This window comes from Arachis ipaensis, chromosome B3, assembly GCF_059453495.1.
Source record: "Arachis ipaensis isolate K30076 ecotype BB chromosome B3, ASM5945349v1, whole genome shotgun sequence".
Classification (NCBI taxonomy): Eukaryota; Viridiplantae; Streptophyta; class Magnoliopsida; order Fabales; family Fabaceae; genus Arachis; species Arachis ipaensis.
Genome location: NC_142438.1, coordinates 33,120,409 through 33,182,435, shown reverse-complemented (window position 1 = coordinate 33,182,435; position 62,027 = coordinate 33,120,409). Strand labels below are relative to the sequence as shown.

The 62,027-nt window shown below is 37.1% G+C and overlaps 1 protein-coding gene and 2 non-coding genes across 3 annotated transcripts; 1 reads left to right on the top strand and 2 right to left on the bottom strand.

The window, feature by feature from the left end:
* Nucleotides 1–4,911: 4,911 nt before the first annotated feature.
* LOC148570247 (uncharacterized) lies at nt 4,912–34,641 on the top strand. Its single transcript, XM_088506926.1, has 2 exons — nt 4,912–5,944; nt 34,466–34,641. The coding sequence occupies exons 1-2, from the start codon at nt 4,912–4,914 to the stop codon at nt 34,639–34,641; spliced, it is 1,209 nt and encodes a 402-aa protein (XP_088363052.1).
* LOC148570248 (small nucleolar RNA R71) lies at nt 5,500–5,603 on the bottom strand. The gene has a single exon (XR_015908485.1). It is a non-coding gene; the product is annotated as a small nucleolar RNA R71 (small nucleolar RNA).
* A 5,738-nt stretch (nt 34,642–40,379) lies between the features above and the next one.
* On the bottom strand, nt 40,380–40,487 carry LOC148570246 (small nucleolar RNA R71). Its single transcript, XR_015880320.1, has one exon. It is a non-coding gene; the product is annotated as a small nucleolar RNA R71 (small nucleolar RNA).
* Between the last annotated feature and the right edge of the window lie 21,540 nt (nt 40,488–62,027).

The window sequence follows — 62,027 nt, the reverse complement described above, 5'->3', positions numbered from 1 at the left end:
GCAACTCAACTATGCACCAAACCACGCCAAGTAAGTTCCAATCAAGCTATTCAATCTAATATTTCACCAATTTCATACATAATCACAATCCTCAATACCTAACCTTCATGAAATTGAAAAATTCAAAGAGGATAAGAGTTCCTCACCTTTACTCACTGATCATATGGATGAAATTCAACAATAGCTCATACTAGATCACCCTTAAACCATAAAAATTACAAAATTTCTTAATACCCCAAACCAAAATCATAGAATTGGATAGAAGGAAGATCTGGGTGATAAATTTCAAGTTTTTTACTATATTATTTGAATAGATTTGAAGAAGATTCTGAGACGAACGCGTGGCCATAAACGGCTCGTCAATCAGAGTTCCAGATCAAAAGTTATGATCAATTAAAATTGAAAGTGAATAGTGTAACTTAGGTTTTCTCTTTTCTCTCTTCTTCACGGTGTTCTCTAAGGAAGGGGGAAGGGATGCTGAAATTGGTGAGTTTGGAGTGTTATGTATATGTGGGCTTGGCTCCACTTGAACTCGGTTCACTTGTTTTAGCCCGTTGGCCTAATTTTGAGTCAAAATATTTTAAATTAGTATTTTAATTTGTATCCTAAATATTTTTACTTTTTTGAACTATAAAATATGATTTTCTAATCTCTTTGGCTCATAATTAATCTATTAATTAATTATTTATTAATTAACCGGAGTTTACAACAAAACTTCATTACTGCAAGCCACGACTGAGCTAATAGAATCTCGTCAATCAGAGATAAGGCCCATACCATCCCATGTCACCACATGTTGCGCAGATTACTAAGAAAATAATGTCACACATCAGAAGTTTCTCCCTTGACAATGACAAATGTAATAGGCACTATATTGTTGTTTTCATCCTGTGAAACTGCCACCAATAGACAACCCTTATATTTTCTACATAAATGAGTCTCGTCTACCTGTACAACTGGTTCGCAGTGCCTGAATGCTCTAATGCAAGGACAATAACTTCAAAAGACCCGATGTAACACTCAAATATCAGGAACCAAGTCATCCCCCTGGTATGTAGGCATGATTTTAAGGTAGACAGCTACTGATGGCTCCATGTGACACATGACTTCAAACCATCTAGCCAAACATTCATAGGAAGCTTCCCAATCTCCGAAAATTTTTTCTACTGACTTCTGCTTTGCCAACCATACTTTGTGATAATTTATGGTGTAATTAAACTTTGACTGAACTTCAGCAATGACAGATTTTACCTTTATGAATGGGTCAGCCTCTACCAATGATTTAATTACTTCTGCAATTGTCATGAAATCCAACTTTGAATGATCTTGAGAAATACTGTATAAAGAACCTAATAATAATCGATATCTAAAGAAATAACAGTAATTTTATTTTTATTCTACAAATATAGTTAGATAGCACTAATTGTATAAAGAACCTAATAATAATCATACTATGTTACGCCAAATTTCATTGTTTATATTATAAATCTAATATATAATTATCTAAACTACATACCTGCATTCAAGTATTGAGAAAATTTTGGTGCATGCATATTCTCCAGATCTAATACATGCATAAAAGATGGCTCTTCGAATGGATGCTGGTTTACTAGTGTATTTGCCATTTCTATCACATCTGTCCCTATGGTGTCATCACCTTCATTATCGTCTTCATTTGGATCAACAACCTCATAATTGCTTTCGAACTCATCTTCACTGTCACTATTGTAATCTTTCCATTCAATATTTCGATCGGTTTCAGATTTTTGGAACTCAATGTATAGCTCGATAAATGACACTTGTGATCGAGTTTCGTAATAGGCTGAAAACATCTCTTGCATGCTCACTTCATAGGTAACATAATTCATTTGAAAATGAACGAACCCACCAAACACTAATACAGGATGCCGATACAAAATTCTTGATACTGTCTTTGATATATGTGGATCTATTCTTTCACAAATAACATTTTTTAGTTCTTCAAATAGTAATGTAAAAGGAACAATATAATCACATAGATTTTCTTATATAAATTTTACTTCCTAAGGTGTTTGTAATTTTAATATAATTCTATCCTCTATTTTTTTAAAATAATGTCTCTCTTCTCAACAAATGTTCATGTTGACAAAAGTAAAGAAGGAACAAAGTGAAATCAGTAAAGAACGATGAAGAAGAAGAAGAAGACAAGTTGAAGAAGATAAAATTTGCGCAAGTGTTTGGCGGAGTGTGTATATATATATATATATATATTATAAATAACCCTTAGATTTGAATTTTCATAAATTAATTTTTTTTAATTTACAAAATTGACGCATCGAGTTAGGTTTTTTGATTTTTTTTTTCCTCAAAACTAACCCACCGATTTGCTCCAAGTAAAAAAGAAATTTTGACACACACAAATCAGAGGCTCTAATTTATGAACTGATGCCAGGGCATTTTGGCCAGTTTCACTGACCTTTTTCTTTACTCTTTTAGGATAGTTTCATGCATTTTCTTAGTAAATAAGCAAGTTTTGGGTAAATATACACTTACATCTTGATTCAAGCAAACATTGTGAACTTTACATGATTTCATGAAAATTATGCATTAATTGAATGATAATATGGATGATGAATGATCTCATGACTTGAAACAAAGCTTTGATGCACCTTGTTTGTTTGATTTCAGGACAAAGGAAGCAAAGAAGAGCCACGTTAGTCTCACTAACATGACCATTAACGTGAAAAGGGAGCAAGCTTGCAACGTTAGTGGAAAAATTTACCACCAATAACGCCCTCGAATGCCATCATAGCCTACGTTAGTTGCCACGTTAGTTACACTAACGTGGGAACTAACGTGGAAGAAAGGGGGAGCTCCAACGTTAGTGGTGAAAGTGAACACCACTAACGCCACACTAAGCACGTTAAGAGCCACGTTAATCCAATTAACGTGGACTCTAACGTGAGGTAAAGAAGAGGTCGCAAGCGTTAGTGACACTTACCTTTGTCACTAACGCTAGGCCAAGCTTGTATTGCCTACGTTAGTGGTCACGTTAAGACCACTAACGTGAAGGGTAACGAGGAGCAATGAATTATAATTTATAGGCCAACGTTAGTGACACTCACCTTTGTCACTAACGTTGGAGATGGCAAGCATACCCACGTTAGTTATACTAACGTGGAGAACTAACGTGGGAAAGAGGGGCACTTTGAAACGTTAGTGACAAAGGTGAGTGTCACTAACGCTCTCGAAGCTTGGGCATACCCACGTTAAGGGCCACGTTAGTTACATTAATGTGGACCATTAACGTGGAAGAAAGGGATAAGAAGCAACGTTATTGGTAAAGGTGAGTGCCAATAACGTTTGCGAAGGGCTAAGAGGCCACGTTAGTACCACTAACGTTGAAGTTAACGTTGATCAAATAGTTTGGAACGTTAGTGACAAAGTTATCATCACTAATGCTCTCGAATCCAATTTTACACTTAACGTTAACGCCACTAACGTCCTAACTAACTTCCCATCATGCCTAACTCACACTTTCTTTGCAAGCAAAGCTGAGCCCACTAGAGACTGTAACTGTTTCAACTAAAGATCAAAGGCCCATATCCAAGACTTGAAGAGCTAACTAGAAGATCTGAAGAGTAGTATATATAGGGATAGTTTTGAATTGAAAAAGAGGAGAGATCTGGAACTTGAGAACTATACTCTGTATATTTGACTCTGCAACTTCTAGTTTATAATTTCATAATGTATTTTTCATTTTTGCTTTCCATTTTCAGAGCTATGAACAACTAAACCCCTTTTCATTCGGTTAGGGAGCTCTGTTGTAATTTGATGGATCAATAATAGTTTTCATTATTCTTCTTCTTTCTTTTCTCTTGATTTTACTAGAAAGCTTTCGTTCTTCATTCAATTGGTTAGCTATCTTGGAAGAGAAGCTCTCCATAATTGGATCTCCTCGGAACCTTGGAAGAGGAATGAGGAGATCATGCTAGAAATGCTTTCTCATGCTGGACCGAATTGGGGTTTAGATGGATATAGTGACATATAATCCTACCAACACTTTGATTTGGGAATGCATGTGGTATAATCAGTGACCAAACTTCATCTCTTCCCATGAGCAATTAAATCAAGGAATTGGTTAATTGTTCAAGCTTAGAGATATTTGGTTTCCAAAGAATTTGAATCCAATCACTTAAGATTGCCAAGGAGATCAATGAATGCATTGATTGAAGAAGAGATGAAAATGAACTTGATCCGGAGAATGCAACATCTCTTAAACCCAATGAATCCCCTATTCCTGATCTTACCCATTATCTTTAATTTCTGTCATTTACTTTTCTGCTCATCTCCCCAAATCCCCATTTAAGATTCTACAATTTACTTTATGCCATTTACATTCTGCCATTTATTTCCAGCATTTACATTTTCCGTTATTTACTTTCCCGCCATTTAATTTCCTGCAATTCCTCAATTCAATTTCTGCTTAGCTCAACTAGAACATTCCTCTAACTAAAGTTGCTTGACCAATCAATCCCTGTGGGATTCGACCTCACTCTATTGTGAGTTTTTACTTGACGATAATTTGGTATACTTGCCGAGGGAAATTTGTTGAGAGACAAGTTTCCGTGCATCAAGTTTATGGCGCCGTTGCCGGGGATTGATTTTGTATCGACAACGATTAAGTTGGAGGATAACTAGATTGAGCATTTTTCTTTTGTTTTGTTTAATTCCATTTGAGTGATTTACTTTCAGTTTTAGCTATTTTCTTTCCTTTACCCTTTACCCGCTTGTTGTGTTTTCTTCATTGTTTACAATTCAGTTCACTAACCCACTAACTGTTTGATATATTGCATCACTCACACTAACATCTATTCTAACAAGAGTAATCTCTTCATTCATCTTCTTCTTGCTTTTTACTTTGTTGGTTGCATGACAGGTAGAAGAAGTGGGGCTTCAACTTCCTTTGATTCTAAACCTGAGAGGACATTCCTTAGATTAAGGAGGGAAGCAAGAGGAAAGAGAGTCGTTGGTGCTGAGGAAGAGGAAGAATATTTTGAACCAGACATGGAGGAGAATATGGAGAACCATCATGAAGAAGAAGCTCACAACCATGCCAGGGAAGGCCCAGTAAACCATGCTGGGCAAGAGAGAAGAGTTCTAGGCTCTTACATCAATCCAAACCCAGGAAACTGTGGAAGTAGCATCCAAAAGCCAACCATACATGCCAATAACTTTGAACTAAAACCCCAGCTCCTCACCTTAGTCCAGAACAACTGTGCATTCGGAGGAAGTGCCCAAGAAGACCCCAATCAACACCTCACCACCTTCCTAAGGATATGTGATACTGTGAAGTCTAATGGTGTTCACCCTGACACTTATAGACTGCTTCTGTTTCCCTTTTCACTCAAGGATAAAGCATCTAAATGGCTGGAATCCTTTTCGAAGGAGAGTTTAACAACCTGGAAAGAGGTAGTAAACAAATTCTTGGCGAGATTCTACCCTCCTCAAAGAATCAACAGGTTGAGAGCTGAGGTACAAACCTTCAGGCAACAAGATGGTGAAACTCTCTATGAAGCATGGGAGAGGTTTAAGGACTTAACAAGAAGGTGCCCGCCAGACATGTTCAATGAATGGGTGCAGTTGCACATCTTCTATGAGGGTCTTTCTTATGAATCAAAGAAGAAAGTGGACCACTCATCCGGGAGATCTCTGAACAAGAAGAAGACTATTGAAGAAGCCATAGATGTCATCGAAATTGTAGCAGAGAATGACTACTTCTATGCTTCTGAAAAGGGCAATACTCGAGGAGTAATGGAGCTGAACAACATGGACGCGCTGCTGGCTCAAAACAAGATGATCACCAAGCAGCTAGCTGACCTTACTAAGAAGATGGAAAGAAACCAAGTTACAGCAGTCACTACCTCATCAGCAGCTCAAGAAGGAGTGAATGCAGAGGACGAGGGTGACCAGGAACAAGCCAACTATATTGGGAACTCACCTAGGCAGACCCATGATCCATACTCCAAAACTTATAATCCTGGTTGAAAGAACCACCCAAACTTTGGGTGGGGAAATCAACAAGATCAAGGCCAAGATCAAAGACGTCACAACCCCAACAACAATGTAACTCACCAACATTCCACACAGAGATCATATCAACACCCACCCAACAATACCTCTCAACATCCATATCAAAACCAAATGGCCCTTCTCACCCCTCCAACCTCAACCCACCATCACCATCCGATGATAGACTCTCCAGAATTGAGACTCTACTTGAAAATATATGCAAGAAAATCCAAGACAACAAAGTGTTCAAGGATGAGGTGCGAGCTAATATCAAAAACCAGGGAGACACCATCAAGAGGCTGGAGTCTCAAGTGGGATACCTCTCTCAGCAGATTCCCAAACCTACTGATAGCTTCCCAAGTGACACAGAGAAAAACTCGAGAGGTGAAGTAAAGAAAGTAAGATGGGAAGAATGCAAGATCGTCACTATAAGTGATAAGGGGATTGAGGAAGAACTGAACAAACCTTTAGAACATTCTCGAGATATTACAATAGAGAAGCAAGAAGAGGGTGACCAAGAACCCAACTCCACACAGAAGAAGGAGTTAAGGGAGAAGGAGATTCTGAACCCTTATGCACCTTTTCCCCAAAGACTCAAGGGTGGTGTAGAAAGGAGAATGTACTCAAAGTTTCTCGACATGTTTGCATCCCTCCATGTAAACATACCATTCATCAAGGTTCTCCAACAAATGCCCTTATACATTAAATGTATGAAAGAGCTGCTGACCAAGAAAAGTTCACTCAAAGGAGGGCAAACAATAGTGATGAATAAGGAGTGCAGTGCTCTCATTCAACCAGAGTTGCCTACAAAAAAGAAGGATCCAGGGAGTTTTCATATCCCTTGTGCTATAGGAGAAACAGTGATTGATAAAGGACTCTGTGACCTGGGAGCAAGCATCAACTTAATGCCTTTATCCCTCATGAAGAAGCTTCAGATAAATGAGCTAATGCCCACAGACGTAGTCATCAAACTGGCTGACAAAACTCAAAAAATAAGCAGTAGGAGTGGTTGAAAACGTGTTGGTAAAGGTTGAGAACTACTTCCTTCTCACAGACTTTCTCATATTGGAAATGGAAGAGAGTTACCTCCATCCAATCATATTGGGAAGACCATTCCTAGCCACAGCCAGAGCACTTATAGATGTGGAGCGAGGAGAGCTAATACTGAGGATACATGATGAACAACTTACCTTCAATGTCTTCAAACCCTCACAAGAAGCAGATCAAGAAAACAAGGAATCAAGGGGAGATCACAATAAGGCACTGGTGGAAGAAACAAGCACTGAAGCACAAACAATAACCCTGGGAATCCCTTTGGTTGACGAACAATACAATTAGAAAGCACAACAGCTAAAGGAAACCCAAGAGGAGCTAAACCCACCAGAGTCATATCAGACCAGCAGCAAAATATCCCTGGGAAAAGAAGCCACAAGGAGCAGGAGAACATCAAAAGAAACAAGGAAGAAGGCACCAAGGGGATGGAGGAACAAGAAGATCCCTACAGAAGATTTCTCTCCAGGGGATAAAGTAATCTCTGCTCATTTCCCAGCTATTCCACCTCATCTACCCACCATTCCATCTCAGCTGCCTAAAGTTTTCACCATCAGTAGAATTCTCTCCTTAGAACATGTGGAAGTTTTTAATGAAGTCAACGGAGATAGATTCACCGCGAGAGGGGAAGATTTGAAGCATTACCAACCACCCTGACAAAGGCAAAATGTCAAGCTAATGACGCTAAAGAAGCGCTTCATGGGAGGCAACCCATGTTTTATATGTTTTATATCCTTTCAGTTTCTTTTTAGGATGTCTAAAGTAGTTAATAAAGTAAGGTTCATGAATTCCAAATCAACTTTGACAAACACTTAAATGAATCCTTATATGCAACATATAGTGAACAACAAGTTTGGTGTTCAAGGCACACTAAGAGGATATACATATCATGTTCATCTTAGAGCCTAAATCAATTATTTTTACACTACATGGTCACAAACTAAGTTTGGTGTCACCAATGTTGCATATATGAACAATTAATCAGTCAATTGGGTTGTATTCATGAATAGCACTTAGTTAGTTAAAAACAAAAAAATTTTAAAAATTAGTTATTCCACTTTTAATTCTTGCCGCCACTATCCAAAACTCATTAATTATATTCCTTTTATCCTGTAGGAGAAATGAAAGGAAGGATTGAAGGGAAATGATGGGACAAATGAAGAAGAGGGTTCGGCCACTTCACAAGGGGGGTGTTTATACACATGTCTTCAAAGGGAATGCATTGGAAAATGTTGCCATGCAACATTGGAAGAATGACACCCTTGGAAACCGAACCAACCCCATCATAAAAGTGGTGATCCTTGCGCTCATTTCATGCCAAACCCCAACCGTCCACCCTTGGTTCTTACCATCAATCAACACCCTTCAATCACCCATCATCTTCCTATATAAATGACCCCCACTCTATACCCCTCCATATTCAAATGCCCTTTCATTTCATTCCTTTATCTTTCGAACACTACTCCCAACTCACTCAAGCCATCAATCAAGTGACTGAAAGGCAAGAGCGTCAAGATAAACGCCTTCAAGAACTCAACCAATGTCAACTAGCTCAGATGAAAGTATTCAACGAGTTCAGCGTACTTAATGAAGGACGGCAACTACACAGGGAAGAATTCAACATAAACACTCAGGCCAAGTTGACCTATGTGGCTGGGCATATGCATAACTTGCACTCTGCGATCCCAAGGTATGATACAGTCCAAAAAGACCTAACCGAACAAGAAGAAGGGAAGGTGAAACAACAGAAGGAAACATTGAAGAAGAAGATGGAAGATGCTGGTTTCTGGAAAAAGTTGGTCGGAAAGCACAAAGAAAATGAAAGCTCAAGCACTCAAGAAGGACACAAAGAGGACAAACAAGAAAAAGAGCATGTGCATCCACATGAGTAAAAGGTGGCGGAGTTCCTTTTCATTTTATTTCTTTCAAGGTCTAAATAAGGAAAATCATGTATGAAATAGAACATGCTTCCATAAGTAGTTTAGGAATTTTCAATTCTGTCTTTAAGATTTCTTTGCTTTTGTCATATGTGTGCTAGCTTAAGTTTCCTACTTTCATTTTCATCCTGCTTAATTGTATGCTTGTCCTTTAAGTTAAATAAAAGAAAATATTGTGAAAAACCAGAGTGAGGTTCATCTTGTGGAGTAAGTTCTTAATGTTTGTGGTGTGGTAATTGATTAGCTAAGTTGGTTCGCCAATAAGGAATACAGGAAATTACATGTTCTGAATCCTATGCTTGAAGCACATTCTATGAGACTAGTTAAATAACAAGGTCCCAATAAGAAAAAGAAAAAGAACAGTGAGAATTGGAAAAAGAAAGAGAAAGAATAAGAAATAAGGCTAGGCACCAAGGGTTTAATTCTTGAGGGATGTGTTTGTGGTATTCTTGTGCCAAGGATCTGCTTGGATGAATAAGTTCTCAGGAGTGCTTCATCACTTGTTAACTTGGGTTAACTAACTCGGGATTATCAACTGAAAATCCATTATCAAGAGCAACCTTGCTACAGAACACTTAGTAACCCAAAGAGGTGCTAGACACCAAGGCCTCAAGGAAAGAAAATAATAAACCATATGTCTGTGGTGTGCATGTATGGGGGAGAGAGACTTGAGGGAGTAAGTCCTTAGGGGTGTTTCAACACCTAGCACATTGAACCAACTAGTTTGGGAGTGTTGGCTGAAAGCTTATTTTAAAAGAGTTGCCCCCTCACAGAGCACTTAGCCTAAAAATGCAATAAACCCTGAAAGAAAGGGGGAAATCAAGGAATAAAGATCTCATAGGATGCAATCAAGCAAGTATTCAAGAGCAGGGTAAGGACCTGGAAGCCAGTAAAGGAATGAACCTATGTTGCTATGCATGAAACCCCATAAACCAAGAACTTTACTTCTATAATAAGAACTTGCTTCTCTTGTTTTCATTCATCATTCTTATCTTTTAGTACTTGTTAGGGACAAGCAAGCTTTAAGTTTGGTGTTGTGATGCCAGGGCATTTTGGCCAGTTTCACTGACCTTTTTCTTTACTCTTTTAGGATAGTTTCATGCATTTTTTTAGTAAATAAGCAAGTTTGGGGTAAATATACACTTACATCTTGATTCAAGCAAACATTGTGAACTTTACATGATTTCATGAGAATTATGCATGAATTGAATGATAATATGGATGATGCATGATCTCATGACTTGAAACAAAGCTTTGATGCACCTTGTTTGTTTGATTTCAGGACAAAGGAAGCAAAGAAGAGCCACGTTAGGAGCCACGTTAGTCTCACTAACGTGACCACTAACGTGGAAATGGAGCAAGCTTGCAACGTTAGTGGAAAAATTAACCACCAATAACGCCCTCGAATGCCATCATAGCCTACGTTAGTTGCCACGTTAGTTACACTAACGTGGGAACTAACGTGGAAGAAAGGGGGAGCTCCAACGTTAGTGGTGAAAGTGAACACCACTAACGCCACACTAAGCACGTTAAGAGCCACGTTAATCCAATTAACGTGGACTCTAACGTGAGGTAAAGAAGAGGTCGCAAGCGTTAGTGACACTCACCTTTGTCACTAACGCTAGGCCAAGCTTGTATTGCCTACGTTAGTGGTCACGTTAAGACCACTAACGTGAAGGGTAACGAGGAGCAATGAATTATAGGCCAACATTAGTGACACTCACCTTTGTCACTAACATCGGAGATGGCAAGCATACCCACGTTAGTTACACTAACGTGGGAAAGAGGGGCACTTTGAAACGTTAGTGACAAAGGTGAGTGTCACTAACGCTCTCGAAGCTTGGGCATACCCACGTTAAGGGCCACGTTAGTTACACTAACGTGAACCATTAACGTGGAAGAAAGGGATAAGAAGCAACATCATTGGTAAAGGTGAGTGCTAATAACGTTTGCGAAGGGCTAAGAGGCCATGTTAGTGGTCACATTAGTACCACTAATGTTGAAGTTAACGTGGATCAACTAGTTTGGAACGTTAGTGACAAAGTTATCATCACTAACGCTCTCGAACCCAATTTTACACTTAACGTTAACGCTACTAACGTCCTAACTAACTTCCCATCATGCCTAACTCACACTTTCATTGCAAGCAAAGCTGAGCCCACTAGAGATTGTAACTGCTTCAACTGAAGATCAAAGGCCCATATCCAAGACTTGAAGAGCTAACTAGAAGATCTGAAGAGTAGTATATATAGGGATAGTTTTGAATTGAAAAAGAGGAGAGATCTGGAACTTGAGAACTATACTCTGTATATTTTACTCTGCAACTTCTAGTTTATAATTTCAGAATGTATTTTTCATTTTTGCTTTCCATTTCCAGAGCTATGAACAACTAAACCCCTTTTCATTGGGTTAGGGAGCTCTATTGTAATTTGATGGATCAATAATAGTTTTCATTATTCTTCTTCTTTATTTTCTCTTGATTTTACTAGAAAGCCTTCGTTCTTCATCCAATTGGTTTGCTATCTTGGAAGAGAAGCTCTCCATAATTGGATCTCCTCAGAACCTTGGAAGAGGAATGAGGAGATCATGCTAGAAATACTTTCTCATGCTGGACCAAATTGGGGTTTGGATGGATATAGTGACATATAATCCTACCAACACTTTGATTTGAGAATGCATGTGGTATAATCAGTGACCAAACTTCATCTCTTCCCATGAGCAATTAAATCAAGGAATTGGGCAATTGTTCAAGCTTAGAGAGATTGGGTTGCCAAGGAGATCAATGAATGCATTGATTGAGGAAGAGATGAAAATGAACTTGATCCAGAGAATGCAACATCTCCTAAGCCCAATGAATTCCCCATTTCTGATCTTACACATTCTCTTTAATTTCTGCCATTTACTTTTCTGCTCATCTCCCCAAATCCTCATTTAAGATTCTGCAATTTACTTTATACCATTTACATTCTGCCATTTATTTCCAGCATTTACATTTTCCGTTATTTACTTTCCCGCCATTTAATTTCCTGCAATTCCTCAATTCAATTTCTGCTTAGCTCAACTAGAACATTCCTCTAACTAAAGTTGCTTGACCAATCAATCCCTGTGGGATTCGATCTCACTCTATTGTGAGTTTTTACTTGACGACAATTTGGTATACTTGCCGAGGAAAATTTGTTGAGAGACAAGTTTCCGTGCATCATGAACCCTCGAATTTGAATCCAACAAGCCTCAAATCGTACCATCAGTTTTCTACCCCTATCCAAATATAAGCCTTTAATTTATAATTTGGAATTAAAAAAAATTACCTCTATATTAATTGGATAGACAATATATCTCCATAACTATGCATAACACTACTTGAAAATCCATAACTAAAAAATGAGCCTAAAAATTTAGGTTAATTTTTTAAACTATTCCTTTTAATTTTTCTTTTAATCTTTTCTTCTCAATTCAAAGTTTCATTGGTCTTTTATTCACTATTAGAAATGCCAATAAATATTTGGATAATTTATGTTATTAAAATGAATAGAGTTTAAAATTACGCAGATTTCTTAAACAAAAATTGGTTATACGCTCTATCCTAAATGTTTCTATATAAATTAAATTCAATTGACTCCATTTATGCTATTTACATGTTGATTCAATTTATCATATATATGCTGTACTAGTAGTAAATCGAATCAACTTGATTCGATTTACTATGTATACTTTATATAATTTGATTCAATTTACTACTTAATTATACAGTACATATAACTTGATTCGATTTACTAACTTTAAAACATAAATGTCAATAAGAAAATACTCCCAATTTGAATTAAAAAATAAAAAAATAAGAATATAAATCTAATTTTTGAGTTTTAGTTCAAATTCTAAAAAATCTATATTTTTACAAACTTATGAATTTAAAACAGAACAATAAATGATTTCTAAGAATTTATTAAAAATTGTCGTTTAACTCATTAGCATCTAAAGAATCATTACCGGGACTTTTGATAAAAATGTTATTATAAAGTATAGCCCTCCAAGGTGGCATAGGAGTTAACACTTAGATTTTTTCGAAGTCAGAAGTAACAAATAGTTATATGATATAAAAAGGCTAACTTTATTTATACAATATGTAATTTGAGAAATAATTTTAATATTATATCAATTAATAAATTATCATTTAATTTGTGAAATTAAGTGTAAAAATTACAATTTGATGATGTTTTGCTCTAAAAAAATTTAAGTTTGAGTTAGAAATAACGTCATTAAAGCGTTTGTTCTACAAACTAGTTATCTAATCATTTAATTTTTTTTAAATATGAGTACAAACATTAGATAATTATTTGATAATTAAAAGAATCTTATATCTAATAAAACTAAGTTTTGGGAGATAATTACCAATGTTAGATATTCTTGATTACATGTTTTTATTTTATCAGAACAAACATATAAGCTACCAGTATATATGATACTAGTAACATGATTATCTCTACTATTAAGGATCCGCCGGAGTATTCTAATACAGTTAAGTTAATTTAGAGAGTACCGATATCAATCCTTACTAATTGAATTTGGACCCCGCTATTATCACTACAAGAAAACTAGTATTTATAACAAAAAAAAATGTTACAAAAAAATGTCAAATTTGTTATGATAGGATTTTGTAACAAAAAAAACTGTTACAGAGTAGTTGCGATATGTCCCAGTACAAAAGATTTTTATAACAAAAAATAAAATTATTACAGTACAAAGTGATATTTTGTAACAATATTTTTTAATACAAAAACTGAAATTCGTTACAAAATCGGTGACGAATTTGACAAATAAACTTTTATAATTCTTGACTCTTCCAGCATGTTTCAATCAATATAAAGTCTAGCATGTTGTCATCAATTTTGTACCCCTGAAAATATGAACAATACAACAACAACAACAATAACAAAGCCTTGTCCTACTAGGTGAGGTCGGCTACATGGATCAAACGACACCATTGATCTCTATCATCATGTATCATGTCTATAGAGAGACTGTTTACATGTAGATCTTGTTTGACCATCTCATGGATGATCTTCCTAGGTCTTCCTCTGCCTTTCACCCCTTGTCCATCTTCCATCTTATCCACCCTCCTGACTGGGTGCTTTGTTGGTCTTCTTCTCACATGTCTAATCTACCATCTTTTTCACAAGGTGCTACTCCAACTCTCTCTCTCTCTTATATCTTCATTCCTTATTCTATCCAATCGTGTATGACTACTCACCCATCTCAATATCTTCATCTCTGCCACACTTAATTTATGTTTGTGCTCCTTTTTGGCCGTCCAACACTCTGTACCATAAAGTATAGCCGGTCTAATAGCAGTGCGATAGAATTTACCTTTAAGTTTTAAAATTATGTTTTTGTCACGTATAAAACCAAACGCACTTTGCCATTTTGACCAACCTGCTTAGATACTATGATTTACATCCTGTTCAATCTCTCTATTATCCTGTATGATGCACCCAAGATACTTAAAACTTTTAACTTTTTGTAGGATTTTTTCACCAATTTTCACCTCTGTATTTGAGTTTTTCCTTCGGTGGCCAAACTTACATTTCATATATTCCATCTTTCTACAGCTTATGCGTAGACCATACACTTCTATAGCTTCTTTCCATAAATCCAACTTCGTATTTAGGTCTTCTCTTGACTCCCCCATAAAGATGATATCATCGGCAAAAGCATGTACCATGGCACAGGCTCTTGGATATGCTCTGTGATTACTTCCAAGACTAATGTGAAAAGGTATGGACTTAATGATAATCTTTGGTGTAGTCCTATACCAATAGAAATTTTCTCTGTCACACCACCGTGAGTCTTCACACTAGTTGTAACTCCCATCATACATGTCTTTAATTGTACGAATATATGTGATCCTTACTTTCTTCCTTTCCGAAACCTTCCATAAAATCTCCCTTGGCACCCTATCGTACGCTTTTTCCAAATTAATAAACACCATATGTAGATCCTTTTTATTACTATGATACCTATCCATCATATTTCTTAATAGGTATGTAGCTTCAGTGGTGGATTTTTCTGGCATAAAACTAAATTGATTCTCTGTTACTTGTGTCTCTTGTCTTAACCTTCGTTCTATCACCCTTTTTCATAACTTCATGGTATGGATCATGAGTTTGATCTCATTATAGTTTCTGCAACTCTATATATCCCTCTTATTCATGTAGATAGGTATCAAAGTGCTCTTTCTCCACTCATCTAACATCTTGTTCGACCTTAAAATCTCATTAAAAAGCTTAGTTAACCAACTGATGCCTTTCTCTCCAAGGCCCTTCCAAACTTCAATCGGAATATTATCGGGTCCTACTGCCCTAACATTTTTCATCCGCTTTAGAGTCTCATTTACCTTGAAGTCTCGAATCCTTCAATAGTAGTCAAAGTTTTAATCTTCCTCCCTCGTGCATAATCGACCAAGTCTTAGAAGAATCTTCTGTCCTTCATTAAATAACTCGTAAAAGTAGCTCTTCTCATATTAAGAAGCCTCAGCAGACACAGCCAGCAGATCCACAGGCACTTTCATAGCCAGAGCCCATAGAGACAGCACCAGCACACCCTTCCGGAGGTGACGACCCTTCACACCCAGCCTGACTGAGCATCGAGGACGATGCTATTATATAAGTGTGGAGAGGTCGCCATCTCTGGCGAATTTTATTTTGGTGAACTATTTCAGACCCTTTTCATCATATTTTATTTCTTTTTCTGTATTTTTATTTTATCTTATTTTATATTATTTTCTTTCCAGTACTTGCACATTTTCTTTTACTGTATTTATGTTTATTTCTACTTTATTACATTTTGCACTTTGGGCTGTATATACCTTAGATATTTAGCTTGATTTGCACTCTTAGCTTATTAATTGTGATATAGAAAAATATGGATTATTAAGTTTAGTTTACCCTTTTTAGCATATGAGAATTTGGTTTAATTGAAAATAGAGAATAAACTAGAAATTTTTAGTTTTTCATAATCACAACAATCCACTTAGTATATAATAATAATAATAATAATAATAATAATAATAATAATAATAACAATAATAATAATAATAATAATAATAAATATTAGTAAATTGACGATATTTTTCAAGGAATATGTTTATTTTTATAAAAGCCATTCAAACATTCACATTTATTAGAGTTGAAACTCTTTACTCCTACTTGCATGATATACATGACTGATATACGGTTTCTAAGCCAAAGAACACACAACCCGTGAGTTTTTGAGCTTAATTGTATGGTTACATTATTTAACCATAGTTTTCATTCCTGTGTGTTTCTTCACTATGATTGTAATCTTTTACTTTGTTCCATTCTATATGTCCAATATAGAATGTATTTACATGCTTGCATATGATTAAGGCCATTGCTTGTTTTTGCTCACTTGTCCCAAATAGCCTACCCTTTTATGTCACTCTTGTTTGCCACCTGGAGAGAAAGGCTTGTTGGGGCCGGAAATGATAGCTGAGACCACTGAACAAGTCAAGAAAATCCGAGATAGGATGCTTACGGCGCAGAGTCGTCAAAAGAGTTACGCCGATTAAAGGCGGACGCCCTTAGAATTTGAGGCAGGAGATCATGTTTTCCTGAAAGTTACTCCGACCACAGGAGTAGGTAGAGCGATTAAAGCAAAGAAGTTGAATCCTCGATACATTGGTCCATTTCAGATCCTGGAGAGGATTGGGCCGGTGGCGTATCGGGTGGCTCTACCACCCCATCTTTCAAACCTGCACGACGTATTTCACGTGTCGCAGCTTCGAAAGTACACTCCTGATGCTAGCCATGTGTTAGAACCCGAATCGGTTCAGTTAAGAGAAGATTTGACGCTTCCAGTGGCTCCAGTCAGAATTGATGATACTAGTATCAAACGGTTGCGTGGAAAAGAGGTTTCATTAGTCAAAGTGGCTTGGAGTCGAGGCGGTGTTGAGGAACACACTTGGGAACTTGAGTCGGAGATGCGAACGGATTATCCGCACTTATTCTCAGGTAATTGAATTTGAATTTGAATTTTGTGGGCAAAATTCCCAATTAGGTGGGTAGAATGTAAGACCTAGTTAATTAACGGCTAATTAACCCATATATGAGAATTTATTCTAGAAAGCCAAAAATGATATTTTTATGGCTTAATATGATAGAGGAAATTGAGACGAGAATTTCGGTACCAATTTTATGGAAATCGGACCAAGATTGGACCGAACGGGCCAAACCGGTCTAACCGGACCCAAAGTGGGCCCTTGGCCCAACATAACTAAACCAAAACCCTAGTTTTCAGCACTCTCTCTCCTCATTTGAGACACTAAACACGCTGAAATGGAGGCCATGGAGGGAAGAACACTCTCTCAAGTTCTATCTCTCACTTGATCTTCAAACCACCATAACTTTTGATCTAGAGCTCTGATTGCCGCTTCGTTTGCGGCCACACGTTCACCGCGGAGAGCTCTACAAAACCCATACAATTAATCTTGAGGTAAGCCACGTTTTACTGTTCGAAATTCCAGCCCTTGATTTCGAGTTTTATGAGTAAAAATGTTGAGATTTTGGGTTCTTTGATATTATAGGACCCAACTCTCTTGAAGGAGAAGGTTAATCTTGTCTCTTTGGACCTTGGGTGTGATAAGATTCTCAAATCTAGTGTAATTTGTTGTTCTATGAGGTTTGGGCATTGAGATGTTGTGTATGGGTATGATGATTGTGGCTTAGGTTGTGTATATGTGAATATTGGAGCTTGATTGGTGATTTTGGAAAGCTTGGAAGAGGGTTTTGTGTGATAAAATCTGTTCTTGGAGGTGTTGATACCTTGAGAGCTTGTGGACAAGTGGTTTGGAAGTGCTCCGATTGAGCTTGGGAAATTGGCTAAGGTATGGTTTCGGTTTCCCGTATCTAATATGTAATGTGGTAGGAAATACTTAGGCTAGAGGCCCTAAGATAGGCATTGAATTGATGATGTTGTGGAATGGTTGAGATATATGATGTGATCATATGTGTGATTATGAATATTGATGCCTTGATTGTGTGATATGTGAGAAAATGCATGTTGTGATATATGCTTGATGAATGATTGAGGTTGAATTGATGGGTGGTGCCATATTGTTGGTGAGTATGATGATTATGTATAATGATGGTTGATTGAAAATTGATATTGTTAGAAATTGGGATGAGAAGGATGTATAACATAATATTGTGTTTATCCTTTGGCCTTTTGATTGAGAAGTGTTAAAATGGTTGGAGGTAGTTTTGAGAATTTTGGTAAAATGTCAATGCGTGAGTTGAGGATGGCTTGTTGTTGAATTTGGTACACTTTAATTGATTTCAAAGAAAAGGGATGAAATTGGCATGTTTTAATTGATTTTGAAAAGAGTTGAAAGTGGCTTGTTTTGAAAATGGCACTTTGTGGTTTTGAATGAAAATATGGTTTTTGGGCATACTTTGACGGGACATAACTTGGACTACGGATCTTTGATTTGTGCCAATTCTGTTTAGAAATGAAATTGGATCCGGGATGTCCATGCCGTTCGAAGAACGGGTGAAAAATGATTTAAAATGAGAGAGTTATGACCGTCGGAAGATTGGGGGTTGAATCTGTGAATTCTGCAGCTTTTAACTTAGAAAATTTTTAGCAGAATGACCCCTCGCGCGTAGGCGCACTTGGCGCGTATGCGCCGTTCTTCGAGAAAGCATCATCCACGCGTGCGCGTGGAGTGCGCGTACGCGTGGCCTTGTTTTCATCCCAAAGTTGATTTTTGAGTTTTAAAAGCCAAACTTCATACTTCTAAGCCTCCAATCTCACCACTTATGTCTTAAATCATTATGATATGCCTAGCATGAGGAAAAGGGCTAGTGAATGTGGTAACTTGCGAGTGAAGCAAGGGAAAAATGAATGATCCATGAGGATCAAAGATGATTATGTGAGATGTGGAGGATGGCGGTGGAAGTGCTTGTTATGCCATGGGCCGAATGGCCGTAATTGTTAATGAATTGGCTGGTTATGGATTTAACCGTGAGCCGGATGGCTGAATTATGCCGTGTGACGGCGGAGCCATATTTATGGCTAAGTATAAATGCATATATGCTGTTGAATGAATTGTGAATGTTTGCACTTCTACCATCGGAGATGAGGGTTTCCCTGGGTAGTAGCAATGGCTAGCCACCATGTGCTCCAGGTTGAGACTCGAAGCTCTGTTAACCCAATGTCGTAAGTGTGGCCGGGCACTGTGAAAGGCCCGGATGAGCTCGCCCCCATAAATATTCACCAGTGATGGTGATGGATAAATATTCACCAGTGAGGGTGATGGATATGGATCATGATTATGATCAAGTTTATGATGAGTATAACTCGAGTTGGGGATGCACGACAGAGGGACAGTCCAATGGTTAGCTACCAGGACTTGTCGGGTTGGCTCTATAACCGACAGATGATATCATCAGCCACTAGGGACAGGCATGCATCATAAGCATACTACATGAATTGTTTGAGATTGCCTATTGACTGCATATTACTTGCTAATTGCCTAAATGCCTTATCTGTTCCTATTTGTAAATCTCTTGTCTGATATAACTGTGTTTGCTATATTATACTCCTGCTGGTGGTTGGGAGGTCTGAAGGAATTGGAAAGGGAAGTATTAGTTAGAATGAAGGATCTTTAGTCAGTTGCCACTTACGGTTTAGCTTGTTTATAAGCTTTGATATTACCTGGAGGAAGTTCTAGGATTGCCTTCGGCTTTCCTCTATTATTATGTATTATATATGTGGAAGCTGTTACCGTGCTGGGGACCTCTGGTTCTCACCCATGCGGATTTTGTGGTTTTCAGATGCAGGACGCGAGGCTTCTCGTTGAGGCATGCTGGAGACTTCTGGATTAGCGAAGATCCTTTGTTCTCGGGACTTTGTTTTGGGTTATATATCTTGTTTAAATACTTTTATCTCCATTAAATAATACAAACTGTGATGACTCCTTCTAGAGGGGATTTTTGGAGAATAGGTTTTCTGTATTTGTGTCCCTTTGGGTTTCCTTTGGGGTTTCTTTATTTTATCATATGTATATATTGCTATGCTCGGACCGGTTCTCTTCGCAGCCGGGTTTTGAGTCTTGATATTCTTGTTTTTGACACTCTTTATATATATGATCTCGCGTTAGCTTATCCCAGTTCGTTACGTTATCGATCGGAGTGTTGCCCGTTCGAGTTACGGTTTTTGTTTACCCCCTTTTTCTACAAAGGCTCCTAGTTATAATCAATTATTCATACTACTATACGTACTAAATTTTTGTTTTAGAGGTCGTAATACCTTGCCATCTCTGAATTATGACTTAAGCATAAGACTTTGTATGGTAGGGTGTTACATTATGGTATCAGAGCAGTTCGTTCCTGTAGAGCCTGAGGAATGGACTGACTATGCTTCTGTGCATTCTCTGTGTGTGTGTTATGTGCTACTAGTATATCTGCTTGATATAATTGGCATAAACGTTCATGAGCATGCATTTGGGACTTTGAAGCACTAGACTTCCGATATTGAGACTGATCAACTTAATATCGATTGTTTGGTGTGTATAGGAACTAGATGGCGCCTCGTGGACGCGGTAGAGGCCGTGGGAGAGGACATACGAATGCTCGTGCGCCGGAGGCTAACCCTAATGACCCGGTGAACTTTATGAATGTGTTGGAGAACATGGCTGCTGCTATGCAAGCCACTGCTGAGGCTCTTGGCCAACAGATGAACAACCATGGTAATGATGGAGGTGGAGTTCAGGGCCCGATGACACTGGCAAACTTTTTGAAGGTTAATCCACCGAAGTTCAAGGGAACTACTAGTCCGACTGGAGCCGATACATGGTTTCAGGCCATGGAACGAGCACTGCAAGCGCAGGTGGTGCCTGAAAGGCAGCGTGTAGAGTTCGCTACCTATTTGCTCACTGGGGAAGCGTCGCATTGGTGGCAAGGAATCCGACGCCTTCTGCAGCAGGGTGATGATTATATCACCTGGGATGTCTTCCAAGAGGAGTTCTATAAGAAGTACTTTCCGACTTCTGCTAGGACGGCCAAGGAGCTTGAATTGTTGCAGCTGAAGCAGGGTACTATGTCCGTATCTGAGTATACTGACAAGTTTGAGGAGCTGTTCAGATTCTCTCGTATGTGTCAAGGGACTCCGGTGGAATATGAGGAGTGGAAGTGTGTTAAGTACGAAGGAGGACTCTGGAGTGATATTTTCGGTTCGGTGGGGCCAATGGAGATTAGGACTTTCTCCGAATTGGTGAACAAGTGTAGGGTTGCTGAAGAGTGTGTGAAGAGGGCAGCCGCTGAGAAAGGAAGTCACAAAGGATCATTTCCACAGAACCGAGGGAAGAGCTTTGCACCTAGAGGTCCGTCTTTCAAGAGGGGAGGTTCTTTTAGGAGGCCCAACAACAACTACTCCCAAGGAAAAAGGTTTGGGAAGCAGCCTCAAAATGATCAAGCTTGTACTAGGTGTGGGAGTCACCATCCGGGAGTACCATGCAAGGCCGGATGGGGTTTGTGCTACAATTGTGGAAAGGCGGGGCATAAAGCCGCAAGTTGTCCAGAGAAGCAAAAGCAAGGTGCTGGGAAAGCACAACAGACTGGTCGGGTGTTCACCACCTCAGCTGTGGGTGCAGAGGGATCCGAGACACTCATTCGAGGTAACTGTGAAATGGCTGGTCAAACTTTAAATGCTTTATTTGATTCGGGAGCATCGCATTCATTCATTGCATTTGAGAAAGCCCATGAGTTAGGGTTGAAGATCGTAACCTTAGGTTATGACTTAAAAGTGTATAATGCTACCCATGAAGCCATGGTAACTAGGCTAGGATGCCCGAAAGTTTCGTTTAGGTTCAAGCAGCGTGATTTTGTCCATAATCTAATCTGCTTACCGATGATCGGTCTTGATCTTATCTTGGGATTGGACTGGTTATTCGAAAACCATGTCCTGCTTGATTGTTCTACCAAGTCGGTGTACTTTATGCCGGAGGATACAGAAGGGCCGGTTGTGGTGAATAATTATTACTTGAATTCAATGATGGTGAACTGTTCTGGAACCGAATGTCAGGGTATCCTGTTGTTAACCGCGGGTGTTTCGGGTGATGATCAAAGGTTGGATCAGATTCCAGTAGTGTGTGAGTTTCCGGAAGTGTTTCCCGATGATATTGAGGAATTTCCACCTAACCGAGAGGTCGAGTTTGCTATTGAATTGGTGCCTGGGGCGGGACCAATCTCAAGTGCTCCTTATAGGATGTCATCGTTAGAGATGGCCGAGCTAAAGTCTCAGTTAGAAGAATTGTTGGGTAAGAACTTTATCCGACCAAGTGTTTCCCCGTGGGGTGCTCCAGTGTTACTGGTAAAGAAGAAAGATGGAAGTATGCGACTCTGTGTGGATTACAGGCAGCTGAACAAGGTCACCATAAAGAATAAGTACCCATTGCCGAGGATTGATGATCTCATGGATCAGTTACAAGGAGCTGGGGTTTTCTCTAAGATCGATTTGCGATCCGGTTATCACCAGATAAGGGTGAGGGGTGAGGATATCCCTAAGACCGCTTTCAGGACTCGTTATGGTCATTACGAGTACACTGTAATGTCCTTTGGGTTGACGAACGCTCCTGCAGTATTCATGGATTACATGAATAGAGTGTTCCGTCCGTTTCTGGATAAATTCGTGGTTGTCTTCATTGACGATATACTCATTTACTCCAAGACTAAAGAATAGCATGCGGAACACTTGCAGACCGTGTTGCAGATTTTAAAGGAGAAGAAACTCTATGCGAAACTGTCTAAGTGTGAGTTCTGGAAGAGTGAGGTGAAGTTTTTGGGTCACGTGGTGAGTAAGAAGGGAATAGCCGTAGATCCAACCAAGGTAGAAGCTGTGATGGATTGGAAGCAACCAACCACAGTAACTGAGATAAGGAGTTTTCTGGGTTTAGCTGGCTATTACCGAAGGTTCATCAAAGGCTTTTCGCAATTAGCTTTGCCGTTGACAAAGTTAACTCGCAAAGACACTCCGTTTGTTTGGACTCCTGAGTGCGAGGAGAGCTTTCAGACATTGAAGAAAAAGTTGACCACTGCACCTGTGTTAGTGTTACCTGAGCCGAACGAGCCTTTTGAGGTGTACTGTGATGCATCGTTAAAGGGCCTAGGGTGCGTGCTGATGCAGCATCATAATGTGGTGGTGTATGCCTCACGACAGTTGAGACCTCACGAAGTTAGTTATCCTACGCACGATTTGGAACTCGCTGCGGTTGTGTTTGCCTTGAAGGTGTAGATGCATTATCTCTATGGGGTTAAGTTCCAAGTCTTCTCCAATCACAAGAGCTTGAAATACCTCTTTGATCAGAAAGAGCTTAATATGAGGCAAAGGAGGTGGATGGAATTGTTGAAAGACTATGACTTTGAGTTAAATTACCATCCTGGAAAGGCGAATATAGTGGCGGATGCGTTAAGTCGAAAGTCGTTATATGCGTCTTGGATGATGCTTCAAGAGGAGAAGTTGCTCAAGGGATTCGAGAGTCTAAAAATTGGTGCTCGAGAAGTATCTGGAACCTTGTGTTTGAGCCGATTAGAAATCTCGAGTGACTTTAAGTCCGAACTCCTAAAGGCTCATGAAAATGATGAAGCGTTATGGAAGGTGTTACCGGCTATCGAGCAAGGAAAACAGTGGAGAGTGTCGGAAGAAAAAGATGGGTTATGGAGATTCAAGGGTAGGATCATTGTGCCGGATGTTGGCACTTTGAGGCAAGATATCTTAAAGGAGGCACACAAAAGCGGATTCTCCATTCACCCGGGGAGTACTAAGATGTACCATGATTTAAAGGCGATGTTTTGGTGGCCGGGTATGAAGAATGATGTGGCGGAATATGTTTCAAAGTGCTTAACTTGTCAAAAGGTAAAGATTGAACATCAAAGACCTTCCGGGATGTTGCAACCCTTAGAGGTTCCGCAATGGAAGTGGGAAAGTATTGCAATGGACTTTGTGTCGGGATTGCCAAGGACTAGGACTGGTTTTGATGCTATCTGGGTGATCGTGGACCGACTGACGAAGTCAGTTCACTTTTTACCTGTTCGGATGACTTACACCCTTGAGGAGCTAGCTCGGTTATACATAAAGGAGATTGTGAGACTCCATGGTGTACCTGCTACTATAATCTCTGATAGAGATCCTCGTTTCACTTCGAGGTTCTGGGGTGCATTTCAGAAAGCTTTTGGAACTCGATTAAGCTTGAGTACAGCGTACCATCCTCAAACAGACGGTCAATCCGAGAGGTCGATCCAAACACTAGAGGATATGTTGAGAGCTTGTGTTTTGGACCAACCGGCGAGTTGGGATCGGTATATGCCGTTAGTAGAGTTTGCATACAATAATAGTTACCATGCGAGCATCGGAATGGCTCCGTATGAGGCTTTGTATGGGAGAAAATGTCAATCTCCACTATGTTGGTATGAAGCTGGAGAGAAAGGCTTGTTGGGGCCGGAAATGATAGCTGAGACCACTGAACAAGTCAAGAAAATCCGAGATAGGATGCTTACGGCGCAGAGTCGTCAAAAGAGTTACGCCGATTAAAGGCGGACGCCCTTAGAATTTGAGGCAGGAGATCATGTTTTCCTGAAAGTTACTCCGACCACAGGAGTAGGTAGAGCGATTAAAGCAAAGAAGTTGAATCCTCGATACATTGGTCCATTTCAGATCCTGGAGAGGATTGGGCCGGTGGCGTATCGGGTGGCTCTACCACCCCATCTTTCAAACCTGCACGACGTATTTCACGTGTCGCAGCTTCGAAAGTACACTCCTGATGCTAGCCATGTGTTAGAACCCGAATCGGTTCAGTTAAGAGAAGATTTGACGCTTCCAGTGGCTCCAGTCAGAATTGATGATACTAGTATCAAACGGTTGCGTGGAAAAGAGGTTTCATTAGTCAAAGTGGCTTGGAGTCGAGGCGGTGTTGAGGAACACACTTGGGAACTTGAGTCGGAGATGCGAACGGATTATCCGCACTTATTCTCAGGTAATTGAATTTGAATTTGAATTTTGTGGGCAAAATTCCCAATTAGGTGGGTAGAATGTAAGACCTAGTTAATTAACGGCTAATTAACCCATATATGAGAATTTATTCTAGAAAGCCAAAAATGATATTTTTATGGCTTAATATGATAGAGGAAATTGAGACGAGAATTTCGGTACCAATTTTATGGAAATCGGACCAAGATTGGACCGAACGGGCCAAACCGGTCTAACCGGACCCAAAGTGGGCCCTTGGCCCAACATAACTAAACCAAAACCCTAGTTTTCAGCACTCTCTCTCCTCATTTGAGACACTAAACACGCTGAAATGGAGGCCATGGAGGGAAGAACACTCTCTCAAGTTCTATCTCTCACTTGATCTTCAAACCACCATAACTTTTGATCTAGAGCTCTGATTGCCGCTTCGTTTGCGGCCACACGTTCACCGCGGAGAGCTCTACAAAACCCATACAATTAATCTTGAGGTAAGCCACGTTTTACTGTTCGAAATTCCAGCCCTTGATTTCGAGTTTTATGAGTAAAAATGTTGAGATTTTGGGTTCTTTGATATTATAGGACCCAACTCTCTTGAAGGAGAAGGTTAATCTTGTCTCTTTGGACCTTGGGTGTGATAATATTCTCAAATCTAGTGTAATTTGTTGTTCTATGAGGTTTGGGCATTGAGATGTTGTGTATGGGTATGATGATTGTGGCTTAGGTTGTGTATATGTGAATATTGGAGCTTGATTGGTGATTTTGGAAAGCTTGGAAGAGGGTTTTGTGTGATAAAATCTGTTCTTGGAGGTGTTGATACCTTGAGAGCTTGTGGACAAGTGGTTTGGAAGTGCTCCGATTGAGCTTGGGAAATTGGCTAAGGTATGGTTTCGGTTTCCCGTATCTAATATGTAATGTGGTAGGAAATACTTAGGCTAGAGGCCCTAAGATAGGCATTGAATTGATGATGTTGTGGAATGGTTGAGATATATGATGTGATCATATGTGTGATTATGAATATTGATGCCTTGATTGTGTGATATGTGAGAAAATGCATGTTGTGATATATGCTTGATGAATGATTGAGGTTGAATTGATGGGTGGTGCCATATTGTTGGTGAGTATGATGATTATGTATAATGATGGTTGATTGAAAATTGATATTGTTAGAAATTGGGATGAGAAGGATGTATAACATAATATTGTGTTTATCCTTTGGCCTTTTGATTGAGAAGTGTTAAAATGGTTGGAGGTAGTTTTGAGAATTTTGGTAAAATGTCAATGCGTGAGTTGAGGATGGCTTGTTGTTGAATTTGGTACACTTTAATTGATTTCAAAGAAAAGGGATGAAATTGGCATGTTTTAATTGATTTTGAAAAGAGTTGAAAGTGGCTTGTTTTGAAAATGGCACTTTGTGGTTTTGAATGAAAATATGGTTTTTGGGCATACTTTGACGGGACATAACTTGGACTACGGATCTTTGATTTGTGCCAATTCTGTTTAGAAATGAAATTGGATCCGGGATGTCCATGCCGTTCGAAGAACGGGTGAAAAATGATTTAAAATGAGAGAGTTATGACCGTCGGAAGATTGGGGGTTGAATCTGTGAATTCTGCAGCTTTTAACTTAGAAAATTTTTAGCAGAATGACCCCTCGCGCGTAGGCGCACTTGGCGCGTATGCGCCGTTCTTCGAGAAAGCATCATCCACGCGTGCGCGTGGAGTGCGCGTACGCGTGGCCTTGTTTTCATCCCAAAGTTGATTTTTGAGTTTTAAAAGCCAAACTTCATACTTCTAAGCCTCCAATCTCACCACTTATGTCTTAAATCATTATGATATGCCTAGCATGAGGAAAAGGGCTAGTGAATGTGGTAACTTGCGAGTGAAGCAAGGGAAAAATGAATGATCCATGAGGATCAAAGATGATTATGTGAGATGTGGAGGATGGCGGTGGAAGTGCTTGTTATGCCATGGGCCGAATGGCCGTAATTGTTAATGAATTGGCTGGTTATGGATTTAACCGTGAGCCGGATGGCTGAATTATGCCGTGTGACGGCGGAGCCATATTTATGGCTAAGTATAAATGCATATATGCTGTTGAATGAATTGTGAATGTTTGCACTTCTACCATCGGAGATGAGGGTTTCCCTGGGTAGTAGCAATGGCTAGCCACCATGTGCTCCAGGTTGAGACTCGAAGCTCTGTTAACCCAATGTCGTAAGTGTGGCCGGGCACTGTGAAAGGCCCGGATGAGCTCGCCCCCATAAATATTCACCAGTGATGGTGATGGATAAATATTCACCAGTGAGGGTGATGGATATGGATCATGATTATGATCAAGTTTATGATGAGTATAACTCGAGTTGGGGATGCACGACAGAGGGACAGTCCAATGGTTAGCTACCAGGACTTGTCGGGTTGGCTCTATAACCGACAGATGATATCATCAGCCACTAGGGACAGGCATGCATCATAAGCATACTACATGAATTGTTTGAGATTGCCTATTGACTGCATATTACTTGCTAATTGCCTAAATGCCTTATCTGTTCCTATTTGTAAATCTCTTGTCTGATATAACTGTGTTTGCTATATTATACTCCTGCTGGTGGTTGGGAGGTCTGAAGGAATTGGAAAGGGAAGTATTAGTTAGAATGAAGGATCTTTAGTCAGTTGCCACTTACGGTTTAGCTTGTTTATAAGCTTTGATATTACCTGGAGGAAGTTCTAGGATTGCCTTCGGCTTTCCTCTATTATTATGTATTATATATGTGGAAGCTGTTACCGTGCTGGGGACCTCTGGTTCTCACCCATGCGGATTTTGTGGTTTTCAGATGCAGGACGCGAGGCTTCTTGTTGAGGCATGCTGGAGACTTCTGGATTAGCGAAGATCCTTTGTTCTCGGGACTCTGTTTTGGGTTATATATCTTGTTTAAATACTTTTATCTCCATTAAATAATACAAACTGTGATGACTCCTTCTAGAGGGGATTTTTGGAGAATAGGTTTTCTGTATTTGTGTCCCTTTGGGTTTCCTTTGGGGTTTCTTTATTTTATCATATGTATATATTGCTATGCTCGGACCGGTTCTCTTCGCAGCCGGGTTTTGAGTCTTGATATTCTTGTTTTTGACACTCTTTATATATATGATCTCGCGTTAGCTTATCCCAGTTCGTTACGTTATCGATCGGAGTGTTGCCCGTTCGAGTTACGGTTTTTGTTTACCCCCTTTTTCTACAAAGGCTCCTAGTTATAATCAATTATTCATACTACTATACGTACTAAATTTTTGTTTTAGAGGTCGTAATACCTTGCCATCTCTGAATTATGACTTAAGCATAAGACTTTGTATGGTAGGGTGTTACAAAATACCCCAAATTGAATCTTTGGTTAGCTTAAGATAGAGATTGTGTATCAACTAAGTGTGGGGAACCGTGAGAACTTGGGTTGATAGGGAATGTATTATGATAAATAGGAATTTGGGTACCTACTCATGTAAAACCAGAAAATTTAAAAATCCACATGCATTGATAAGTTATATTTACTTTTCCAAAAAAAATTCCTATAATTAAATAAATAAGATTAGGGGACAAAATTACCCCAATAATGAGTTTAGTAAAAAGATCAATGCACATGTGATGAGATTGGAAATAATTTGATACATGAGTATGTGATACAAAAGTGGAAAAATTGGGTAGCTAGGCATAATTTAAGAATTATATAAGAGTATGTATATGTTAGGTGAGATCTTAGACTAATCAAGGATTTAATTTATAGCTCACTTAGCCATATATATATATATATATAGGATTTGGATCCTCTAAAGTTTGAATTTTACTTTAGAGAGTAAAGTGTGATCTTCTCTCCTTGAATAGTTTCTCTTTCATATTTATTATTGGTCCCACATATGAAATCAATGGTGAGAGATCACACTTTACTATCTAAAGTGAAATTCAAACTTTAGAGGATCCAAATCCATATATATATATATATATATATACCCTCACCTTTGCCTTAACCCCATTACAACCGTGAAAATACCTCATGATGTTTGCATGTGTACATTAAATATTTGTTGATTGGTTAGATGAAGAACAAAGTTTTAGAAAGCATGACTAGAGAAGAATAGAGTGATTAACCCCAAACACTGAGTGATTAGAGTGTGTATACAAATCCAGTGAGGGTTCAATAGCTCATTTCCATATATCCATGTTTGATCACTGTTTATCTTGCAAGTTTGTGAACTCTTTTGATTAACTCAACTCAATTGTGAATGTATTTTAATATGATTTGGCCCTTGGTTGTGCATATGTGATTCCTTGAAAAATTTAACTCAATTTAACCACATGTAAGCTTTATATATCTCGGTGGATAGTAACTAGAATCACATGATTCATTTAGGTAGCTTGCATTTAGATAGATTGCATTGCATAGATTCCACCATTCTACCTTCACTCTTTTTCAGTTTCTCTTGAATTTAGCATGAGGACATGCTAATGTTTAAGTGTGGGGAGGTTGATAAACCACTATTTTATGATTTATCTTGTACTCAATTGAGTGATTTTTATCAAGTCTTTGCTCACTTATTCATATAATTTGCATGGTTTTACAATTCCTTTCTTATTCTGTGATATATGTGAAAACATGTTTCCTATGCCTTAAAAATGTTAATTTTAATTATCCTTTATTACCATTCGATGCCGTGATCTGTGTGTTGAGTATTTTCAGGCTTTACAGGGCAGGAATGGCTTAGAGGACAGAAAGAAAACATGCAAAAATGGAAGAAACGCGCGAAAATAAAGTTTTGAAGGAAATGGCAGCGACGCACGCACATGGATGACACGGACACGTGCCTAGCGCAGAGCACGAGCAACGCGTACGCGTGACAAGAAAAATCTCCAAATGACGCGCACGTGTGACCTGCGCGTACGCGTGACAGACGCCACGTGCAGAAAGTTGCAGAAGTCGCCCCCAGCGATTTCTGGGCCCTTCTCGGCCCAAATCTAAGCCCAAAAACACAGAATAGAGGCTGGATAATGAGGAAATCAAATCATTCATTCAATCATGAAGCATTCATTCAATATTTACAATTTAGTTTTAGATGTAATTTTCTAGAGAGAGAGAGGCTCTCTCCTCTCTCTTAGGTTTTAGGATTAGGATTTCTTTGTTTTCTCAATTTCAGGTTTAATGTTCCTTTAATTTAGTTTCTTTTCTACTTTTATTTATTCTAGCATTCTAGTTTATCTATTTCTCCTATTGATCCCTTTATGTTGCTATTTGATTTATGAATTCTCATATTTAATTTGATTTCCTATTTAATGCAATTTGAGGTATTTCAGATTTACGATTGCTTTCTTTTATTTATGTTATTGATGCTTTCAATTTAATTTAGATTTCTTCTCCCTTTGCTTTGGTTGAGTAATTGATGACACTTGAGTTATCAAACTCCTTGTTGATTGAAAATTGGAATTTGCTGATTAATTTGGATCCCTCTAAAGCTAGTCTTTCCAGTTTGGGCAATTTAAAATCCTCTTAGCTCACTTTTAATTAATTAATTGATTATCTATTATTTTTCCAGGTCTTACAGTGGGAACAACAAGTTCCGAAACGACGCATGGCTTGGTTAAGTTGGGATACTATGTCACGACCTAAGAAGGAAGGAAGTTTGGAGCTCAAGGTTTTTAAAGCACAAAATCTGACACTTTTGGGTAAACAGGTTTGGCAAATTTTTAAACAACCAAATTCTTCTCTAGTCAAAATAATAATAGGTAGATATTTCAAATATGGAGACATTATGTTTGCAGAAATAGGTACCTTGCCATTCTGGGGTTGGTGCAGTATGTTGGAAGGCCACGTGTAATTAAAAAGGGGATGAACCGGAAGGTAGGCTCAGGCAATTGCATAAGGATCTACTTTGACCCATGGTTACCCTCCCCTCTTTATCTGTTCTACATTGTTGATACACTCACACAAAATAAATCTATATTATGGGTTAAAGATATGATGAATTACAGTACATATTTAAAAAATTGAAACAATATGATGTTGCATCCGAATATAATATCGCCTACCTATTTCATCATGTTTCAATCGATCACCGCCCTGCTATCATGCAGCATACCCAAACCTAGAAAGATCTTACGGAATCTTAATGTTACTCCAAGATTAAGTTGTTCTTATGGAAAGCCATTCACAGCCGCTTGTCAGTGCTTCAGTTAATTCATGGTAGATTTTTAATAGCGAGTCTAAACTATCCTAAATGTTAGCAAGAAGAAGAGGTAATCAACCATTGTCTATTCAAGTGTAAAGATGCAATAGAAATTTAGCAAAAAAAAATAAATTTGTTTACTCACCTTCCAAATCTGCAAGACACCTCCTTTTCTCAATGGTGGCAGAGTTTTACTCAGTTGCCTCTCACTGCCCTAGTAGAAGAAAATTGATGGAAGAGGTGGCTGCTCTTTGTTGGATGACTTGGAAAGCAAGAAATCTAAAAATTTACAAAAGGAAGAGTATATCATCGGAATATTCCATCACTACTACTGCAAAACTTGACTCAATTTTTACAGATTTAGACCAAGAAGAAGAACCCTAAAGTTTTGATACTTTTCTTTGTTTCTCTCTTATACTTGTTATAAATGTTTCTTTCACTTTAAGTGAAATTAAAAATCTCCCATCTTTATTTATTTTTCTTTAGTCCTGACTTATGGACCAACTTATATTCCTTTTGATTTTTGGAATATAATTACTACCTTTGGAAAAAATTATTATTATTATTATTTCTTCTTTTCAGATACATATTTTTAGCCCAAAATTTCAAAAATAATTTAACCCAGAAATATCAAGTAACCTACCATTAAGTCTTAAATTAGTCATTTTAGATATATGAGGTCTATACTACTATGCTTATGGTTTGGACTACAACAATAGAATCAGGCTAATTTTAAGCTTTACAAAATGGTAATTTTTGTTATAAAATGATTATATTATGGATGTCCTATTATAGAGCATTATCATACATAATGAAGTATGGAATATCAATGTCCTATCATAATGGAGTATGGAATATTATCAATTAATAGGGAATGAATTTTCATAATATGTTTTCACTAACTAGTAAGTAGGTTAGACAAATAATATCCTACTATTATTTACTTTAAAACTTCATCTATAAATAGATCCTAAAGAGAAGGTTTCAACATACACCAAGAATAATACATAGCAGAAAACAAACATAGCTACCTATCTCAAGTAGTCTTTTGGCTCCTTTGAGAAGAATATTATGTATATAAAATTAGTATGAATGTGTTATGTTATATTGAGTGACGCATGTTGAGAATTAATAATAAAGCTCTTTTTACTCTTTCTTTATAATGTTATCAGCACGAAAACTCTTAAGGTAAGAAATTTCAATTTTGTCAAAACTTTCTCATTTGAAATTTGTACCACTTTATATTTCTTGAAAAAAAAATATTTATCATGGATTATAGATGCTTAAATTCACCTTGACTAAATGGCTCTTGATAATGCCATTATGACAAACAATAATGCAATGCTAAAGGATCGCGCTAGGCAATAAATATCTTACTATAAAAACAAAATGAGAATAATAAAATTGCACGCTACAAAGCTCGACTTATAGCACAAGGTTTCTCACAAAGACCTAGTACAGACTATGAGGAGACGTACTCTCCTGTAGTTGATACAATTTTCTTGAGATATTTGATTAGCTTATATGCATATCATAAGCCAAATATGAAACTAATGAATGTGGTCACAACCTATCTATATGGGTCATTAGATCGTGATATTCTGAAAGTTTCTTAAAGACTAAAGCTATCTGAATCATCCAAAGAGAAATCTTAAGGATTATACTCAGTTTGATTGCAAATATCTTTAGATGGTATAAAGCAATTTGAATGGATGTGGTACAAGCGTCTTACAGAGTATTTGATGAAAAAGTGTACAAAAATAATTATATTTGCCCATGTGATTATATAAAGAAATCTACTTTTGGATTCATCAGAGTTGTTGTGTATGTTGATGATTTAAATCATAGTTGTTAGAACCATGGTTCTGAAAACCGAACCGGACTGGCCGGTTCAACCGAAATAACCGAGAACCGGTCATCTAGCCGGTCTGGGTAACGTCAAAAACCGCCTGACAAAAAACCGGTGAAAAAACTGGTCGAACCGACGGTTAACCGGTGAACCGGAAGAACCGTCCGGTTTTTTAACGGTTTTTGGTTTGAAGGCTGAAATGCTAAACGACGTCGTTTTGGATTAAAAAAAAAAGGGGGAAAACGCGTAAAAATCGAAGGAAGCCCTAGTCAGTTTCCAGTCTCCAGTCCTTCTCCCATCTCCTTCTTTCTCCCGAAACCAAAACGGAAACCCTAGCCTCACCGCCGATCGTCGAAAGCCGCAAGGAGTGAGTCACCGCCGCCGTCCGTCGCAGTCAGGGGAAGCACAGAAGCCTCTCCTCCCAACCCCTAGATCCCCTTCACCAGTTCTCCCAGCCCTAGCCTCACTGCCATATCACCTCCGCCGTCTCAACTACTCGAAGCTGCCGTCCCTACTGCATCTCGTCTCGCGTGCTTCCTCCGTCGCGCAGCTGCTGTTCCGCTGCGCCGGCTCTGCTCCTCTGCTCTAGTTCCGCCGCGCACCACCCTCCTGGGCTCCAGTTCCGTGGCGGTCCAGGCCACCTCTTCTCCAGTTCCGCGGTGGTCCAGGCCACCTCTTCTCTAGTTCTGCCGCGTCCAGCCTTCCGTCGTGCTCCCTCACCTCTGTTCTCTAGAAGAGAAGGTATTTTTTTTACTGTAATTGTTGTTTTAATTTTTCTTCTTCAATTATTGTTGTTATCACCGTGGTCTAGGATTGTTGATGATATTCTTGATTCTGTTATGCTGTTGTTGGTCGGTTGTCTTTAATTTTTTTTACAGTGATTTTCTGTTCTTAAACTTGTTCTGGAGATTATTCAGCTTGATAATTTGTCAATTTGTTGAATGGGAAACTAATTATTGATTTAGTTATGCTGCTTACTACTGATTTTGTATGTTTGCTAATTTTGAATTTCTTGAATGGAAAATTTGTTAATTTTGTTGTGTTTGCTATTTAGTTCTGCTATATGTAACTTCATATCTTGCAACATTAATTTTCGAATGATTCTAGCCCCATGAATGACTGAATAATATCATGAAATATATCTAACATGATGAGAGAGATTTAAATGATAACAGCAAAATATAATCTCAGTTATGGGTTTATAGTTGAAAAATTTATACTGACGATAAATGTATCTTATATTTGGGTTTGGAGGATACATGCACCATAGACACAGTGTTACTCTATTACTAAATGATAATAAGCTTGTCATGTATTGCACAATGCTTCTTTTGCAGGGAACATGAGAGGCAACCCAGAAGAGCATCAGGAGGAAGAACTAGATCTACCATATTTTGATATGGCTACACTTATTTCTGCAACCAACAACTTCTCAACCAATAACATATTGGGAAAAGGCGGTTTTGGAGCTGTTTACAAGGTTGCTCAAATCTGGATATTAGCAACATGGTAGGGAATTTTGATTTGTTGAGATAGGTGCTATGGCCAAATAAGTACATTATTTGAAAGAGTCACTATTTTGTGCCTGTAGAACATTATGGGTTTGTCATTATGTGCGTTTTTTTTTGTTTAGTTATAAACTTTAATGTTTGAAATTTTTTGTGAAGCTCTAATATTAAGTTATGGATAATTTATTATGTGAAATTTTAAATTTTATTAAGTTAGAAATTATTGAATTTATATATTTAAAATTATTTTTAGGTTTTTTAATAATTTTATTTAATATTTAATTAAACCGGTTGAACTCCGGTTGAACTCCGGTCGAACCAGTAAACCATTGAACCAGTAACCTCACCGGTTTATTGACCGGTCCGGTTCTCGCAACCTTGGTTAGAACTAAATTAGTGATCGAATCGGTCAGACTACTGGATCACTGGTTCAACCGGTGTATCACTAGTTGAACCATTGACTCGGCCCTACATAAAAAAATATAAAATAATCCAAAACTTAAAATTAGAATTTAAAATGCATATCTTTACTAGAATTTTAACAACAATCAAGTATCAATATAAAACAGTAACAATATAGAACAACAATATAAATTTACAGCAATAATATCAAAACAACAGCTCTTTTACAGAACATATTCCCTATCCAGCAATATAAATTCATAGCAACAATATAGCACAAAAATTAACAAATTTGAATAATCTTCCAAGAATTAACAAATTATAATCAATAAAATATAATCAACAACAATCAAGAATCAACTAAATCAGTTAATCAACATCAGTTAATCATTTACTCAGTTAATCAAATTATAATATAGTCACTGAATAACTAAAGAAAAATAAAAAAAAAACATACTTGATGACAAGAAAGCAGAACGCGGGCAGAGAAAAGGACAATAACAATATAGAACAGCACAAACACTATAAAAATAGCAACTCAATTCTTGGGCCTATCCACTATCCGACAATATACATTCACAGAACAATATGAAAACAAAACCAACACTATAAAAATAATAGCTCAATTCACCATAATCATATATAAACAGCAACAAATCAACAGATTATAATCCAATAGCTAAATAACTAAGAAAAATTAAAAAGCTTACATGATGATGTGAAGGTAGAATGCGCCGGGGGGGGGGGGACCAAGCACGACGATGTAGAGACTAGCAAGGGAAAAGCAGCAGCGATTGAGCTCTACCGGATGAGGATGCGATGATGACAACGAGAGACGCACATCGACACAGGAGCAAGGAGATGCGACAACACAGTAAAGACAAGCCATGGATGGAGGCAACGACTTAGTGCCGGAGACACACAGGAGTCAAGACGAGATATAAAGGAGCAAGCAACGTGGAAGCAGCAGTGCAATGGCAGATTTGTGAGTGTGAGATAGTGATAGAGACGCTCTGCCTCTAGAGTGAGCTTCAGAGTTCAAAGAGGGTGGGCAGGGTTATGATAGGGGTCCTTTGAGCTAGCATTAGGGTTTTAATTTAAGAAAAAAAATCTTGAAGCAGTCCAGGTTTCTAAACCCGCTAGTTTGCTGGTTTTTACCAGAACTAGCCAGGTCATACCAATTTTCAACATTTTTTCCTTGTCCGATCCTCTTCTTTGCTCAGATTGGTCTCATAACCGGTTGATGAGCGGATAATTTATACGCTTTTTTGCACTGTTTTTAGTATGTTTTTAGTAGAATCTGGTTACTTTTAGGGATGTTTTCATTAGTTTTTATGTTAAATTCACATTTCTGGACTTTACTATGAGTTTGTGTGTTTTTCTGTGATTTCAGGTATTTTCTGGCTGAAATTGAGGGACTTGAGCAAAAATCAGATTCAGAGGTTGAAAAGGACTGCTGATGCTGTTGGATTCTGACCTCCCTGCACTCAAAGTGGATTTTCTGGAGCTACAGAACTCAAACTAGCGCGCTTCCAATTGAGTTGGAAAGTAGACATCCAGGGCTTTCCAGAAATATATAATAGTCCATACTTTGTCCAAGTTTAGACGACGTAAAAGGGCGTTGAACGCCAGTTCTACGCTGCTGTCTGGAGTTAAACGCCAGAAACACGTCACAAACCAGAGTTGAACGCCAGAAATACGTTACAACCTGGCGTTCAACTCCAGAAAGAGCCTCTGCACGTGTAACATTCAAGCTTAGCCCAAGCACACACCAAGTGGGCCCCGGAAGTGGATTTATGCATCAATTACTTACTTCTGTAAACCCTAGTAGCTAGTTTATTATAAATAGGACTTTTTACTATTGTATTTGACATCTTCGGATCATCCTGGATTGTATTTTTGATTCTGTGATCACGTTTTGGGGGCTGGCCATTCGGCCATGCCTGGACCTTTCACTTATGTATTTTTAACGGTAGAGTTTCTGCACTCCATAGATTAAGGTGTGGAGCTCTGCTGTTCCTCATGGATTAATGCAAAGTACTACTGTTTTTCTATTCAATTCAACTTATTCCACTTCTAAGATATTCATTCGCACTTCAACATGAATGTGATGAACGTGACAATCATCATCATTCCCCATGAACGCGTGCCTGACAACCACTTCCGTTCTACCTTAGATTGAATGAGTATCTATTGGATCTCTTAATCAGAATCTTCGTGGTGTAAGCTAGATTGATGGTGGCATTCATGAGAATCCGGAAAGTCTAAACCTTGTCTGTGGTATTCCGAGTAGGATTCCGGGATTGAATGACTGTGACGAACTTCAAACTCGCAAGTGCTGGGCGTAGTGACAGACGCAAAAGGAGGGTGAATCCTATTCCAGTATGATCGAGAACCTCAGATGATTAGCCGTGCTGTGACAGAGCATTTGGACCATTTTCACAAGAGGATAGGATGCAGCCATTGGCAAGGGTGATGCCTCCAGACGATTAGCCATGCAGTGACAGCGCATCGGACCATTTTCTAGAGAGGATTAAAAGTAGCCATTAACAATGATGATGTCCTTACATAAAGCCAGCCATGGAAAGGAGTAGGATTGATTGGATGAAGACAGCAGGAAAGCAGAGGTTCAGAGGAACGAAAGCATCTCTATGCGCTTATCTGAAATTCTCACCAATGATTTACATAAGTATTTCTATCCTTATTTTATTATATATTTTCGAAAACTCCATAACCTTTTGATATCCGCCTGACTGAGATTTACAAGGTGATCATAGCTTGCTTCATACCAACAATCTCCGTGGGATCGACCCTTACTCACGTAAGGTTTATTACTTGGACGACCCAGTGCACTTGCTGGTTAGTTGTATCGAAGTTGTGAATAAAAAAACAATTTATTAAGACGTGCGTACAGAGTTTTTGGCGCCGTTGCCTGAGATCACAATTTCGTGCACCAAGTTTTTGGCGCCGTTGCCGGGGATTGTTCGAGTTTGGACAACTGACGGTTCATCTTGTTGCTCATATTAGGTAATTTTCTTTTTGTTTTATTTTCAAAAATTTTTAAAAATCTTTCAAAAATTTCTCCTTTGTTTTCGAAAAAAAAAATTTTTTTAAATAAAAATATTTTCAAAAATATATTTTTCTTCAGAATTTTTAAGAATGAATTCTAGTGTTTCATGAAGCATGTTGAAGCCTGGCTGGCTGTAAAGCCATGTTTAATTCTTCTATGTAGGGAATGTCAGGCGTGTCATGTCTGAGTTACATACTAAAGCTTGGCTGGCTATTAAGCCATGCCTGACCCTTTGATTGGAGCTTTAGACTAAAGAGCATAAGATTCCTGGAATTCATATTAAAAATTTTGGAATCCTTATTTTTCTTTTTCAAAATGATTTTCGAAAAAAAATTAAAAGAAAATACAAAAAAATCATAAAATCATAAAAATAAAAAATATTTCATGTTTCTTGTTTGAGTCGTGAGTCAGATTTTAAGTTTGGTGTCAATTGCATGTTTTAAAATTTGCATAAAATTTTCAAAAAACTCATGCATTCATAGTGTTCTTCATGATCTTCAAGTTGTTCTTGGTAAGTCTTCTTGTTTGATCTTGATGTTTTCTTGTTTTGTGTCTTTTCTTGTTTTACATATGCATTCTTGCATTCATAGTGTCTATACATGAAAAATTTTTAAGTTTGGTGTCTTGCATGTTTTCTTTGCATTAAAAATTTTTCAAAAATATGTTCTTGATGTTCATCTTGACATTCAAAGTGTTCTTGGTGTTCATCTTGACATTCATAGTGTTCTTGCATTCATCACATACTTTGATCCAAAATTTTCATGTATTGAGTCTTTTTCATGTTTTTCTCTCTCATCATTAAAAATTCAAAAAAATCAAAAAATATCTTCCCCTTTTTCTCTCTTAAAATTTCGAAAATTGGATTTGACTTTTTCAAAAAATTTTAAAATCTTGTTGTTTTTATGAGTCAAATCAAATTTCCAATTTAAAAATCTTATCTTTTTCAGAATCTTTTTCAAAAATCAAATCTTTTTCATTTTTCTTAGTTATTTTCGAAAATTTTAAAAATATTTTTCAAAAATCTTTTTCTTATCTTTATCACATAATTTTCGAAAATAACATCATCAATTAATGTTTTGATTCAAAAATTTCAAGTTTGTTACTTGCTTGTTAAGAAAGATTCAAACTTTGAGTTCTAGAATCATATCTTGTGATTTCTTGTGAATCAAGTCATTAATTGTGATTTTAAAAATCAAATCTTTTTCAAAACTAATTTCAATCATATCTTTCCAAAAATATCTTTTTATCTCATCTTTTTAAAACATATCTTTTTCAAAAATTTGATTTTAAAATATCTTTTCTAACTTCTTATCTTCTTATCTTTTCAAAAATTGATTTTCAAAATTTGTTTCAACTAACTAACTAACTTTTTGTTTGTTTCTTATCTTTTTCAAAACTACCTAACTAACTCTCTCTCTCTAATTTTCGAAAATATCTTCCCTCTTTTTCAAAAATTCTTTTTAATTAACTAATTATTTTAATTTTTTATTTTAATTTTTTATTTTAATTTTATTCCTAATTTTTGAAAATTACTAACCTTTTTCAAAAACCATTTTCGAAAATCACTAACTCTTTTTTCATTAAAAAAAATTTCGAAAATCCTCTCTCTCTCTGAGTTCATATTTTCTCTTCTTCTTTTCTTCTACTCTTCTTTTCTTCCACTCACCTAAAGGGAACCTCTATACCTGGGTAAAAAGGATCCCTATTATTATTGTTTTTCTGTTCCTTCTTTTTCATGTGAGCAGGAGCAAGGACAAGAATATTCTTGTTGAAGAATATCCAAAACCTGAAAGGACTCTGAAGAGGAAACTAAGAGAAGCTAAATTACAACAATCCAGCAAGCACCTTTCAGAAATTTTCGAACAAGAAGAGGAGATGGCAGCCGAAAATAATAATAATGCAAGGAGGATGCTTGGTGACTTTACTGCACCTAATTCCAATTTACATGGAAGAAGCATCTCCATTCCTGCCATTGGAGCAAACAATTTTGAGTTGAAACCTTAATTAGTTTCTCTGATGCAGCAGAACTGCAAGTTTCATGGACTTCCATCTGAAGATCCTTTTCAGTTCTTAACTGAATTCTTGCAGATATGTGATACTGTTAAGACTAATGGAGTAGATCCTGAAGTCTACAGGCTCATGCTTTTCCCTTTTGCTGTAAGAGACAGAGCTAGAATATGGTTGGACTCTCAACCTAAGGATAGTCTGAACTCTTGGGATAAGCTGGTCAAGGCTTTCTTAGCCAAGTTCTTTCCTCCTCAAAAGCTGAGTAAGCTTAGAGTGGATGTTCAAACCTTCAGACAGAAAGAAGGTGAATCCCTCTATGAAGCTTGGGAGAGATACAAAGGACTGACCAAAAAGTGTCCTTCTGACATGCTTTCAGAATGGACCATCCTGGATATATTCTATGATGGTCTTTCTGAATTAGCTAAAATGTCATTGGATACTTCTGCAGGTGGATCCATTCACCTAAAGAAAACGCCTGCAGAAGCTCAAGAACTCATTGAGATGGTTGCTAATAACCAGTTCATGTACACTTCTGAGAGGAATCCTGTGAGTAATGGGACGCCTCAGAAGAAGGGAGTTCTTGAAATTGATACTCTAAATGCCATATTGGCTCAGAATAAAATATTGACTCAACAAGTCAATATGATTTCTCAAAGTCTGAATGGAATGCAAGCTGCATCCAACAGTACTCAAGAGGCATCTTCTGAAGAAGAGGCCTATGATCCTGAGAACCCTGCAATAGCAGAGATAAATTACTTAGGTGAACCTTATGGAAACACCTATAACTCATCATGGAGAAATCATCCAAATTTCTCATGGAAGGATCAACAAAAGCCTCAACAAGGCTTTAATAATGGTGGAAGAAACAGGTTTAGCAATAGCAAGCCTTTTCCATCATCCACTCAGCAACAGATAGAGAACTCTGAACAAAATACCTCTAATTTAGCAAACTTAGTCTCTGATCTATCTAAGGCCACTGTAAGTTTCATGAATGAAACAAGGTCCTCCATTAGAAATTTGGAGGCACAAGTGAGCCAGCTGAGTAAAAGGATCACTGAAATCCCTCCTAGTACTCTCCCAAGCAATACAGAAGAAAATCCAAAAGGAGAGTGCAAGGCCATTGAGTTGATCACCATGGTCGAACCTGTAAGGGAAGGAGAGGACGTGAATCCCAGTGAGGAAGACCTTCTGGGACGTCCAGTGATCAATAAGGAGTTTCCCCTTGAGGAATCAAAGGAATCTGAGACTCATCTAGAGACCATAGAGATTCCATTGAACCTCCTTATGCCCTTCATGAGCTCTAACGAGTATTCATCTTCTGAAGAGAATGAGGATGTTACTGAAAAGTAAGTTACCAAGTATCTTGGTGCAATCATGAAGCTGAATGCCAAATTATTTGGTATTGAGACTTGGGAAGATGAACCTCCCTTGTTCACTAATGAACTGAGTGATCTGGATCAACTGACATTGCCTCAGAAGAAACAGGATCCTGGAAAGTTCATAATACCTTGTACCATAGGCAACATGATCTTTGATAAGGCTCTGCGTGACCTTGATTCAGGGATAAACCTCATGCCCCTCTCTGTAATAGAGAAACTGGGAATCTTTGGGGTGCAAGCTGCTAAAATCTCATTAGAGATGGCAGACAATTCAAGAAAACAGGCTTATGGACAAGTAGAGGACGTGTTAGTAAAGGTTGAAGGCCTTTACATCCCTGCTGATTTCATAATCCTTGATACTGGGAAGGATGAAGATGAATCCATCATCCTTGGAAGACCTTTCCTAGCCACAGCAAGAGCTGTGATTGATGTTGACAGAGGTGAATTAGTCCTTCAATTGAATGAGGACTCCCTTGTGTTTACAACTCAAGGTTACCCTTCTGTAAACATGGAAAAGAGGCACAGTAAGCTTCCCTCAAAACAGAGTCAACCAGAGCCCCCACAGTCAAACTCTAAGTTTGGTGTTGGGAGGCCACAACCAAACTCTAAGTTTGGTGTTGAACTCCCATATCCAAACTCTAAGTTTGGTGTTGGGAAGTCTCAACAATACTCTGAACATCTGTGAGGCTCCATGAGAGCCTATTGTCAAGCTATTGACATTAAAGAAGCGCTTGTTGGGAGGCAACCCAATTTTTATTTATCTAATTTTATTTTTCTTGTTCTTTCATGTTTTATTAGGTTCATGATCATGTGGAGTCACAAAATAAATATAAAAATTAAAAACGGAATCAAAAATAGCAGAAGAAAAATCACACTCTGGAGGAAGACCTTACTGGCGTTTAAACGCCAGTAAGAAGCATCTGGCTAGCGTTCAACGCCAGAACAGAGCATGGTTCTGGTGCTGAACGCCCAAAATGGGCAGCATCTGGGCGTTTGAACGTCAGAATTGCACCCTGGAGAAGAGCTGGCGCTGAACGCCCAGAACAAGCATGGTTCTGGCGTTCAACACCAGAAATGGGCAACAAATGGGCGTTCAACGCCCAGAACAAGCACCAATCTGGCGCTGAACGCCTAGAGTTGTGTGCAAAGGCATTTTGCATGCCCAATTTGATGCAAGGTTGTAAATCCTTGAACACCTCAGGATCTGTGGACCCCACAGGATCCCCACCTACCTCCACTCACTTCTTCTCACCCCTCTTTCACACAATCCCATAAATACTCTTCACCAATCACCTCAATCTCTCTTCCCTATCACCACTTCACCACTCACATCCATCCACTCTTCCCCATAAACCTACCTCATAAACTCCACCTACCTTCAAAATTCAAAATCAATTTCCCACCCAACACCCACCCTTATGGCCGAACCTTACCCCCCTCCCTTCCTTATATATAGCCCTCCATTCTTCCTCATTTCACACAACACAACCCTCTCTTCTCCTTCTTGGCCGAAACACATCCCTCCTCTCCTCCATATTTTCTTTTTCTTCTTCATCTATTCTTTCTTCTCTTGCTCGAGGACGAGCAATATTCTAAGTTTGGTGTGGTAAAAGCATAAGCTTTTTGTTTTTCCATTACCATTGATGGCACCTAAGACTGGAGAATCCTCTAAAAAAGGGAAAGGGAAGACAAAAGCTTCCACCTCCGAGTCATGGGAGATGGAAAGGTTCATCTCCAAAGCCCATCAAGACCACTTCTATGATGTTGTGGCCAAGAAGAAGGTGATCCCCGAGGTCCCTTTCAAGCTCAAGAAGAATGAGTATCCGGAGATCCAACATGAAACCCAAAGAAGAGGTTGGGAAGTTCTAACAAACCCCATCCAACAAGTCGGCATCCTAATGGTTCAAGAGTTCTATGTCAATGCATGGATCACTAGGAATCATGATCAAAGTAAGAACCCGAATCCAAAGAATTATCTCACCATGGTTCGGGGGAAATACTTAGATTTTAGTCCGGAAAACGTGAGGTTGGCGTTTAACTTGCCCATGATACAAGGAGATGCACGCCCCTACACTAGAAGGGTCAACTTTAATCAAAGGTTGGACCAAGTCCTCATGGACATATGTATGGAAGGAGCTCAATGGAAGATTGACTCCAAAGACAAGCCGGTTCAACTAAGAAGACTGGACCTCAAGCCTGTAGCTAGAGGATGGTTAGAGTTCATACAACGCTCCATCATCCCCACTAGCAACCGATCCGAAGTTACTGTGGATCGGGCCATCATGATTCATAGCATCATGATTGGAGAGGAAGTAGAAGTTCATGAAGTCATCTCCCTTGAACTCTACAAAATAGCCGAAAAGTCCTCTCCTATGGCAAGGCTAGCTCTTCCTCATCTTATTTGCCATCTATGTTACTCAGCTGGAGCTTTCATAGAAGGAGACATTTCCATTGAGGAAGAGAAGCCCATCACTAAGAAAAGGATGGAGCAAGCAAGAGAGCCCATTCATGGATCTCAAGAGACGCATGAAGCTCATCACCATGAGATCCTGGAGATGCCTCAAATGCATTTTCCTCCACAAAACTATTGGGAGCAAATCAACACCTCCCTAGGAGAATTAAGTTCCAACATGGGACAATTAAGGGTGGAACATCAAGAGCACTCCATCATCCTTCATGAAATTAGAGAAGATCAAAAAGCAATGAGGGAGGAGAAACAAAGACAAGGAAGAGACATAGAAGAGCTCAAGGACATCATTGGTTCCTCAAGAAGGAAACGCCACCATCACTAAGGTGGACTCATTCCTTGTTCTTATTCTCTGTTTTTCGTTTTCTTAATGTTAAGTGCTTATCCATGTTTGTGTCTTCATTACATGATCATTAGTAGTTAGTAACTATGTCTTAAAGTTATGAATGTCCTATGAATCCATCACCTCTCTTAAATGAAAAATGTTTTAATTCAAAAGAACAAGAAGTACATGAGTTTCGAATTTATCCTTGAACTTAGTTTAATTATATTGATGTGGTGACAATGCTTCTTGTTTTCTGAATGAATGCCTGAACAGTGCATATGTCTTTTGAAGTTGTTGTTTAAGAATGTTAAATATGTTGGCTCTTGAAAGAATGATGACAAGGAGACATGTTATTTGATAATCTGAAAAATCATAAAAATGATTCTTGAATCAAGAAAAAGCAGCAAAGAACAAAGCTTGCAGAAAAAAATGGCGAAAAAAAAAAAATATATATATATATATATAGAAAAAAAAAAAGAGAAAAAGCAAGCAGAAAAAGCCAAAAGCTCTTAAAACCAAGAGGCAAGAGCAAAAAACCAGTAACCCTTAAAACCAAAAGGCAAGGGCAATAAAAAGGATCCTAAGGCTTTGAGCATCAGTGGATAGGAGGGCCTAAAGGAATAAAATCCTGGCCTAAGCGGCTAAACCAAGCTGTCCCTAACCATGTGCTTGTGGCGTGAAGGTGTCAAGTGAAAACTTGAGACTGAGCGGTTAAAGTCAAGGTCCAAAGCAAAAAAAAAAAGAGTGTGCTTAAGAACCCTGGACACCTCTAATTGGGGACTTTAGCAAAGCTGAGTCACAATCTGAAAAGGTTCACCCAATTATGTGTCTGTGGCATTTATGTATCCGGTGGTAATACTGGAAAACAAAGTGCTTAGGGCCACGGCCAAGACTCATAAATAGCTGTGTTCAAGAATCATCATACTGAACTAGGAGAATCAATAACACTATCTGAACTCTGAGTTCCTATAGATGCCAATCATTCTGAACTTCAATGGATAAAGTGAGATGCCAAAACTATTCAAGAGGCAAAAAGCTACAAGTCCCGCTCATCTGATTGGAGCTATGTTTCATTCATAGTTTGGAATTTATAGTATATTCTCTTCTTTTTATCCTATTTGATTTTCAGTTGCCTGGGGACAAGCAACAATTTAAGTTTGGTGTTGTGATGAGCGGATAATTTATACGCTTTTTGGCACTGTTTTTAGTATGTTTTTAGTAGAATCTGGTTACTTTTAGGGATGTTTTCATTAGTTTTTATGTTAAATTCACATTTCTGGACTTTACTATGAGTTCTTGTGTTTTTCTATGATTTCAGGTATTTTCTGGCTGAAATTGAGGGACTTGAGCAAAAATCAGATTCAGAGGTTGAAGAAGGACTGCTGATGCTGTTGGATTCTGACCTCCCTGCACTCAAAGTGGATTTTCTGGAGCTACAGAACTCAAAATGGCGCGCTTCCAATTGCGTTGGAAAGTAGACATCCAGGGCTTTCCAGAAATATATAATAGTCCATACTTTGGCCACGTTTAGACGATGTAAAAGGGCATTGAATGCCAGTTCTACGCTGCTGTCTGGAGTTAAACGCCAGAAACACGTCACAAACCAGAGTTGAACGCCAGAAATACGTTACAACCTGGCGTTCAACTCCAGAAAGAGCCTCTGCACGTGTAACATTCAAGCTCAGCCCAAGCACACACCAAGTGGGCCCCGGAAGTGGATTTATGCATCAATTACTTACTTTTGTAAACCCTAGTAGCTAGTTTATTATAAATAGGACTTTTTACTATTGTATTTGACATCTTCGGATCATCCTGGATTGTATTTTTGATCCTGTGATCACGTTTTGGGGCTGGCCATTCGGCCATGCCTGGACCTTTCACTTATGTATTTTTAACGGTAGAGTTTCTGCACTCCATAGATTAAGGTGTGGAGCTTTGCTGTTCCTCATGGATTAATGCAAAGTACTACTGTTTTTCTATTCAATTCAACTTATTCCACTTCTAAGATATTCATTCGCACTTCAACATGAATGTGATGAACGTGACAATCATCATCATTCCCCATGAACGCGTGCCTGACAACCACTTCCGTTCTACCTTAGATTGAATGAGTATCTCTTGGATCTCTTAATCAGAATCTTCGTGGTGTAAGCTAGATTGATGGCGGCATTCATGAGAATCCGGAAAGTCTAAACCTTGTCTGTGGTATTCCAAGTAGGATTCCAGGATTGAATGACTGTGACGAACTTTAAACTCGCGAGTGCTGGGCGTAGTGACAGACGCAAAAGGAGGGTGAATCCTATTCCAGTATGATCGAGAACCTCAGATGATTAGCCATGCTGTGACAGAGCATTTGGACCATTTTCACAAGAGGATAGGATGCAGCCATTGGCAAGGGTGATGCCTCCAGACGATTAGCCATGCAGTGACAGCGCATCGGACCATTTTTCAGAGAGGATTAAAAGTAGCCATTAACAATGGTGATGTCCTTACATAAAGCCAGCCATGGAAAGGAGTAGGATTGATTGGATGAAGACAGCAGGAAAGCAGAGGTTCAGAGGAACGAAAGCATCTCTATGCGCTTATCTAAAATTCTCACCAATGATTTACATAAGTATTTCTATCCTTATTTTATTATATATTTTCGAAAACTCCATAACCTTTTGATATCCGCCTGACTGAGATTTACAAGGTTATCATAGCTTGCTTCATACCAACAATCTCCGTGGGATCGACCCTTACTCACGTAAGGTTTATTACTTGGACGACCCAGTGCACTTGCTGGTTAGTTGTATCGAAGTTGTGAATAAAAAAATAATTTATTAAGACGTGCGTACAGAGTTTTTGGCGCCGTTGCCTGAGATCACAATTTCGTGCACCACCGGTTCATCATTTTTTTGGTTTGACCGGTCAAGTCAGTCCGATTCTAACAACTATGATTTAAATATTATTGGATCTGCTGAAGATATCCCAATAATCACAAATGCTTTGAAATAAGAGTTTGAAATGAAAAATCTTGAAAAAATTAAATTTCGTCTTGGCCTTTAGATCGAGTATGTAACAAAAGGGATATTTATTCATCAAAAGACTTACACAGAAAAAATTCTAAAGAGATTTTATATGAACGAATCACATCCAGTAAGAATCCAATGATCGTCAGATCACTAGATGTGAAAAAGGATCGATTTAGATCAAAAGAAGAAAATGAAGAAATGCTTGGTTCTAAAGTACCATGAAGAAATGCTATAGGAGGACTAATGTATCTTGCTAATAAATACATGTACCAATGTAGCATTTGCTGTAAACTTATTAGCGAGATATAGTTCTGATAATCCACAATTTTATGGTTTATCTTGTATTGAATTTGATGGATTTTATCAATTTTTCTTACATTTATTCAATGAAATAGCATAGTTTTATGAATTCTTCCTAATTTGTTCTTAAGAGTAAAAGTACACTTTTTATGCCCTTAATTTGCCAAATTTAATTTACTTTAATTTTATTCGATGCCTTGATGTGTTTGTTAAGTGATTTCATGCTTATAAGGTAAAGATTGGATTGAAGAAGTGAAGAATAAGTATGCCAAATGGAGAATTCACAAAGAAATAAGGATTTGAAGAAATTCATGGTTACGCGTACGCTTGCCTTGTGCGTACGTGTGATATGAAGCACATGACTTCATTAATTGCAATACGTGGGTTGCGATTTCTAGCTTTCCAAAGTCCAATTCAATTCATTTCTGAAGTATTTGAGGCCAAATTCAAGAAGAAACAAGGGGAGAGCAATTAGGTTTAGTTTATAACATGTTTTAGGTTATATTCTAGAGAGAGAAGCTCTCTCTTCTCTCTAGAATTAGGGTAGGTTTAGCTTAATTACCTCTTAGATTTAGGTTTTGATCTTGCTTTGATTTAATTTTTCTTACAATTTCTTGTTACTATATCCTTACTCTCTTAGTTTTACTTTTTGTTTCCTTTATTTTGTTACTTTTGATCTTATGAACCTTTGTTGATTTTAATTTTCATTTAATACAATTTGATGTTCTTGTGTTAATTGACGTTTAATTGAGTTGTTATTATTGTTATCTTGTATTTGGTAGCTTTAGATTTTATTATTATTGCAATTTTACCATACTTTCATGTTATGCCTTCCAAGTGTTTGATAAAATATTTGGTTTGATTTTAGAGTAGATTTTAGCACTCTTGACTTGAGATTGAGGACTTAGGTTACTTGATGTCATTGATGTCCAGTGTGATTGGTAATTTAGGGTTGTTAGTTGGTTTTAGAATCAATTATGTCTACTTGACTTCACCCTCCGATGTTTATTGGAAAACTACATGGAATTAACGCTTTGTAATTACCATATTGTGATCAATGATCTAGATAGGAAACCTTAACTCTTAATCCTTGTCATGAGTGTCTTTTAGCATTTATAGTTCCTTAGTTATAGTTTTAATTTCTTGTTCATCATTCTAAAAACTCCCAAAATTTTCATAACCAATAATATGCACACTTCCCTGCAATTCGTTTAAGAGACGACCCGAGGCTTAAATACTCTCGATTTTTATTCATTTGACTTAAGCGACAAACAAATTAAACTTTGATTGAGGATTATTTGTTGGTTCGGATCTATACTTCAACGGAATTATTTTGTGAAAATTTCGAAATGACGATTTCCCTTCATCATGTTCCTCTCCAACTAGAAGACATTGGAATAGAATAAAAATTGTGTTTTGATATCTTCATGGAACGATTAATATGAGATTATTTTATTCTTATGGATCCAAGTCACTATTGGTTGGCTATGGCTATGAAGATGCATGTTATCTATCTGATCCCCATAAAAGGTAGATCCTAAACCGGATACTTATTTACGTTTGGTAACAAAGTTTTATCATGGAGATCAACGAAGCAAAATATAGCTACAACATCTTCCAATCATGTCAAAATACTTGCAATACATGAGACAAGTCATGAATACTTTTGGCTCAAGAGTTTGATTAGATATATTCAATCATTATGTGGGTTTTCTCACAAGAAGATAGCTTCTACAATATTATATGAAGATAATGCGGCATGTATCGCTCAACTCAAAAGTGAATACATCAAAGGTGACCGAATGAAGTGTATTTCTCCAAGTTCCTTTTTACACATTACCTTCAAAATCAAGTAACAATTGATGTTCAACAAATTTGCTCAAGTAATAATTTGGCAGACTTATTTATCAAGTCGCTTCCTGCATCCTCCTTTAAAAATATGGTACACAAAATCGAAATATGTCACTTTCCAGATCTTACATGATATTACCAAGAGGGGGAGAGATTGTACCCTTTTTCCTGATTAGATTTTTATTCTATTGGATTTTTATTGATGAGGTTTTAACGAGATAGTTCTTATTGCAAAAGATATTGCACTCTTTTTTCTTAGTTTTTTTTTAACGAGGCATATCCTTAATGACATTCAAAGGGGAGTGTTATAAAATGATTATTATTGTGGATGTTCTGTTATAGAGAATTATCATACATTCATACATATCGATTATGGAATATGGATGTCCTATCATAATGGAGTATAGAATATTATCAATTAATCAAGTATGAGTTTCAAAAATATGTTTCTACTAATTAGTAAGTGGGTTAGGTAAAGAATGAATAACTACCATTTGTACCCATGAATTTTGCGAACGTTGACAAAAGTACCCATCAAACAAGAAAACTAACGTTGTACCCATGAAAGATGGGTTCCGTGTGACAATAGTATCCAAACCCTAATTTTTTTTTTGACTTTTTAATAAAATTTTCAAATTACCCCTTTTATCTTCCTCTCCAAATTCTAAACGTTCACCACCCTCACCCTTCGTCTTCTTCCGCCACCACCAGCCACCAAAAAATTAAAAAGATTAAAAACTATGAATTATTATCTAAGGCTATTGTTTAAATATTATGAATTTGTAGATCTGGTGTAGAAAAAGAAAAAGAAATTTGAAATTAACTAAAAAATATATGCATTTTAGTTTCTTGGTGTCACTGTGGGAACAAAGGGGGCAGAACCAAGAACCTTTGAGAACTGAAGGAAGAATAGGACGAAGACAAAAGATGTGGTAGCCTCGGTTGCATTTGTTGCAGAGAAGAAGCTTCGTCGGGGACTCGCCGGAGGAGCAATGCTTGCAGATGAGTCGTCGTCGAAGGCGGGCTTGGGAGCGTGGGTCCTTCTTCGCCTTGCATTCCCCTAGCCATGTCTTCAATCACACTTGGCATGTTCAAAAGCTCATCCTCTTCAATGTACTCTGCCACCATCATCCCTCTTTGTTCTCCAGTACTCAAACAGGAATAAAACCCTTCAACAATAACGTTACCACCACCACAACCTTTTAGAGGGTTCTGCGGTGGCCTCGGAAGCCTAGCCTGAGTGGTGGCGGCGGCTGCGGTGCGAATATCATTCCATCAAATGGCATGAAGATACTCCAACAGCAACCCTTTTCCCTACAGATTGACAGCGTTGAGCAGTGCTTGGAGTCACCATTGGAAAGAGACTGTGGCTGCCGACCTCTTGTTGGCTTTGGTTGCTGAACTTTGCTACTTATTGCTTTGGAAGAAGAAGAACAACAATACTCAGGTTGAAGAGCTTGAAATGGGTGTGCTTTATGGTGTGTGTTGCAACAACAACAATTCTATAGGTGTTGTTGTTGCATATGAAGAAGAAAGGAACGACAAGGGTAATGATGTTGAAGCTGATTTGGATTTTGAGCTGGAGAATAAATTGAGATTGGAAAAAAGAGAGATGGAGGTTAGGGATAAAGATTGGAGGAAGACATCAGGTGCTAGGGTCTCGAATGGGGCTGGTGGTTGACGGCGGCAGAGGAAGACCAAGGGTGAGGGTGGTAAAAGATTGGAATTTGAGGAGGAAGATAAAAGGGGTAATTTGGAAATTTTATTAAAAAGTCAACAAAAAATCAGAGTTTGAGTACTATTGTCATACGGAACCCATCTTTCTTAAGTACAACATTAGTTTTCTTGTTTGATGGGTACTTTTGTCAGCGTTCACAAAATTCATGGGTACAAATGGTAATTTATTTGGTAAAGAATATTCTACCATTATTTATTTTAAAGCATTCATCTATAAATAGATAAAAAAAAAATTTTAACACACACTAAAAATAACATATAGTAGAAAACACACATAACGACCAATCTCAAATAAATTTTTGGCTCTTTTAAAAAGAATATTATATATATAATATTATTATAAATGTGTTATATTATATTAAGGAACACATTAAAAATTAATAACAAAATTCTCTTACTCTTTCTTATAATTTTTTAGTTAAATTTTTATTTACCTATCTTAATTTCACAGAAATTTTAAATGCTACAAAAAAAATACTCTTTCAACAAGTCTCTGTTTTTTACTGCAGCTTCCTCTTTTAAGATTCACCCCAAATTATATTCCCTCAAATTCGAAACTTTCAGTAAAAGGTCATGGACTTCCCAAATTTTTTTATCGTTTGAGAAATAGTGGTTGACACCATATGACTCTGGTACTGTTATCTATATGCTTGTTAAAGTAAAAAATCATTGATGGCAGCCCCAATGTCCATAATTTTTGGTACAGTCGATGATACATTTACCATATAATATTTTTTACCAGAAAAAAAAAAAAGAAAAATAGAAACGGGATATATTACATTTAAGTTTAGATCATGATGAACTTTCCCCCTTCTTTTTGCATTCTGGCCATTTTGATGATTATATTGATGATATTACATATAATTGTCATTTGATTTGTTATGTTGACAATAATCTCCAAAATTAAAAGCAACTAATGTCATATTTAAAAATATAAAAAAATAAAGTATCAAATAGTATTTAAAAATTTATATTATTGACACAAATAATTTTAAAAGATGATAATAATAAATAAATTTTTAAAAAATTTAAAAATATATTAAAAAAATTAAATATTAAATATATAATATATAAAATAACTTTAGATATCAAATTTTGATAGAATTTTTTGTAAATATTATTATAAAAATAAAAAATTTTTATTTTTAAAATTTAATAATTCTATATCAAGTGATTTTTTTATTTTTTATATTGAATGATCAGATTTATTTGAAAAATAAAAACAAGAATTTAAAAATCAAATTTTATTCTGATTTTTTGTATACCTGCTAAATATTTATTTAAATATTGCCACAACAATTTGAATTAAATGAACAAGACATTTGTTAAATACGATATTTTTTTGTCACTTATAAAAAATATAATATTTATAGATTATTTTTGTCATATTTTAAATAATTCAAAGATTATTTTATTGATAACATTTTTTAAGGTTTTTTTGTCGTCGTTTAAATTTTTCAAATACCAAATTAATAGTTTTTTTTTTTTTTTACCAAAGATATGAGACTCGAACCCGCAACCTCTTAATTGAGTATGGAGAGATTATGCCATTTGAGCTATTACTCATTGGCACCAAATTAATAGTTAACTCAATATTAAAATAACAATTCTTAATTTTTCTATAATCTAAACTTTATACTAGTAAACAGTTCGATACATAAAAGTATTGTGTAAATATCCAATGTTACTTGACTTAAAGATAAATCTGACGTGTTCTTTTATATTGAACATTTCACTACCTTTAATTTAATATTAAAAATTATTAGACGACTTAATTTATTATTTTAATTTTTAAATAAAAATTTAAAATTTTATAATATATATATTTAAATTTTTATTTATTTAAAATAAAAAAGATAAATAAAAATAATTAAAATCCAAACGCTAGCTACTCTATTAAGATATATTAAAACTCAATATTTATGATAAATCAAGGTAATTTACTAAAATAAATAATTTAGCTTTCAATTTTACTAGAATACACCTTTTATAAAACGGATACTGTAACACCCTCACTATCAGAAGTCACGTTTCCGGCTACGCTACTCTGATAGAAAGAAGTATTACGACTACTTTACATACTAAATATTAAAATAGGAGCTTGTGACTCGACACTGTATCGCTGATTTCTTGTAAAATCGGAAAATAAACACTTTATCTTAAAAAAAAAAACAAGCAGGCATAGATTCATATACAAGACTCCTTACACAATAACTCATAATATAACATACATATAAAACTTACAATTCCTATCCCTCTTACAAATTTGTAATAACAAAGACGAGGGAAGAAAATAATCTAATTAATACAACAACATACAAACCAATCACAGTGTAATTCTTCATAATGCTTCTTCTGGTTCCTGAAAAGATAAAGCTGTAGGGGGGTGAGAACCTAACCACACGATCTCACCACGGAGTTTCAAAGTTGTCATAAGAAGATATTTAATAAGAAAACTGTTTTCAAGCTCAGTAATTATCATTGCCTTATGAATCTTTTAAAAACCAATAGGTAATCTTTCAAAACTTTCTCAAAGAAACAATGTTTAATCTTTCAGAAATCCGAAACATTTCCTTTCTTATAAGAAATTCTCAATCAGAAACCAACCACGCAATCAAACACACAATCATTAATTCAGTACCAAAATTCATTCTCAAATATAGCACGCCAGGACAAACACAAGCAAGACAGACAAGGAAAGCACAAGTAGGTAGCAGTTACAGCAAATAGTTCAAGTAGCAGTTAAGAACAGTTTAGCAATTAGGCAAACCAAAACAAGTTCAAACCCAAGCAAAGCATACAAATGCATATGATGCATGCCTGTCCTATGGCTAATGAGGCTCATCTGTCGGTTATCCAGCCAACCCGACAAGTCTGAATTGTACTTAGACTGTCCCCCGACGTGCATCCCCAAGAGTCTATGCATAGCTTTTTCTCAAATAATCAATATTGCTCAATGGGGGTAACATTCCCGGGAATTTATATAGTGCCCGGTCACACTTACGTCGTAGGGTCAATAGAGTATCGAGTTTTCAACCTGGTACACGTGGTGGCAAGCCACGGCACTTATTCCAAGGAACCTCGTATCTCAGATAATTCAAATTCATAAGCCATGTGAATAATTCAAAGTTCATATCTCAACATTCTCAACATCATAATCATTCATCAATTCAAATCTCATGTCCAAATTCATTCAAAAACCATATTTCAAAGAAATCCTCATCATCATTCTTTCCATTCCGTTCACTAACAATTCTCAATCCAAAACATAACTTTTCCTTTGATAAATGAAGTAATCTTAAATCATATAACGCTTAAAATTAAACCTTTTAAAATAACTACTTCAAATAAAACTTCTAATTTTATAGAATTCCGGCAGCATCTCCTCTAAAACTCGGATTCTGCCACCCTTTTCGGGTCCCATCCAAACATTTCTCAAACCTGTTCTCAACCAATTCCAAATCTCAATCATTTTCAAAATGATTCAATGCCAACAATAAATCTCTTTTTAAAATCAAACCAGCTCAAATACTAAATCATTTATAAAGTCAGACTAACTCAAAATTAAACCGTTTCTAAAATTAATTCATTTTTCATATTTCAAATCATTTCCAAAGCCGATTCGTTTACATTCTCAAAAACAGCTTCAAAACCAAGAAAGCCATTTTTCATAATAATCAACTAAATAACCTTTCAAACTAATTCCTTTTCAGCAATCACAAACTACTCAAGCAATCAGTCATTCAGTCCAGCAAGCAACCACAATTATAAGACCATCACAATCACAGACATATGTTTCTCACATTAATATCTATTTATAACAACTCTGTAATGTAAAATAGATTTTAAGAAAACCCCTACCTCGTTCGCGATTCAACTACGCGACAAACTGCATTTCTATTCTTATCCCACAGCAACAACATCAATACCGACCGTCCCAGCAACAGCCACAACCTCTAAACACAGCCTTAGCTCAATCTGGGCTTACGAATGATCGAGAAAACGGAGCAACAGCAGCCCCGATGCCATAGAACTCAGCAATCAAGACCCGTAACTTGATCCCAAACAGACTTGGGCCTCAGTGGCGGTTTTCTTTTGGTGGCAATGGCGGCGGCGTGGAGCTCTGGCGAGGGCAACGGCAGAGTCTTCCCGGCGACGGCAGCATGTTTCAGGCGGCAGAAGCGCGGTCCAGAAGCTTCGGTGACTCAGCAGCAGCGGCGGTGACTCCCTGACTTCTCTTCCGTTCACATCTTCTCTCTCTCAGACCAGATCGGTGGCGGCTGAGTTCGTCGACGACGGCGGAGGATCCCAACGGTGAAGGTGCATGCAGATCGGCGTCGGCAGCAGCCTCTGACGGCGACTGGAGTTTCGACAACGACTACGGTTCTCCCCGGTGGCTCTGCTCGACGGTGACAAACCCAGAGGCGGCGACGATCACACACGCAGCAGCAGCAGCCCGTGATGATGACGGTGGCGGCGGCTCTGCACGGTGACAACGGAAGCTTCGAGGACAGTGACCCGCGGCCTCCTCTCCTTCACATCTCTATTTTCGACGGCGACGCAGCGTGGTGGCGGCGCGACAGACGGTGGCGACGCCGCAGGTGGGATGACGGTGGTGGCGTGGACAGTTCCTCCTCCCCTGGCACTCTCCCTCTCTCACGGTCTTCCTCTTCTCTTCCTCTATTCACAGCTGTCTCTTCCCTCTCTTTTCCCCTTTCCGTTTTTGTTTCTCCCCTTTTCTTTTCTTGCTGAGGTTTCTGTGAGTGAAGGGTGAGGGTGAGTGAGTGGCGGTGAGGAGTGGGTGTGGGTACGGGTTAGGTAAAATTAGAATTAGGGTTAAATTTTGGGATATTATGGTTAATTAGGGTAGTTTAGGTAATTTTAATAAAATTAGGGATATAGGGTATTAATTAAAAAAAATCTAATTTAATCCTCTAAGTTTATTTTTAAGATATTATTTAAAATTAGAGATAATATAATTAATTTTATTTGTCTGTAAAAATTGAAAATATTAAGTTTCAAAATCTCAATTATTTAAACCAAATCATATAAAATTCTTATTATTTTACAATTACTAAACTTTATAAATTACATATAAAAAATACCTCAATAATTATAAAATTTGAATAAGAATCTTAATTTATTCCAAACTCAATTAATTCAAAATTTACTTTAATTATCTTTAGTAAAGAAATTTCTGAAATTAAAGCTATAAATAAATAATTAATTTATAATAAAATTTTCAAAAATTCTGGGACTTACATTCCACCCACCTTATAAAAATTTTCGCCCTCGAAAATTAGCGTATTGTAAAAAGTATTACATAGTTTTAACACTTTATGGAGTAGTAAAGAACCCCAGCACGCATATATATATATATATATATAGCTTCAAATACTTGGATTATCATATAGCATAAAAATATAAGGATAGGAGTGTAATTGCAAGGCAGAATTTACAAAGCAGGCTTGATATAAAAGAAGACATGATTTAAACATGTGATGGTAAAGTAAGACGGCGAAAGGTTATAAAACAGGCTAGGGTTAAAATAACGTGCTTAACGTTCATACTCTGGTCTCACACCCATTTTCGAGATTCAACAATTCAAACTTCAACATAACTTATTTTAACAATTCAGAAGGATAATAGACCATAGAAAAGAAAGAAATGCGACAAGGACCACGTTCGCGAGAACTTTAAAATAAAATTTGTTGGAATCACAAGTAGACAAGGATGAACAAACAATGAAGAGTGTTGGAAAGAGAATCAACTAACAACTACAAGGATAACTCTTGAATCAAAGAAATTCGATAGAATCAATAAGAAAAACAGCGTAATAGAACAAACGACGCATCGAATTATGTGGCACGATTAGAATGCATAAGCCTATACCACCTAATTAAGAGGATGTTCAAAGATTCTCAAAGAGATATAAATCTCAGTAAAAGAAGAACAAGCGGAAAAGATAAGATTCACATGAATTCGGAAGGAGACGTAGGATTACAACTAAGCAACAATGCACGGGCATGAAAAACAGTCATTTCGCATCTTAACAAGAGATATTGAATTTAGGAATTCTAAAGAAAACAAGAAAATGGTAATCATAAATTAGAGCAAAATAAGCTGAAACCAAATCAAAGAAGCATAGAAGTCACAAGAATACGAAGGAATGATTTATGTCACCAACAACCTAGAATAGTCAAAAGTCGTGAAGTATGTCGGAAGAAAGATTCAAAATGCGAATAGGAAAGAATTTTGATTTCAAAGAACTCCACTAAAAATCATGAAAGGGAACAGGGCGATTATTTACAAAATTCAAGAGAATTAGTAAAAACATAAATATTGCGTCATGTTATAACAATTTCAAGTCGAACTAGGTGATGCAAGGTTTGTGAAATGAAAATTAGTTAGACTAAGGGTAAAATATTTCATGGAAAACCTTGAAAAACATTTTACATAATCAAGTAAGAATTTGCATAAAAGCAAAAGCGAGGTTGGTCAGAAATCAAGTTGTAATCCTAAGAAAGAATTTGAACCTAAAAATTTCCGTAGGAACAATCAAGAGGAAGAATGGTGTATTCATTTAAACCAGATTTGAGCTGAGTTTTAAAAAAAATACTAGAAGTAAATTCTTGAATCTCATACCCAAGGCAATCACCAAAACAATTATCGGCAGCCAAATTACAACCTTGTTTTTAAAATACCAAATGATCTCAGAATTGCACAAACTTTATATCTATACAACCGCCTCGGATTAAGCTTTTTATTAAACTAAAAATCATAGTTTTTCGCTTATTCTAGCTTCGGGAATGGAAGAAAGCTATAACTGCTCTGCAGTGCTTAAAAATCAGAAAACAGCAGTAGCAAATGATATTTAAAATTCAATATAAAATCCAAGTTAAATCCAATTACCTTAAAAATTAATGTGGTTCGACTTCACTTATCCAGGTTTCTTTTCCCGTTAATTCTAGGTCAATATCATTTTTAATGAATGAGTTATGTAACTTAGAAGTTGAGTAATTTTATGCAGAATTCTGTTTTAAAAACCATTGAACATAATCTCTTCCAAGTCCTATAACTCACTTATTAAAACATAGAAAAACCCTAAAATTTAAATCATATATACTACATATACTTAACTTTCACCACCAATTAATTGCATCTCAATATCATTCTGAATTAAAGATTATAAAGTTTCGAATTTTCTGACTTAGAAAACAAAACCTGATTTTTACTACATAATACATCTTATTTCAAAAATCCATATCTTTAAAACCACAACTCCAACAATTCTGATTTTTATGAAATTAAAGTAATAAGACGAAAGTTTCATTTAAAATTGGTTTCATTTCGAAATTCAAAGTGGAGAATTTCTAGTAGAAGAAACAAGTTGCTATTGTATTAAACTTTCTGCAGAAAAATCAATTTTGAAATCCACAATTCTAAAATTCACCATAAATCCTAAACTTAACGGAAAGGTTCCAAATTCACCAATGTAGCTCCTTATATTTCCAAGCTTAATCCAGACTTGGTCTTATACAATTCCGATAATCACAGAATTAGTTATAGATTTTCAAAGTTTCTACTTTGTTTAAGAGTAGTGTAGAAAATCAGATTTTATAATTTGACTTTGAAAAATCATAACTAATTTCCTAGTTAATACGAAACCTTCAAAATTAAATATTAATAACTATACTTGTTGTAGTTTGCTTAGCTTTTAGTCACAACATTCCAATCTCAAAAGGAATGAATTAACTTTCCAAAAAATATATGAAAAATTTAAATAAAGTATTGCATCAAAACAACTGAAATTAAAATAAATTATGCAAAGTTTGTAAAATGAAATTTAATTGAGATATGCGCAAAATATTCTCTCAGAGTCTTGAAAAATACCCAAGTTCTAATTCACACAAGAATTCATATGAAAATTACGATAAGGTTGGAATTAACTCAAGTTGTACTGAAAGGAGAAAATCCTAGATAGAAATCATTTTTACATGTCTATAAAAAGATAGGTAAAACATTGCAGATAAACATTGATAAAAACAGTTTTTTTTTTTTTTGAAAAACTCAAACAAATTCTTAGATATACAATCAAGCAAGGTTATAAACAAATAATAAAATATGGTCGGAAAATGATCAAATTATGGTTCAAGAAAGAAATCCGAGTCAAGGAACTTCCATGAGAATAGTAAAGAAGAAACAGTATGCCAACCTAAGCAATGTAAACAAGAATCATAAATCAAAACCAAGCACGAAAAGCGAACGCCGAACCACGTGACTCGTTTTACCTATTACTTATCAATTCCTGTTCGCCTATAATTACTTATTAACTTTCCCGTTCACACAAGTCATCAACGTTAAGTTGGCCAGACTTAACATCAACAGATATGCAACGGTAAGCTAACAGTGTTAATTGATAGGCAATCATGTGCATAGAACTCTAATTCTTGTTATCTGAACGAAACCTATTACATGATAGACACTCAAAGTATGCAATTGAAGCATAATCGGTCCATTCCCCAGGCTCTATAGGAAAGACCGCTCTGATACCATAATGTAACACCCTCACTATCAGAAGTCACGTTTTCGGCTACGCTACTCTGATAGAAAGAAGTATTACGACTACTTTACATACTAAATATTAAAATAGGAGCCTGTGACTCGACACTGTATCGCTGATTTCTTGTAAAATCGGAAAATAAACACTTTATCTTAAAAAAAAACAAGCAGGCATAGATTCATATACAAGACTCCTTACACAATAACTCATAATATAACATACATATAAAACTTACAATTCCTATCCCTCTTACAAATTTGTAATAACAAAGACGAGGGAAGAAAATAATCTAATTAATACAACAACATACAAACCAATCACAGTGTAATTCTTCATAATGCTTCTTCTGGTTCCTGAAAAGATAAAGCTGTAGGGGGGTGAGAACCTAACCACACGGTCTCACCACGGAGTTTCAAAGTTGTCATAAGAAGATATTTAATAAGAAAACTGTTTTCAAGCTCAGTGATTATCATTGCCTTATGAATCTTTTAAAAACCAATAGGTAATCTTTCAAAACTTTCTCAAAGAAACAATGTTTAATCTTTCAGAAATCCGAAACATTTCCTTTCTTATAAGAAATTCTCAATCAGAAACCAACCACGCAATCAAACACACAATCATTAATTCAGTACCAAAATTCATTCTCAAATATAGCACGCCAGGACAAACACAAGCAAGACAGACAAGGAAAGCACAAGTAGGTAGCAGTTACAACAAATAGTTCAAGTAGCAGTTAAGAACAGTTTAGCAATTAGGCAAACCAAAACAAGTTCAAACCCAAGCAAAGCATACAAATGCATATGATGCATGCCTGTCCTATGGCTGATGAGGCTCATCTGTCGGTTATCCAGCCAACCCGACAAGTCTGAATTGTACTTAGACTATCCCCCGACGTGCATCCCCAAGAGTCTATGCATAGCTTTTTCTCAAATAATCAATATTGCTCAATGGGGGTAACATTCCCGGGAATTTATATAGTGCCCGGTCACACTTACGTCGTAGGATCAACAGAGTATCGAGTTTTCAACCTGGTACACGTGGTGGCAAGCCACGGCACTTATTCCAGGGAACCTCGTATCTCAGATAATTCAAATTCATAAGCCATGTGAATAATTCAAAGTTCATATCTCAACATTCTCAACATCATAATCATTCATCAATTCAAATCTCATGTCCAAATTCATTCAAAAACCATATTTCAAAGAAATCCTCATTATCCTTCTTTTCATTCCGTTCACTAACAATTCTCAATCCAAAACATAACTTTTCCTTTGATAAATGAAGTAATCTTAAATCATATAACGCTTAAAATTAAACCTTTTAAAATAACTACTTCAAATAAAACTTCTAATTTTATAGAATTTCGGCAGCATCTCCTCTAAAACTCGGATTCTGCCACCCTTTTCGGGTCCCATCCAAATATTTCTCAAACATGTTCTCAACCAATTCTAAATCTCAATCATTTTCAAAATGATTCAATGCCAACAATAAATCTCTTTTTAAAATCAAACCAGCTCAAATACTAAATCATTTATAAAGTCAGACTAACTCAAAATTAAACCGTTTCTAAAATTAATTCATTTTTCATATTTCAAATCATTTCCAAAGCCGATTCGTTTACATTCTCAAAAACAGCTTCAAAACCAAGAAAGTCATTTTTCATAATAATCAACTAAATAACCTTTCAAACTAATTCCTTTTCAGCAATCACAAACTACTCAAGCAATCAGTCATTCGGTCCAGCAAGCAACCACAATTATAAGACCATCACAATCACAGACATATGTTTCTCACATTAATATCTATTTATAACAACTCTGTAATGTAAAATAGATTTTAAGAAAACCCCTACCTCGTTCGCGATTCAACTACGCGACAAACTGCATTTCTATTCTTATCCCACAGCAACAACATCAATACCGACCGTCCCAGCAACAGCCACAACCTCTAAACACAGCCTTAGCTCAATCTGGGCTTACGAATGATCGAGAAAACGGAGCAACAGCAGCCCCGATGCCATAGAACTCAGCAATCAAGACCCGTAACTTGATCCCAAACAGACTTGGGCCTCAGTGGCGGTTTTCTTTTGGTGGCAATGGCGGCGGCGTGGAGCTCTGCCGAGGGCAACGGCAGAGTCTTCCCGGCGACGGCAGCGGGTTTCGGGCGGCAGAAGCGCGGTCCAGAAGCTTCGGTGACTCAGCAGCAGCGGCGGTGACTCCCTGACTTCTCTTCCGTTCACATCTTCTCTCTCTCAGACCAGATCGGTGGCGGCTGAG

Bases quoted from the DNA above. Each gene is read 5' to 3' on its own strand.
- LOC148570247 (XM_088506926.1), top strand. From the start codon at position 4,912: ATGACAGGTAGAAGAAGTGGGGCTTCAACTTCCTTTGATTCTAAACCT. The intron at 5,945-34,465 runs GTGACCAGGAAC...CTTCTTTTGCAG, and splicing joins AGTGAATGCAGAGGACGAGG to GGAACATGAGAGGCAACCCA.